General features: G+C 35.1%; 10 protein-coding genes across 11 annotated transcripts in view; 2 read left to right on the top strand and 8 right to left on the bottom strand.

Moving 5' to 3' along the window:
* The window catches only part of LOC125839934 (protein disulfide isomerase-like 5-4), a 7,739-nt gene extending 7,167 nt beyond the window's left edge, over positions 1-572 (top strand). Inside the window, exons 13-15 of the mRNA XM_049518897.1 lie at positions 1-113; positions 205-282; positions 411-572. The exon at positions 1-113 is cut by the window's left edge and continues 37 nt beyond it. Coding sequence (XP_049374854.1) covers positions 1-113; positions 205-282; positions 411-488 — 269 coding nt within the window. The 3' untranslated portion in view covers positions 489-572. The remainder of the gene's footprint in view (positions 114-204; positions 283-410) is intronic.
* Positions 573-12,344: 11,772 nt separating this feature from the next.
* Positions 12,345-13,762, bottom strand: LOC125840280 (early nodulin-like protein 3). The gene is made up of 2 exons (XM_049519249.1): positions 13,483-13,762; positions 12,345-12,983 (listed from the first exon to the last, which is right to left on the bottom strand). Exons 1-2 carry the CDS (start codon positions 13,685-13,687, stop codon positions 12,523-12,525), a joined length of 666 nt encoding a protein of 221 aa, XP_049375206.1. The 5' UTR covers positions 13,688-13,762; the 3' UTR covers positions 12,345-12,522.
* A 1,666-nt stretch (positions 13,763-15,428) lies between these two features.
* LOC125840949 (GTPase-activating protein GYP7-like) lies at positions 15,429-20,920 on the top strand. The gene is made up of 11 exons (XM_049519938.1): positions 15,429-15,821; positions 17,211-17,306; positions 17,463-17,566; positions 18,075-18,322; positions 18,801-18,923; positions 19,374-19,462; positions 19,847-19,952; positions 20,057-20,154; positions 20,233-20,493; positions 20,607-20,690; positions 20,851-20,920. The coding sequence occupies exons 1-11, from the start codon at positions 15,732-15,734 to the stop codon at positions 20,869-20,871; spliced, it is 1,320 nt and encodes a 439-aa protein (XP_049375895.1). The 5' UTR covers positions 15,429-15,731; the 3' UTR covers positions 20,872-20,920.
* A 480-nt stretch (positions 20,921-21,400) lies between these two features.
* Positions 21,401-22,606, bottom strand: LOC125840987 (2S seed storage albumin protein-like). Its single transcript, XM_049519981.1, has 2 exons — positions 22,446-22,606; positions 21,401-21,640 (listed from the first exon to the last, which is right to left on the bottom strand). The coding sequence occupies exons 1-2, from the start codon at positions 22,604-22,606 to the stop codon at positions 21,412-21,414; spliced, it is 390 nt and encodes a 129-aa protein (XP_049375938.1). The 3' UTR covers positions 21,401-21,411.
* Positions 22,607-23,764: 1,158 nt separating this feature from the next.
* Positions 23,765-24,771, bottom strand: LOC125840976 (2S seed storage albumin protein-like). Its single transcript, XM_049519969.1, has 2 exons — positions 24,614-24,771; positions 23,765-24,032 (listed from the first exon to the last, which is right to left on the bottom strand). The coding sequence occupies exons 1-2, from the start codon at positions 24,769-24,771 to the stop codon at positions 23,765-23,767; spliced, it is 426 nt and encodes a 141-aa protein (XP_049375926.1).
* Positions 24,772-26,092: 1,321 nt separating this feature from the next.
* Positions 26,093-28,393, bottom strand: LOC125840887 (COBRA-like protein 10). The gene is made up of 2 exons (XM_049519866.1): positions 27,676-28,393; positions 26,093-27,534 (listed from the first exon to the last, which is right to left on the bottom strand). Exons 1-2 carry the CDS (start codon positions 28,235-28,237, stop codon positions 26,111-26,113), a joined length of 1,986 nt encoding a protein of 661 aa, XP_049375823.1. The 5' UTR covers positions 28,238-28,393; the 3' UTR covers positions 26,093-26,110.
* Positions 28,394-31,318: 2,925 nt separating this feature from the next.
* LOC125840898 (pectinesterase 1) lies at positions 31,319-43,589 on the bottom strand. Of its 2 annotated transcripts, XM_049519885.1 has the most exons (4): positions 43,536-43,589; positions 32,347-32,728; positions 32,064-32,255; positions 31,319-31,975 (listed from the first exon to the last, which is right to left on the bottom strand). In XM_049519885.1, exons 2-4 carry the CDS (start codon positions 32,714-32,716, stop codon positions 31,470-31,472), a joined length of 1,068 nt encoding a protein of 355 aa, XP_049375842.1. In that variant the 5' UTR covers positions 32,717-32,728; positions 43,536-43,589; the 3' UTR covers positions 31,319-31,469. The 2 variants fall into 2 exon arrangements, with proteins under 2 accessions (XP_049375842.1, XP_049375834.1); XM_049519877.1 differs by lacking the exon at positions 43,536-43,589 and having other exon boundaries at positions 32,347-33,311.
* On the bottom strand, positions 42,162-44,099 carry LOC125840968 (pectinesterase 3). The gene is made up of 3 exons (XM_049519959.1): positions 43,154-44,099; positions 42,757-42,948; positions 42,162-42,667 (listed from the first exon to the last, which is right to left on the bottom strand). Exons 1-3 carry the CDS (start codon positions 44,076-44,078, stop codon positions 42,162-42,164), a joined length of 1,623 nt encoding a protein of 540 aa, XP_049375916.1. The 5' UTR covers positions 44,079-44,099.
* A 12,660-nt stretch (positions 44,100-56,759) lies between these two features.
* LOC125841005 (pectinesterase 2.1-like) lies at positions 56,760-59,048 on the bottom strand. Its single transcript, XM_049520003.1, has 4 exons — positions 58,082-59,048; positions 57,469-57,660; positions 56,870-57,380; positions 56,760-56,791 (listed from the first exon to the last, which is right to left on the bottom strand). Exons 1-3 carry the CDS (start codon positions 59,034-59,036, stop codon positions 56,875-56,877), a joined length of 1,653 nt encoding a protein of 550 aa, XP_049375960.1. The 5' UTR covers positions 59,037-59,048; the 3' UTR covers positions 56,760-56,791; positions 56,870-56,874.
* A 7,179-nt stretch (positions 59,049-66,227) lies between these two features.
* Positions 66,228-68,592, bottom strand: LOC125840958 (thiamine thiazole synthase 1, chloroplastic). The gene is made up of 3 exons (XM_049519950.1): positions 68,127-68,592; positions 66,839-67,399; positions 66,228-66,704 (listed from the first exon to the last, which is right to left on the bottom strand). The coding sequence occupies exons 1-3, from the start codon at positions 68,472-68,474 to the stop codon at positions 66,543-66,545; spliced, it is 1,071 nt and encodes a 356-aa protein (XP_049375907.1). The 5' UTR covers positions 68,475-68,592; the 3' UTR covers positions 66,228-66,542.
* Positions 68,593-69,470: the final 878 nt, after the last annotated feature.

The following is a 69,470-nucleotide window of genomic DNA, read 5'->3' on the forward strand; positions in this document are numbered from 1 at the left end:
TGACAAGATCGTACAAATTAGTTGAGGAGTACGAGTACACAGCACATAGTAGTTTGGTTCATAGTCTTCATATACCAGTAGCGAAATTTCATTATGAGCCATCGCCAATGCAGGTGTTGCATCAGTACATTTCATGATTATGTGATAGAGTTTAATACATCTTATTTTGGTTTCTTATTCTTATTATTTGTCCTTTGCTCTCAGGTCTTGATTGCAGAAAATCCCAAGTCCTTTTCACATTTTCTTACCAATGTCTGCGCTATTATTGGTGGTGTTTTTACGGTCAGTCTCTCCTACTTGCCTCTCCCGCTGTTTCACACCTTCATTCCCCGCTAACAACTTTCTCTGGGTTTTATTTGTGTCATCTTTATTGAAACTCCCCTACATTCGTTCTTTTTTGGCTGGTACAGGTTGCCGGCATACTGGACTCGATTCTGCACAACACAATGAGAATGGTGAAAAAAGTTGAGCTAGGAAAGAATTTTTGAGGAGCGTAGTTTGATGATAGAAATTTAGTTTGTGCACTATAATTATACGCTTTAAAAATATACTATATTAGATATTCTCTTCGTGAAAACATGTTTCTTGCATCGAGAGTTCTGGTGATATCCGCAGTTAAATATGTAGAATGTTGTTTTGGTGTAGGTTCATTCATCAATATGAGCATCAGATTTCTCAAAAATAAGAACTAGTCAACTTGGCTCGTGTATGCAGACCTTACCTACCTCGTGAAGGTAGAGAATCTGTTTCTGAAAGACCCGCGATGTTTCTCTTCTATATCCTTAGTTTAATCGAATCCAGTATTTTTGACATGAAAGATTGATGTATATATAAAGGAACAATAATTTGAACGCGGTTATACAGTCGATGAATTCTTATTATGGGGACTGAAATGTATCGTCGGCCAACATACAAATGAGTCAAAAAGCATCTCTTTTAAGAAAGCTCTTTTCTAGAATTAAGACTCCTCAAATGGTTACACAAGGAGGAACTGATAAGAGACCAATTCATGCACTATACCATTAGCAACTCAAACCTGCTCAGATTTTAAAAATGCTTCTCTCACTGTTTATAAATTAAAAGAAAGAAAAGGATATTCGAGAAGAAAACTAGATATTGAGCAAATGAAGTGGTCAACCTTCGAATTAGAACCTTAGTTCAGAGCTATTTATTTTATACTCGTCATATAGTTGGATAGTTTAGTTATAGCTTGATGTTTTAGGAGTTTGTTTAATCGTTGAAGGCCAATTGTTTTAACTGGAATTTTCTACATTTTAATAATTAATACAGTTTAATTACCTCCCGAAAATGGTTATGCGCGCCATTTCTAACGGCTTATTGGCCCCAATTTCTTTGAACTCTGTTCTGTTGAGCAGCTGGTTAAGTGTACAGCTGTTGATTAGTGTTAGTTAGCTATCGATTAGTGTTAGTTAGCTGTCAATTAGTTTTAATTAACAAGGAAGGTTAGTTAGAGTTTGTTATTCAGTTAGATAGATAGTCACTTCTATATAAAGCATTGTAAAGCATCTTTTTTTAGTTAAGTTGTATAGTGATAATTCAATCAATACATAATCTCTTCTTCTCTCTCAATCAGTTCGTTCTTCATCTTTAGCTTGTTTAGAATTGATGGATTTAACATGGTATCAGAGCCAATGGGAACGATTTTGAGAGTTAAATTCTGAGGATTTTACAGCTTTGCTACAACAAAGTTTACATGAATTAATTCATGGTGATCGAGGATGCATCTGCAGGAGGATCGAGCGGCAGAGCAACATGAGACGCCATTAATAGAAGCTCAATCACTCTTGATCATAATCATCCGTTGTACTTGAGTTCTTCTGATGTACCAGGAGCTTTATCGATTGGGATTCAATTGACCGGAATGGAGAATTACACAATTTGGAGTCGAGCAATGGAGATTGCACTGCTTGGAAGGAACAAATTGGGATTTGTTGATGGATCTGTGTTGCGCAATGATTTCGAAGGAGAATTGAAGAAGATTTGGGATCGCTGCAACGCTATCGTTATCTCTTGGCTTACATATAACGTGAGTAAGGAACTGCTCAGTGGAATCCTTTATTCTTCCAGTGCATATCAGGTATGGCTTGATCTCAAAGAGAAATTTGATAAGGTCAATGGATCGAGGTTGTATCAGTTACATAGAATAGAAGTATATTTACGCTTACACAAGGAATTTTTTCTGTCTCTGCTTATTACACAAAATTGAAAAATTTGTGGGATGAGTATGATTCTATTTTGCTTCCACCTAGCTGTGATTGCTCTAAGTCTAAGGAATATGTCGAACAAATGCAATATCAGCGTTTACTTCAATTCATGATGTGCTTGAATGATAGCTATTCACAAGCAAGAGGTCAAATTCTCATGATGCACGTTTTGCCTAATATGAACCAAGCCTATGATTTAGTTATACATAATGTATGTCGGAAGGGAATTGCTGGGAATATTAATGAAGGAATGGAGTCTTTGGCAATGTATACGAACAGGACAAGTCGACCACAACAATTCAACAATAGGTAGAATCCAAAGAGGAATTATCAGTCCCTTTATTGTGATTTCTGTAACATGAGGGGACATGTTAGGGAAGACTACAACAAGCTGAAAAAATGTGATCATTGCCAGTCAACTGGACATGTGAAGGAGAATTGCTACTTGCTAATTGGATATCCTGACAATTTCAAAGGAAAAAAAAAGGTCAATGCAGTTATTGGAGGAGGATCAATGCAACAACAGGACTCTTACCCTCATATGCAGGTCCCTATGGATAGGATAACACACACTTGGTGCATAGAACACACAAGAGCAGTGGCTAGAACTGTTACACAAGTCCTCACCACAACAAATTTAGCTCATGCTTGAGACATTGCAGGGATGCAACCCTCAAAGCAGTGTCAACATGGCATGTAATTCCAATTCTCATTTGAAGTGGATTATAGATACAGGGGGTTCAAATTACATGATAAACAATCATCATCATTTGATTAATGAGAACATAGTAAATAGTAGAGGGAAGGTGCAGCTGCCTACAGGAGAATCTGCTATAGTTTCACACATTGGAAGTGTACAACTAAATGAATTTGACATGATTAGTGAAGTTTTGTGCATACCAACATTCAAGTTTAACCTATTGTCTGTACACAAACTGACAAAAGAGTTACACTGTTATGTTTCCTTTTTCCCTACTCACTGTGTTTTTCAGGATCTTTTGTCTGGGAAGGTCAAGGGGATTGGTAAAGTAGAAGATGGATTGTATGTGATGCACTGGCCAGCAATGCAACAAAATGTGAAGAGTCACACAATGTCTGCAATTAAGGAGGGAACTACAGATCCAGAACTTTGGCACAACGTTCTTCATCTTTAGCTTGTTTAGAATTGATGGATTTAACATGGTATCAGAGCAGTATTACATTAGATGATGTTTTTGACTTGGTGTATATGGATGTATGAGGTCCATATAAAGTAACTACTCACAATGGAATGAGATACTTTCTCACCCTAATTGCTGATAAGTGTAGGTGGACTTGGACATTCTTGCTTTGTTTGAAGTCTGATGTAATTGTTGTATTGAAACAATTTTTGACAATGATAAAGAATCAGTTTGGAAAGTGTTAAGGTGTTCAGGTCTGATAATGGAGGTGAATTTTTGAGGTCTGATAATGGAGGTGAATTTTTGAATTCCAGCTGTTGTGAATTATTTGTGTCTCTTGGGATTATTCATCAGAAATCATGCCCACACATTCCACAACAAAATGGAGTTGCAGAAATGAAGCATAGACATTTATTAGAGACTGCCAGGGCAATCAAATTCCAAAGAAATTTGCCAAATAGGTTCCGGGAGAGTGTATAGAAGCTGCAACCTATATTATCAATAGGACCCCATTGTCTATTCTGAAAAATAAGTCACCATATGAAGTATTTTATGGTAAACAACCTTCCTTGTCACACCTCAGGGTGATATGTAGTCTTGTTTTTGCTACAAACTTAAACATGAATGATAAATTTACCCTAAAGGCAAGAAAAGTTGTGTTGCTTGGATATGCTACTAGTCAAAAGGGATATAAGCTATTGGATATTGAATACAAAATACATTTTGTCAGCAGAGATGTCAAGTTTCATGAGGATGTGTTCCCCTTTCAAATTTCAGGTTTAGGACAAGACAAAGATCAAGGTGTTTCATTGTCTCATTCACGTATGGAAGATTGTGAGCTTACACCTTGTGTTGTATTCAGAAATACAGTGGATGCCCCTGCAACTGTAACTCAACAGGCTGTTGTCACTGACTCTTCTTGTCATGGTTCAGCCATTGAATCTCAAGATCAGGTACCCTTGGTTTCTTCTCCTGAACCAAGCATTTTAACAACTCAGTTACCTGTTGCTACTAGAAGATCCAATAGACCTGCAAAGCCCCTAATCTGGCATACAGATTACATTCTGTCAAAGAACAAAGCTGCAGGTTATTGCTCATATCCTATTACATATGTGCAGGACTACCAAAGCATCACACCTGCCTACAGAAGTTTTGTCACTAAATTTTCACAAGAGAAGGAACCTGCTTCTTATCAGGAGGCTATACAAGATCCTAGATGGATTACAACTATGCAAAGTGAGATACAAGCATTAGAAGACAATCATACATGGGAGATTACTACCCTACCTAATGATAAGAGGGCAATAGGGTGCAAATGGGTATACAAGATCAAATACAGGGCAGATGGAAAAGTTGATAGGTTCAAAGCAAGGTTGGTAGCCAAGGGTTACAATCAAAAGGAAGGCTTGGACTATCAGGAAACTTTTTCTCCTGTTGTAAAAATGGTGACTGTTAGATCAGTCATAGTCTTAGCAGCTGCACAACATTGGCAGATACACCAAATGGATGTATTCAATGCTTTTTTTCAAGAAGATCTGACTGAAGAAGTTTACATGAATTTACCCTTGGGATTGTCCATCAAAATGGGAAGGGGACAAGGACAGTATGCAAGCTTACAAAGTCACTTTATGGACTTAAACAGGCCAGCAGACAGTGGAATATCAAACTAACCACAACATTAGCCAACTCAGGCTTCCAGCAGAGTCATTATGACTATTCTTTGTTCACAAAACATCAAGAAAAAAGGTTAGTGATGGTGCTTGTTTATGTTGATGACCTATTGATCACAAGCAATGACCACAAGTTGATCATGGAAACAAAGAAGACTCTTCAAGACAACTTTAAGATTAAAGATCTAGGTGAGTTGAGATACTTCTTAGGAATTGAATTTGCTAGAAACAATAATGGGATCCTTATGCATCAAAGAAAGTATTGCCTTGAACTGATTTAAGATATGGGGTTATCTAGTTCAAAGCCTATAGGTTCTCCTGTTGAGTTGAATTAGAAGCTCACAACTGCAGAATTTGATTTACATTTCCCTCATACTGATGAGCAGGATAAGTTGTTGAGTGAGCTTGAAATTTATCAGAGATTGGTTGGGAGATTGCTTTATTTGACAATGACAAGGCCAGACATTGCATTTGCAGTGCAACTACTAAGTCAATTTATGCACAGCCCCAAGACATCCCATATGAATGCATCATTAAGGGTGGTGAGATATGTTAAACAATCACCAGTAATAAAGAAACCTAGAATATGAATTATTTTGAAAAAAGAAAAAGGAATTTTGTATAAGAATTTGTTTTAAAAAAAAAGTTAGCAAAAAGGTAGTTTATGAAAGGAAAAAAAGAACAGGGAGAAAAAAAGTTGAAATAAAAAGCTAGCTCTCGGTGGGAATCGAACCTGGACAGAGAGCAATATTACAACCTTGAGGACCCGAAATCAACCACCACACCAACTAAACCATTTGTTTATTTGGTGCTCACCTTTTATTTTATACGATACTGTCTTAATTTCTATATAAGTATATATAATCGATACGAGGTTAATGGGTGCTCGAGCACCCGAAATGGTCCATGTGGGTACGCCCCTGAATGATGATGATTCTGAACAAAAAGCGAGTGGAAATCAAGAATCTGGAGGAGTTGAAAACGCAGAAGAGGAGTTTCATTTGGATTTAGCGATTATGATATCTTTGTTGGATTCGAAGATATCTTGTCAAAGTGAATCAACTGACAAACACATATTGTATGTAAAAAGTTCATTTCCACTTCACAAGTCAAATTTTGCATCCGAATAGAGTTGTGGAGAGGTTTATTTAGAATTCTAGAAGCCCTTAGATATTTCAAGAAGACAATAGAATGTCCTTAGATTATGTAGAATTTTTTAGAGAGGAACCAAAGTGTAAATAGTTTAGAGACTTGTAAAGTAATTTTAAATTACACTTTAGCCTTTAGGTTGTAGTATAAATAAATGTGTCATTCATTTGAAACAAGGCATCACTCAAGTGTAAAGCTTTCTTCCAAGTAATACAAAGCGGGCTTACTTGAGCTTGTTTGTGAGTAAGTTGTCAAGTGCCGCACGGAACATTAGTAAGACTCTAAGTCCGCGATATGAAGTTCTCTAGGAACGAAAAATCAGTAAGACTCAAAGAAACACGAAAATCGCAAGGTGATAATCCGAAGATGGGTAATCATATGGAAAGACAGGTCTTTGATCTTTGCATGATACTGTGGGGGAGAGGATAGTATGATTTTACCTAGCAGTTAGGACCAAAAACTATTACTCTTTCAAATTTGGTTTGTTTTTCTCTACTTGGTTATACTGAATGTCTTGTGATACTAGTTTTCCCAAGTTTTATATTGAATTATATATAGCAGGTATGGATTTGTGACCAAATTTGGCTGTGCTGAGCTTCTATGAAACATATATCTGGTTGATCATCTAATGAAATACTTTCTGATTCCTTTTCTATCCTTTGTTTTAGGGTAAAAAGTCATTCTTTTTGAAACGGACTAGAAAACGAGGTAGGGCGAACTAATTGGAAGGTAGTGAGCAGAAGCATGTTATTCCAACTGTCAAAAAATCTTGTTCGTTCTGTTGAGTCCTACGTATGTTCTAATGACTAATACATGTGTGGGAATGAGAATTATGTGTTTCTTTGTATGGTCTTAAGACTTGTGAGTTAGCTTCTGAGTTTGAGTTAGACCAAAGATCCAATTTTTATCGTCTTTATGATCTGTTTTTTCAATTTGAAATGCTGAGTGACTTTAGGTGATCTGTTTTTTCAATTTGAAATGCTAAGTGACTTTAGGGTCATACTGGAGTAGCTGTCTGAGTTGAGTTAGTGAATAGAATGGAGGAATCAGATTATAGTTATTTAAAGCAAGGAGCGAAGGTTGCATTGCAACATTCACTAGAGTTAGAAAAACCATGTCTTGGTTATTTAACAAACATCAAGTTGGTTAACTTGTTCTGCCCTGTTACATTTTTCTCTCATCTTTATATATAATAATGTGATGATTATTATTATTGTGTCATTGATACAAAGAACGATATGAACGGAGATTGTCGATCTTTTGCAAATTTTATCCGCCTTTATGGCCATGATTGTGATTATTGGAATTAAATGATGATGCCGTAGTGTTTGTAGCATCAAGATGTTCACCTCCCAATTGTCCTAGTGCACCCTTCTTGATTTTCTCCCTTTTCACGATTTCTTCATCAATTGTCAGAATGACGGCTTTTGTTCCATCTGGACGGGTTACAACATCTTCATGGACCTTCATGCATGTGTTCATCCACTTTCATGATATCAATTTCCTCAGAGGCTTTCTTCTTAGTGTTGAGTTTAAGTATATATATTACTTAGGTGTTAGCATATGATAATACGTTTAAGGTTGTTATAACTTGACTCTTAGGCCAAGTTGTCATTGATTGCATTCCAAAACACTCATTTTTATTCATGTTTCTCACGCATGTCATGCTGACTGATCAAATGTTCATACCATGAATTTTTAGCCTCATGAATTGTTTCAAGCGAATAGGTTCACTTAAAAAATTTGCATGTGAGACAAAACTTGTTGTCAATTGAATAGGTTCACTATCTCCGACTTGTTGAGATGTTCTGAACTCCTACGTCATAGGTAAGACTAATTTAGGCCCATTACTAAAACTTAATGGACTACTTTTTAAGTGAGGCCAAAAGTTCGAGACCAATCCTATTCGGGGCGATTCTTGCAGAACACCCTTTGAAAGTTGTAGTAAGGCTGGTTCTTCTAAAATGGACTTGTTTGTTGGCCCAAGCCCCTAGGTGTAACAAAGGCCCAACCCACCAAAATATATGAATTTGTGGTAAAATTAGTCTTAATGTTGTAGCTTTTACACTTTACAAATAGATTAAACGTGTTATTAACATCTGCAAGATTTTAATTTACTTAATTGATGTTCATGTAATACTTGTTGGTTTATTTACGCGTAATCCTTTTGATTATTTCAATTTTGTTGTTCATTTATATATATCTAAGTAGGTCAACTAATCTCATTAGTATTTTCCAACTCAAATATGAGCTAGGATTAAGGAACTAAAAAAATGAAAAGAAAAGTTAAGAGAAAGTGCTGGTGATTTGATTTATTACGACTTTGAGTACACACACAAAAAAAAACTAATCAAGCATATACATTCGTATATATTCAAATGAATTCTTTTTAATACGTAGCAAATGGAGTGGTAGTCGGTTTCTGTACCATATCCTGAGTCAGTTGGGCGAACCTTTGTAAAGCCTGGCAAGAATCATTTAGAAAAAGTAAGGAGTCGTATGAAGCATCAGTATGCAGATGGAATGAATTCTAAGAAGAAAAGAGGAAAAAGAATCCATTAGGAGAAATTGTTCAACAAAGTGAAAGAGAAGAGGGAGTGAATGTTGTATTGGGAGTCAATGATGACAGTGGCGGATCCAGGATTTTACGACTATGGGTGCTCACTATTTTTAACATAAACTTATATCAATCAAAGAGCGTAATTTTGAGCTAAAATTCCTCAACAAGGGTGGATTTTTTTTATCAATTCAATGCAATAGTCAATCGGATTGATTCAAGAAAAAAGGAACAGACCATCGTAATTACCAAAAAAGCAAACCAACGAGAGGGAGAATTTTTTTCCTTTTGAATTGGAGAACTGAAATGAACGCGCTAGAACAAATTATCTTTCTCCTTCCCTTTTCATTTTTCCTAATTAGATTGATGAGGAAGAAAGAGTTAATAGACATAGAAGATCACGACTGTTTATATTTCAGGGAGACTAAGTTGCATAAATAGACATGAGCAGTGACCGATTCAAGATTTGAAGATCATGATTACTTTTTAAGTTATCAATCATAAAATATAAATGTACAAATTTAATACTTGTCAAAAGAAAGACAATTATATTTGAATATGATAGAGGGAAAAAAATTAATAAAAAAACCTAGAATATGAATTATTTTGAAAAAAGAAAAAGGAATCTTGTATAAGAATTTGTTTTAAAAAAAGAGTTAGCAAAAAAGGTAGTTTATGAAAGGAAAAAAAGAACAGGGAGAAAAAAAGTTGAAATAAAAAGCTAGCTCTCGGTGGGAATCGAACCTGGACAGAGAGCAATATTACAACCTTGAGGACCCGAAATCAACCACCACACCAACTAAACCATTTGTTTATTGGGTGCTCACCTTTTATTTTATACGATACTGTCTTAATTTCTATATAAGTATATATAATCGATACGAGGTTAATGGGTGCTCGAGCACCCGAAATGGTCCATGTGGGTACGCCCCTGAATGATGATGATTCTGAACAAAAAGCGAGTGGAAATCAAGAATCTGGAGGAGTTGAAAACGCAGAAGAGGAGTTTCATTTGGATTTAGCGATTATGATATCTTTGTTGGATTCGAAGATATCTTGTCAAAGTGAATCAACTGACAAACACATATTGTATGTAAATAGTTCATTTCCACTTCACAAGTCAAATTTTGCATCCGAATAGAGTTGTGGAGAGGTTTATTTAGAATTCTAGAAGCCCTTAAATATTTCAAGAAGACAATAGAATGTCCTTAGATTATGTAGAATTTTTTATAGAGGAACCAAAATGTAAATAGTTTAGGGACTTGTAAAGTAATTTTAAATTACACTTTAGTCCTTAAGTTGTAGTATAAATAAATGTGTCATTCATTTGAAACAAGGCATCTCTCAAGTGTAAAGCTTTCTTCCAAGTAATACAAAGCGGGCTTACTTGAGCTTATTCGTGAGTAAGTTGTCAAGTGCCACACGGAACATTAGTAAGACTCTAAGTCAGTGATATGAAGTTCTCTAGGAACGAAAAATTAGTAAGACTCTAAATCCGTGATAGGAAGTTCTCCGGGAACGATATGGATGACAAGATCTCTAAATCCGTGATATGAAATTTAGCATAATTTTTATTAAGTTTGATAAAAAAAAAAGGAAAAAAAAGTTTATAAAAAGAAATTCATTTTTTTCATTAAGTAACTTTCACATATAGCCACTTAAAAATAGTCTAATTACTCTCCATAACTATAGTTTGATAATTACAATTCGTACCTACATGTTATAGGGAAAGCCACTTTAAAATTGCCTAATTACTCTCCATAGCTATAGTTTGATAATTACAATTCGTACCTACATGTTATAGAGAGGAGAGAGGCGAGTGAGACCAGGAGAGAGAGGAGAGAGGCGAGCGAGACCGGGAGAGAGCGGAGAGAGGCGAGCTAGAGAGGGCAAAAAGTGGGAGAAAGGTGAATTATATATATATTATCAATTAGATAATTGTATATTATACATATGTATTTGTATATATGGCAAGCGAAATTTCATTATGATCCATCACCAAGTGGTGAAAACAGAGGTGATGACAAGATCGTGTTGGGTTTTAGCAAGGTTTGAATGGAAAATAAGAAGAGGAAAAATGGAAAAGTGGGGGAACTAATTTTGGATGGAAAATGAAAAATCATTGCAAAAGTGCAAATGAAAAGTCATTTCTCCCATATTGGTAGAAGAAAGAAAATTGTTGTCCTTATATTAGGAAACACTTCCTTTAGTTCTTAAAAGGTTAAGAAGAAGGTGCCCCTCGTGCCGTCGTCACTCGGCCTCGGATTTGATTGATAATATTTTTGGACAAAATTTATTTAATCAATCTTGCTAATCTATCAATCCTGTTAATCTTTTCTCTTATAAATTAATTCAGAATGTTAGTTAAATAACATAATTAATTTGGCGCAACATAATTTATTTGAAATTCGCGTGCAACGGTAATAACGATTTGAATGGACCTGTTCCTTCCGAAAAGTCGTTACTTTTCCCAAAAGACACAACCTTCTGGAAAAAATGGGTCTGAACAGACGCGTTCCTTGTTGCAAATGACTATAAACAAGAGGTCTTTTTTCGTTTTTTCAAACACTGAATTTTTTTTCTCTTTGCATATATTTTCTAACATAAACAAAATTGTCGATCGACTGAGTGTGTGTGCTATTGTTGTTGTTCTTACGTTCGCTGAAGTTATTGAAGTTTGAGGTACCGCTACTTCTCTAACAGGTTAATCCGTTTTATCTTGGGAGAAATTAATTTGTAACCTTGGGTACAGTGAGGGATTAAATTTCTTAAGGAAACACAATGATTTCTGTGGACTCGGATTAAAAGCATTCTGTCTATTTCATCTTATTTCTGTTTCTTTTTTACTAACTGAATACAGGAGATAACAGATCGTACACAGCGCGTAGTAGTTTGGCTCATAGTCTTCATATATATACCAGTAGCGAAATTTCATTATGATCCATCACCAATGCAGGTTTTGCATCACTACATTTCATGATTATGTGATAGAGCTTAATACATCTTATTTTGGTTTCTTATTCTTATTACTTGTCCTTTGCCATCAGGTCTTGATTACAGAAAATCCCAAGTCCTGTTCACATTTTCTTACCAATGTTTGTGGTCAGTCTCTCCTACTTGCCTCTCCCATTGTTTCACACCTTCATTCCCCGCTAACATCGTTCTTTTTTGGCTGGTACAGGTTGCTGATTCTGCACAACACAATGAGAATGGTGAAAAAAGTTGAGCTAGGAAAGAATTTTTGAGGAGCGTAGTCTGATGATAGAAATTTAGTTTGTGCACTATAATTATACGCTTTAAAAATATACTATATTAGATATTCTCTTCGTGAAAACATGTTTCTTGCATCAAGAGTTCTGGTGATATCCCTAGTTAAATATGTAGAATGTTGTTTTTGGTGTAGGGTTCATTCATCAATATGAGCATCAGATTTCTCAAAAATAAGAACTAGTCAACTTGGCTCGTGTACGCAGACCTTACCTATCTCGTGAAGGTAGAGAATCTGTTTCTGAAAGACCCGCGGTATTTCTCTTCTATATCCACACAAGTGTATTTCTCTTTTCATTTTTGTACATTCAGAGTCTATACGCATACATTCAGTTTATTTATTTTTCATCACATAATAACCAATACAAATCAATACACCCTTTTACTCTCAGCTACATTCACTGAGAACAAAGCAGGAAAATCATGAAACATAAAACCCAAAAAATGAAAACAATCAAAACAAAACAAATACAAACAAGTCAATCAACTCTTTATCAGAATCCCAACAGTACAGATAATCCAGCTAAAGCTGCAGCAGGGCCAACAAAGCACATGACGATCGACGAAGCACCACTCTTCGGAGGAGAAGGAGGTGATGATTCTTGAGAAGGAGCTGGAGTTGGGTTAGTCTCACCTGAGTCAGATGGTGGTGATGGTGCCTCCTCACCAGACGGGGCCGGAGACGGAGGAACTTCATCTACTGATGGGGAAGGAGGGGGAGAAGAAGCTGTTTGGTTGTGGCGACTTCTATCAGCCATGACCACAAGGTACAACTTTTCATTCTTGACACAGTTGTCATGAACACCACTAATGAAGTAGTATGGACCAGAGTGGTTAAACTTAACCACACTGTGTCCATCACTATACTTCTCAATAGGAGAAGCAGTGTTGCAATTGTCAAAATCTGCCTTGTTTACAAGAAGCACTGAGTCTTTATCAGCAGAGTAGTGAAAAGCTGCCAAAAAAAAGGTATCAGAAGTCATAATCAAATTAAACTTATACATTGTCTAGAGTGAGGTGAAACCATGATCTAGAGTTAGTGGATTTCTGAACGAATAAGAGCATATAAGTATTATAAGTTCAATTGAACCCCATATTTTTTTACATGAAAGATTGAATCGTCATGAATCATGAACTTCAAGTATAGTGAGTATACTGGTAGAGCTTTAAGATTGAACCATCATGAATCATGGATTTGCCTCTTAGAGTTCTTTTTATATGTATATATAGTTTGAGCCAAAAGTAATGTATTAAAATGAATTCATAGGACCGTGTTAGATTCGCCTCTGACTCATAGAGATCAATTTTGAAAATAGGACGATAATAAGAGGCACTTCCTAAACAAATATGTGATCTTTTCACAAACAGTTAATCAGATTTACTGTTTGTTTTTTCGAGTTAGTATAGATGGACTAATATAAAGGACAAAAATTGAAATGAATATATAAACTTACATAAAGTGTCACCAATTTGGAATCTACTCCTCTCAGCCCATTGATTGTAATTATTAGCATTTGCATCCATAGGGACACTCCAATCTCCAGAGCCTCCAACTTTAAACTCATAACAATTGGCATTTTGTAACAACATCAAAATATTGACCAAGCCCAAAACATAAAAAACTTTTTTATTTGATCTTGTACTTGTTATTTGAGCCATTGGAAAAATAAAATAAAGAACACAAAAAATAAAATAAAATTAATGTTAGATGAAATAGAAAACTATATGGTTGATGAGAATGGAGAATGAAAATGTGGGATATTTGTAGGTGCAAATTTGGATGGAACTTTACAAGCTGTGGCAGTGAAGCTTTTGTTTCTTTTAGTTATTCTTATTCACCTTTAGATTTCTTAACTACTATGACAAAGCATAAAGCCAAAGAGAGGAACTTGTTGTTTTTGAGTACTTTTTAGTAAACTTATTTTTGGGATTATTCTTTTCTTCAACATTATCAAGAATTTTTTCAAGTCTTGTGTGTTGAGTTGAGGAATCCTTTTCCTTTTTCTTTGTTTTTTCTGTTGGTATTCGTATTGAGGCCCTGATTAATTTGGATTCATGCAATGTAAAATCCATATAAAGGAGAATGCAAGTTTTTTTATATCCCAAATTCAAATCCGATTTTTTATTCTAGTATTCACATTGAGGTTTCGATTAATCTAAATTAATGCCGTGTAAAATCTATTTAAAAGGGAAACACTCATTAGTAGGTTTTTCATATTCAAGATTCAAATTCGAGTTAGAAGTGAAGGAATTTTTTTACCTTTTTTTTCTGTCTATTTGTATTGAGGTTTCGATTAATCCGAATTCATGCTGTGTAAAATCCATTTAAAGGAAAAAGCACTCGTTAGCAAGATTTTTCATATTCATAATTCAAATTTAAAATTTTTGATTAAAAATGAAGAAACTTTATTTATTCCAATACAATCTTTAACGATGAATCTACGAAAATCACAAATCTCTTTTATCATACATGATAAATTTTTACACAAAAGTGGAAAAAGAAGGTGGAGTATATAGGTAAACGGAGTATTTTTGTGATAAAAGGTTGTGTTTGGTATTAAGAGTAACATGAAGGTGAAATAGAGAAACTAATATTTTCAACAACGAAAAGGAAAATATTAACTTAAGCTTGTATATCTAATGTTGACTGCTACATATTGTTGACCAAAAGTCCTAATGATTTTGGACCAAATGTGAGGTGGACTATTTCAAACCCTAGTTCCAATCACAAAAATAACGTTTACTAATCACATTTTTATCGTACTTTTAAGGAACAATTATTATCATGAAATTCGATTACAAAAGTTGAAAATGCCTATTCATAAATTTTTTCCTTTCAAACATTGCTTGGTATAAAACTGAGTCGACTTGAAACTCAACTCTTAACTCATTTGGATTGGCTGGATTTTGATTTGATCCATCTTGATGTGAGTGAAATTTGATTAAAATTCAATAAAATGAAAATTACACTTAAAATCGTGCTTTGTCTGTTATGAAATTATCAATATACAAGAGTTAAATAACAAATTCTATTTGTACAAACCAACAAATTAAACTTTCATCGAAATTCTATTCAATTGAGCTCAATTAGAAAAAACTAACACACTCGAGTCGTGTAATAATTACTTTAAAATTAGTAAATTACATCTATTAAGCTCAACTATTAATGTGTCAATTTAATAATTGACACAAAATCTTAATGATTTATGACCAAAAATATGGTTGACCATTTCTAAACTTACCAAGCCAAATGAACAAATCCACGACACTATTATTTTCTGCAAAAAAACATCAATATTTCCAACACACGCGCCGCCGTCAGCGCGTCAAAAAATGTCTCAATAAACAAACAGCCTTCTGATTTTCCACTTTTTTCTCGCTGGATCCCACGTCTTCCTCGCTAGCTCAGAGTGTGAAAATGTCACCGCCAATACTCAAAACTGTAAAACACCATACTTCCCAAAAAAAGAAAAAAAAAGTTTAGTCAAGTATATGTAAATTAGGAAAAAGATCACTTTTTTATGTTGATTTTTGTGTGTTTCTTGAATTTCTGTCAAATGGGTAGCTAGGAAACCAAGTTTTATGATCTGGGGTTGTCCCATTTTTGTTTTTCTTGTTGAAAATCTGATCTGGGTTCCTGAGCTGCAGCCGTTGGGCTTCAAAGATTGTTTTTTTTTTTGTTTGGTTTGAGGAGTTTTCAAGAATGTGGAGGGACCCTGGAGCTCCTGCTGATTCTTTCTACCAGGTTCGCCCTGAATGTACAAATGTTCCCAAAACAAGATTCAGAATCAAGGTTAGTTTTTTCAATTTTGTATGGTAAGGGGTATTGTATTACATTTGTGTTTTTTGAATAGATTTTTGGTATGAGCTTATATGAAGAAGTTGGGATTCTAACTTGTTTGGGATTGAGGCGTAGTTGTTGTTGTGTGTTAGAAGCTTTTCTGGGAAAACTAGTGATGTGAATGAATGAGGTAGTCTATTGTCTTATGTTGTGGGATGTATTGAGATGATTGAAAAGATCATGTGTTTTATTGAGATGAAGATGTTTAGCTGTCAGACCTTATACTTGGGTTCTAAATTGGGATCATCAACTGCAATTAGCATCAGCCAAATCAAATGATCGGCGGCTGCCAATGTCTCTCATGGTAACAAAAATGTAGAACCAAATATCTATTGGAAGTAATAAAGACTTCATAGTAGAACATAGATGTTTTGCTTGCGGTTTGCTCCTCAGAATTTGATAGTGGCACAAAGCCTTATTGTTTGAAACTTTTTTCGGTTTGCATTCCAATTTTAGTAGTTGGGACTGGAACTTGGTCCAAGATTACCTGGTTTTAAGTTGGGGGAGGTAGATGTTCACCTGAATTTCCTTTTACATGTTTCATAAGTTGTACTTGCAGATTAAACTACACTTTCCGTCCCAATTTAAGTGTCTTAGTTTGGTTAGGCACACAGTTTAAGAAAAAAGGGAGACTTTTGAATTTTGTGGTCTTAAATTAAAGATTTGTATAGTCTTTTAAATCTTGTGGTTTTAAACTTGTCGTGTAGAATATTGAAATTGGAAATCTCGCTAAATATAGAAAGAGACACTCTTTTTGGGACAAACCAAAATGGGAAGTAAGACACTTAAATTGGGACGGAGGGAGTAAATGTTATCCTGTTCCTTCAATCTGGACAAATAATCTTTACTCTTTAGACTCTTCTCACTCTTTAACCTGGCAAATCAGTAAATTCAATTGGATGACATTTCCAGGTTTTAAACTCATGAGGCTGGTGTGCAACATTTAATGAGTAACTGCATGATGATTAGCACAGAACATATCTCCCTCTTTGTTCCATAACGCACGTGGCACATGTGGTGTGAACTAGTTTGAGCTGTATCTTAAGTCTGAACTATGGGAATCTAGTGTAGAGTATATACAAGTCCTCACTTGTGTCACATCTGATGTGTGCATGCCTTGGCTGATGCGCCTTTTTATTGTGAAAAGAATTGAATTTTTCATTTATCTGTTTACCATCACAAATAAGAATTCAAAAACACTATCTACGTTATCAATCTTATAATAACGTTCAGAAGTAGTTCTTACATTTCCCTTGAATAAGTTGAACTCCTTACTAAAAATCCCATATCTCCTGTATCTGTGTTGCCGGATATATATTATCTATTGATCTACTTATTCAGGCTGGGAAAACCTTAAGTGCAAGGAAATGGCGTGCTGCATTTACATCAGAAGGTTATCTTGATATTGGCAAAACACTGAGTCGAGTTTATCGTGGGGTAAGTTTGACTTATTGATGTCAAAGTTTTTGAAGGATTACGATACTCTTTTCAGTTTTTGTGGTACTGATTCAATGAATATCCATTACACATAAATTCCTGAAAAGATGATTAGCATAGAAGTCTGCTAACCATCAAATTTCTATGACATAATAGGGGATTCATCCATCAATGAGAGGTGAAGTTTGGGAATTTTTATTGGGTTGTTATGATCCAAAGAGCACATTTGAAGAACGAGAGCACATACGACAACGGAGGAGGTAATTTACTTTCTTTATTGCCTAAGTTTGGAAAACATATATAGCACTTGAATTTTTCCATTTTACAACACTTGATAATTGCAGTTCATCACTTGACTTCAGTAGGGTAGCATGGTATTTTATTTATACTGTTGGAGGTGACCTGAAAATTGTTTTCAGCTGAAAACGGCTCCATATAGGATCATCGGTGACAGAATTAAAAAACCAGTAGCTCATCAAAATGGTTTAAACTCTGTACGTAGACGTTACCAAATTTGACAAGTTCATTACAGCAAGGAGATTGTTATTCATCATAAGAATACACATTGCTACATCATCACTACTAATGGCAAGAGAAATGTTTGGGAATGAGGCTTAGTTGATCATCGTTCATTGATATAATTTGGCTCAAATTATCTTCACATGTAAAATGAGGATAATTTTACCATTCCTGAGTATAAACTAACACTGATCCATAAGCAATTTCCATACCCTATTGTTGACCTGGATTTCTGTTGTGTACGCTCAGGGTCCAGTATGCTGTACTGAAAGAAGAATGCCGCACGATGTTTCCCATGATTGGAAGTGGTAGTTTTATTACTGCCCCTGTAATTACGGAAAACGGTGACCCTATTGTAGATCCTATTACTCTCCAAGAGGCACAAGCAGCAAAAGAATTAAATTCAGGTGGTCAACAAAACAGTAATCCTGGATGTGAAATGGTAAAGGAGCATGACAAAAGAATAATCCAGTGGAAACTCTCATTACACCAGATAGGTTGGTTATCTATATAGATTGCATGTACTTGCTAAACAACAACTTGTTGTAATGTTTTCTTTCTCTAAAAAGTGTTTACCTAGTACCTACCGACATATTTCTGTTGGGCAAATCAAGTACTCCCTCCATTGCAATTTATGTGACACTCTTTCCATTCTAGTCATTCCCGAAAAGAATGACATGTTCCATATTTAGTAACAACCATTTCAATCTTCCTATTTTACTTTTAATGAAATGATTTATAGCCACAAATTTTCTCTGACTTATTTGAAATGACAAGTTTCAAAAGTCTACCCTTTTCTCTTAAACTCCATGCCTAGTCAAACACTTTCACATAAATTGGGATGGAGGGAGTAGTAATTTAACTTTGGATGTACCACATGTTTATCCGGCACTCTTCAAAATCACTTGTTGGTACTCTTTCTCTTCAGGTTGTTTATCTAGTAACCATTCAGTCTGGTTTACGTGTTTATGCTAGGACTCGATGTTGTTCGGACCGACAGGACACTTGTCTTTTATGAGAAACAGGAGAATCTATCCAAGCTTTGGGATATTCTGTCTGTTTATGCTTGGTTTGACAAAGATATCAATTATTGTCAAGGTGGGTTGTCATATTATCTTCTTGATATGAAATTGTGTACATTATAGCTTCTCTTTGATCCGATAACTGACCATTATGGTCCGGCCCTTCCTTGGAAATCGTGCATAGCAGGAGTTTTGTTCACCATACTGCCTTATTTTTTTTTTAGCTTCTCTTTGATCCGGTCAAATGCATACATATTTGTTGATAAACTATTTTTAAAAGGTGATACCTTTTTCCATAGCACTTGTATGTGATATCATTAGCATTATCTATATCGAGTTATCAGTGCATAGAATCAAAAGACTTACCAACTAATCAAAAGAGAAAGGGTAAAACAAAGGTACAAAAGAAACAGCATTCCTTCCATTTTCTTTGTCAATGCATTAGAGTCTCCTTATGTTATTTTGTTTCTGCAGTTGTTTATCCTGTTTCTCTATTGAATATTAAGCTCTTGACAATGCTGAGCAGGAATGAGCGATCTCTGTTCTCCCATGATTCTTCTTCTTGATGATGAAGCCGATGCATTTTGGTGCTTTGAACGCCTAATGAGGAGACTGGTATATATTAACATTTCTGTACTCTTATACAAACTGTTTCATCATTCTAATGTTGTAAATCATATTTTTGAAATGCCTTATCTTCTCATTATTAGATCAGCAATAGATATTGTCGGCATTGTATTGTACTGTACGATTAGGACAATTCCGTCCCCCTTTCCAGTTGAAGGGAAGTATATTATAAGATTAGGAAATTAGTCATGATAGGGAGGGAAATACTCATGAATCAAATAGAAGAAGAATTTCCCTTTCCTTATCAAGGAAGAATGTTGTACTTCAATAGCTATATTTTCGATTTGCAGCTTCTATTATTGGTGTTACTGTATGGATTATGCTTTTTGCAGTTCTCGCGACTAATACCAACCGTTGTGTGAAATTTTAAAGAGAGGAAATTTCAGATGCACCGAGAGGTCTGTCGGAGTAGAGGCACAGCTGAGTAATCTAGCTTCAGTAACACAAGTTATTGATCCTAAACTTCATCACCACTTAGGTATGATCTTTCCCCTTTAATCTATACACATCGAGTCCAGTAAAGGAACAATTTATCGTCTTATTTCTTCGTGAAATGAATATCATTCTGATCATGTCTCACAGAGACATTAGGTGGAGGTGATTACCTATTTGCTATCCGGATGCTCATGGTTTTGTTCCGTCGAGAATTCTCTTTTGCTGATTCGTTATATCTTTGGGAGGTAGGATTTCTCTCCTGAATACTCACTTTTCTTAGTCTCTAAATTTTGAACTTCTCGGTTATCGCCTTTTTGCAACAGATGATGTGGGCCTTGGAATACGATCCCGACTTGTTTCTTATGTATGAAGACCCTGACTTAGCTGCTGCAAAATCTGAAGGATCTAAAGGAAGAACAAAATCGACACGCCAGTGTGGGAAGTTTGAGAGAGAAAATCTGAAAAATCGAAGCAAAGGTGCTGAAGCTCCCCTCCCAATTTCCGTTTTCCTAGTAGCCAGTGTCCTTAAAGACAAGAGCACAAAGTTGCTTACAGAAGCTAAAGGACTAGACGACGTTGTTCAGGTTGGTTTCAAAAGTACATGAAGTTAAACATTATTTTGATCTCCAAGTTCCAACTCAAATAGTAAGAAAAATCTTTCGAATCTTATTGTAATAATATATTTGAACTATAACAGATACTGAATGACATGACCGGGAACCTGGACGCGAAGAAGGCTTGCACTAGTGCAATGAAACTTCACAAGAAATATCTTAAAAAGGTAATGTACATCTACCTCAGGTGCAACATTACAAGTACTACTCTCTCCGATCCTAATAACACGTTCCAATAATACTTGTCGTTTTAGAAAATCAAAATGATATCCTTGCTACTCAAATATGTTGTGAATTTCACTTTCTAACGATGATTGCTTAAAACAGGCAGCCAATGCCAACATGTAACAAAACACAAAAGCCAAAGCAGGCGCGCTACGCAATTCAATAAGCCATGTAGCTAATGTAAAATGAAGCTTATGATGGTACTTCCTCTGTTCAATGTTGAAACAGTATTGCTACAGGGTAAGAATGCTATCGCGATTTCCGATATTAATTCAGATATTTTTGGCTATGTTGAGGAAGAGTTACTGTTTTCGAATACATTACTATGGCTTGATTTTGTTGAAGCCAATGTAAATTTCCATTTGTCATCCACCACCTCCAATTTGGGAGTATTTTTGTATACTAAGACACTCTTCAATAGGTTGTAACAACATAACACATTTTCTTTTGTAGTTTCATATTGGAAAACATTTCCTTAGTACCAAACACAGCTTTATGAGCGACCATTTATTCAACATAAAGCTTACACTAGCTATAGCTAGATGGACAAAACACGATAAGAGGGGTTGCTCAGATGGTAAACAAGCTTTACACACGATGGTGTTTATTATTATTATACTAAACGCGCTAGTTTTAGTACTCATGAACTTTTATACGTACTGATTAGAAGTAGCATTCAGTAGGCTCGATGTTGCAGGCGCGGGGGAGGGACCGAGTTCTCTGTGACATGAGCTCGGGCTCCCGCGTCACCATCGTTTTAAGTGCCGGACAGCGGCATTTAGTGTCAATGTTCCTCAATTCTTGGCAGCATTGTTGGAGATGTTCCTGTTGGTTGCGCATTTCATGGTCGTCTTTCGTCACCATGCTTAGCTCCTTTCTTGAAAGGAGCATCCTGCAATATTCAGTGACGTACGTAGAGTTTTATTCGTCACTCTATATGTTACACTAAAATTCAGAGTACTATGATGGTTAAAATATTTAAATGTCATTATGTCAATGTCAATTAGAATAGGGAAAAAGGACAAATATACCTCTAAACTATCGTAAATGGTATGCAGATACCCTTCTTCATACTTTAGGGACATTGGTGCCCCTGCCGTCCAAAAACTAGAGCATATATACCCTTTATACAAAGGGACATCTACGACATCGGATCGATGAATAAGATTGCGCCACGTGTCCCTATTTAGTCTTCCGTTAGAGTGAAGGGCATATACGCTCTAGTTTTTGGATGGCAGGGGCACCAATATGACGGAGGATATCTGCATATCATTTACGATAGTTCAGGGGTATATTTGTCCTTTTTCCCATTAGAATATAGAAACTACATAAAACAAATTTAGTAGTAGAAGGTACAATAATTGAGGATTTAAAATATTTAGAAGATAAATGAAAAAACAGATTTAAAGAGAAACCTTTGATTTTCTAAATATATAGTAATAATGTGGAATATTTAGAAGATAAATGAAAAAACAGATTTAAAGAGAAACCTTTGATTTTCTAAATATATAGTAATAATGTGGAACACAATAATTTTTTGACCACATGTCCTAGAGGGGACGGGGATTATTTTAAGACGTTATTTTCTGTCTCAATTTTTTAGTTACATTGTATTATTTTTCAATTAGTGTACTCAGACTGATTATATAGTGTGTAATATATACTCTGTATTATTAATTTGACAATTTTTTTAAAACCTGCAGTGGTTGAGCCTATGCGTCTGGATCTGCTCTTGGCAACTTTGTGGATTTTTGATATCATCCTCCTCCGTCACGGCAACTGTGACGGAGAACTTGTTGGCATTTGCAAATGCCAACAAACACAACAGAAGAGCAGCACCTAGTGAAATCTTCCCCATGACAACAATATAATTAATCAGATGTGTTTAAATTTATTTTTTTTTTGCAAGTGCTTGTGATGGTGAAGTAGCCAATTTTAAAGGTCAATTTATAGCTGATTGAATGGTTTGCATGTTAAATACGTGTTGCATCACTGCAAATTATGTAGATGAAAAAATAAAAGTTATCATCACAAGAGAAAGTAATTAACGTGGCTGCCTTTTACCTTCCGTGTGTCAATTTTTACATGCAAATGCTGCCGAAAAAGTTCTTTGTTTGTGCTAAGAATTTCTGCGTCCGAAAATAGATGGGAATTTGATTTCCTTATATGGATTTGTATGGTCCTTCCTTCATAAGTTAGGTTTTGGCCTTTTGGGGTTAAAATAGACTCAAGATCCATCTTTACATGGTATTAGAGTTAGATCTATCATAATTATTTGTTTACTGATATTGGATCCCCATATTATAGTGTCCACACTCCCATTAACGATTTACCGATGTTGGGCCCCATATTATGGTGTCTACGCTCCAGTTAAGGAGGAGTTAACTATTTTTCAATGTTGGGCCCCCATATTATAATGTTCACGCTTCATTTAACGAGGTATGAGCGTGTGTAGGAGTGTTAAGAAGTTATAGCGTTCAAGCTCCAATTAACAAGGATTTAACGATTTACCGATGTAGGGCTTCCATATTATAGTGTTCACGTTTCAGTTAACGAGGTCTAAATGTGCGGCAGAGTGTTAAGAAATTATAGTGTTCACGCTTGAGTTAACGAGGTCTGGGTGCACGGAGGAGTGTTAAGAAATTATAGTGTTCACGCTTTAGTTAACGAGGTCTGATTGTACGATGAAATGTTAAGAATTCCCACATCAGAAAAGGGATGATAATTTGATCTTCTTATATAAATTTGAACAATCCTCCCCTTATAAGCTAATTTTTGAGTTGAGTTAGGCTCAAAATCTATCTTTAGCGACAAATTCGCAATTAGTTAAAATGCACATGAGCATTAAGACTAAAATTAATTAACAAGCACATAAAACAAGTCTCAAGTCTCTTTCATTTCCCATAAGATAAAACCAAATTAACTCTGGCTTACTTACCATACATACACACGATGGTGTGTTTATTATTATAGTACTTTCAACGTAATTTTTATACTGATCGAGCTTCTATATCAATTAGAAGCTACATTGAGTAGGCTGAATGTTACACATACGCGGAATATAACGAGCTTTCCCTAACATGCGTTGCGCCTCTTCGCCTTGTCTACCGCAATCCTGCATCACCATTTTCTTAAGCGCTGGGCATCGGCATTGAGTGTCCATGTTCCTCAATTCTTGGCAACATTGTTGGAGATGTTCTTGTGCTTGGTTGATCTCATGATCGTCATCTGTTACCATGCTCAACTCGTCGTTAAAGTGTTGATGGCTTCTTGAAATATACATCCTGAAATCAGTAACGTACTTAGAATTTTATAATATATAGTATGTGAAAATTTGACTTACTGTTATGAAAGGACTTTTAAGAAAATTTGAGTCGATATTATAACTAAAGTTGTATGTTTGTGTAAAGGCGTTATTATGTGTCATTGGTCTATTTTGTAAAACGTGGTATAAATTCTAAAATGAAATTTATATATTTGTAAACTACGTAAAAAGTACTATAAGTCATAATAATTGGTAATTCAAAATATTTAATAGATATATGAAAATTTACAGTAAAAATAGACTTGTTTGAATCTCAAAATCTAAAATGTGTCACAAAAATTGAGACAAAGAAATAGCTTGTTTGGTCGATTAGTAACTCTAATAGCACTATTTATGGAAAAAAGTACTTTTCAAAAGAAACCATTTATATTTAGCTAATCAATTTGACAACATTTATGAGCAACAATGATATATGAACCAAATTTCTAAAAACTTATTGTTCAAAGATATTTTTCAAAAGAGCACTTTAACTTCTTTTAAAAACTATTTTTCTTTTTAACTTTTGAAAACAACGTTTACGTATAGTTAAATAGTTTTTACCTGCAGTGGTTAAGTTTCTGACTCTGAATCTGCTCTTGACAACTTTGTGGATTGTCAATATCGTCCTCCGTCACGGCCACCGTGACGGAGAACGTGTTAGCATTTGCAAATGCTAACAAGCACAATAGAAGAACAGCAACAAGTGAATTCTTCCCCATGGATAATTATTTTTGGTAATTAATTGCAATTTGCAAATGCTTGTGATGGTGAAATTAGTGGATTTTAAGGGTGTATTTATAGCTGATTGGATGGTTTGCATGTTAAGTACGTGTTAAGTGAAAGGCTAATTAGGTAGATGAAAAAAATTAATTAATGTTAATCATCAAAAGAAAAAGTAATTAAACGTGGCTGGCTGTAACCTTCCGTGTGTCAATTTTAACATGCAAATGATGCCGAAAAAGCTCTTTGTTCGGATTCGCAATCAATAAGGGTGGGGTTACAGTATCAGGTACGCGTTCAGATAAATTTAATAATAATTTATATTTATATTGGTGAATATGAATAAATATTTAATTACAAACGTGTAATAACTATAACGAGCTATATGTTTAATGATAAGTTTAGAAATTCATAATGTAAATTTGAATTTGCGCTTAAAAGTTTCATATTGGAGGGTAAGCTCTCCCTAACAAAGGCCAGTTCGTACATGTACTTATACAAATTCAATAAATACGTAGAAATATTTATTCCGCTTTTGTTTAGCAATGCTTTTGCAAATTGATTTTATTTTTATTTTTGTAAAATTAATGTTCTAAAATAATATAAATTGTGACTCGACTTAAAACAAGTTGAAATTTTTTACTTGGCTATATATGGAGTATACTATATACTGTATTATTGTTTAATAGGCTATATATTACTAAATACTATATACTATTGTTTATTATTAATACTGAAATTAGTGATGGATAAAATTTCATAGATAAATATAAAAAATTTCATGTTAATCCTATTTAGCTACGGATTAGCGACAAATTATAAGAAAATTCAATTAGCTAACTAAGAGTTATTTAACTACTAATTAGCTGGGAATTACTGACAAATTTCATAGCTAATTCCGCGTTTTAGAGTAATGATAGTTAGTATAATCAAACTCTAAAGCCTATCATCCACCTTTTGAACTTTCTTTTTAAAAAAAAAAAATTGAGCCAACACAAATTAACCAGCTATATCTCATCACCCAAAGTTAATTAATAAACATGAAAAAAGATGGACTTTTCATTTGAATATAAATTTAAAGAGATATAAACAAAGATATGATCATACAACATTTTTTTCTTTCTTTCTTCATTTTGCTGTCACAACTTGATTACATTACTCTTCAACTTCAAAGCTCAATGTAATGGTACCTTGTAATAATATATATATATAGAAATGTGACCATTTTAAAAATGTACCACGTAAAATGGGACAGAAGGAGAGTAGTATAAGCTAGCGCACCACAAAGTATATTAAAGAAATAATTTAAGTTATATATACCGTCATGTTGAGTGATGATCAGTGTAACCAATCCGTCAAAAGAAGGAAAGTTAAGAGGGCAAGCAAAACTGCTGGTAAAACACCAAATTTGGTTTTGAATGCTGCAGTGTTTTTAGGAAACTCTGGTGGAAGCGCACATTCTTCCCCATTGAAGAACACCTTAGAAGGGAATCCATCGCCACCATCGACGTTAATATGTGGTGTATTCTTCTTCAAAAATGAAATAATTGATTGTTGTTTTCCAGGTACTCTTGGATCCTTATTAGGATTAGTCCCATTAACCTCTCCTACCAAGAATTTCAAACCAGGTAAACCTTGCATAAATATAGTGCTGCTCTTTTCTTTAGGTAACTTTGTACCGTTAAACGAGTACACGTTTTCATAGCCATTAGCTACATCTTTCTTCATTTGGATCGCGGAAAACCAGTTTTCAAACGCGTTGTTTCCCCAGTTGAAGAGCGTTATACGCGCAGTCCATCCTGTCTTGTAGTTACTATCAACATGCCAATTGATGCTCACTCCACAATTATCAGGACAAGGTAGTTTCTTAGGCATAGGACCAAGATGTTTGATATTGCTCCAAGCTTTCGCCATTAGGTCCCTATTTTCAAAAGGGACGAGTAGCGCGTCTGGAGGGAGAAGTAGTGGCTTTTTGTTCGCGTCACATTTAGACGTCTGTTCACAGCCACAAGCGCAAGTGTTGCAGGGGATAACAGATTCAGCATAATAAGCTGAGAAAGAAACACAACATTTGGCTGCTTTGGGCTTAGGACGAGTAATGTTACAAGTAATTTGCCAGCTAGCAACAGCAGTAGCAATTCCGATTCCTTTAGGATCCGGGAATGCTGATGGATCAATTCTGACTGGCGGTCCACATGTATAAGACGGGTTAATTGTTCCCACGATTTTCCAGTTTTGAGGTGGATTTAACGCGGTTCTGTTTAAATCAGGTGGAAGTTTGAAAACTTCCATCTGGAAAATGGACCTTGCTTCTGTTTCATTCATGATAGGTGACAGAAGAGTTCCGTTTCTGCAACAATAAGGCAACTTCCCAATTTTGTCATCGTTTGCTTTCTCCTTAGGTAAATCGGAAATGATTGGTTTCTTTTGGCAATTTATCACAGGAGTGAAATCGAAATCCTTGTAATATTGTCCTTGTGGTCCGTAAATACACTCAGAAGGATCTATTTTGTGAGTATGCGCACCTTTAATGGTGTTAATGAACTCGTTCCTCATCCACTCCCACGTTAAGTTCCAATGATCAAGACGACCCAAAGGATTAAGATTGTCAATTGTGACTTGAGCTTGGTACCTATTTGCGAATGCTGATAGAACATCGTATGTTATGGAGAGGTCTCCATAACGACGAGGCATGAACTTGGTGATCACCTTCTTGGGCTTGAATTTAGGATCCCTCTTGCAGCAAACATGCATGTAAGTTTCTGCAAAAGAGTTAACTATCAGTATAATCTACACATAAACATCGAAACCATTAGTTATGCTCGAACACCAAATTGAACACAAGTATACATTTGTTAATTTGATGTAAACACCTGATGCAGATAAGTGTTAGACATACGTACTATAGCGCTTAGGAGCAGGGCATTTGTATCCTTCATTGACGAGCTTGATTGTTGAAGGCATTGGATTTGTTTTCTCTTTAAGACCAAATTGCGTCCCCTTAATATTGATTTGAGCTGACATCTGAGTAAAATCACCGGCGGTATCAATCGCCGTTTTCAAATCGGATTGTGGATACCCAGCCAATGTTGTACCATTTTTACCCACTCGTACCGGAAATCCATCGCCGTCAATTGCAACCGCACCGTCCGCCGATACTAAAAGCTCTTTATGCTGAAATCCGACGAAAACTTGCCATGATTTCAGCTCAAAAATCCCTGCATTCAACACCGTTAACATGGACTTAAATGACCATCCCTGTGCAGATACATTCTTCACTAATGGATATATCTTTTCTCGTCCATCGAAATTATAGGTAATGAAGATTCCATCGCAAGTCTCTTGCTCCGGTGGCGGTGCTGCCGGTTTTTCCTCTCCGCCGTAATCCTGCCCGTTACATGTTCGACAATTGTACGCAAACAAAACTAAGACGACCCAAGAGATATTCCTCCATGGAATTTGCATTCCTTTAATTATGGAGGAATATATCTGGGTTTTTTTTTTAAAATGATTTTGTTTGCGTATTTCGGATCACATTCACGGGAATGATGAAAGCAGAAGAGAGCGGTGATCGATGACCACCAGCTAATGCCGTTGTGTGAAATGACACAACGGCGTGGGGGTGGTAGGGGAAAAATGGACAAAAATGGAGAGAAGAAAAACAGAGATAATAATAAAGAGAAGATTGTAAGACCTTTTCAACTTTGCTCTCTTCCTCTAATTTTAGCTATTATTGCGGAGAACACATAGAAATGTAATAAAAACTTCTATGGATGCTAAGTTTTATTGGCTATGTTAATCATATATACTGAGAGAAATTGACATGGCAATATATATCTTTGGCATAATACATATAAACATGACTATTAACTTGGCGTCAGCTTGCAACTATGACCTTTAACTTTGGGTGTACACAAGTAGACACTTAAACTTGTATAAAATTGCATATTCATCCTACATGGCACATTGCATGGCAATTTTGTATCCTACATGGCATCATACGTATATTATGTCATGTAGGACATGTGTGTCTATTTATTTAAATTTTATACAAGTTTAAGTGTTTACTTGTGCACACTCAAAGTTTGAGGGCATAGTTGTCAACTGAAGTCAAGTTAAATGTCATATTATGCCTATATCTTTTGTGCAGTGCAGTCAACGGTATTAAGTGTCATGTTCGGTCATGACTCCGGTCTCCATCTATTTCAGCTTATTTGTCTTAGTTAATTTGTACTAGTTGATCAATCAAATAAAATTTTCTTGGACCATTTTAATTGTACCCTCAAACATAAGGGATCATTTTTTGCATTTATTCAATCAAATTATATACATGGAAAAACTAGCCAACCAATCAACCTACTAACAATGGAATGGGGAAAAAGCATAACACGTCGCAATAAAAGCTTGATCCGAGGCATCAGCAAAACACTATAATCTGTTCTAGCCCCAAGGAGAATACAAGAAAGAACAGGTAGTTATCCACTCCAAATGAAGTAGCTCGTCAGCATCAGCTCTATGTCTGTGAATTTCCAAGTACAGGAATTTACTATAACACCATATGTACCTGAATAAATTGGGAAAAATGAGAAGATTAAGAATTTTAGCACTTGTTTTGCATGGAATGTTGATGAATTCATAATCATGAGGAGACATACTCACTGAGTCACACTAAATCAGGCAGCAGCTATTTCCTCAAGGCTGACTCTATCTTCAACCACCTGTGTTTTTGGTTTCAAGTCTATGAATTGATTCGACTTTCCAGCTAGGTGTGAGATACTAACCCTACCTACACGCTTGATATATTCAGCCACGGCATTCATTTCTTCCAGTGAAATGTATATGTATTTCCCATGACACCAGATATAGTCTCCCTGATGAAAACACATTCACATTGTCATTTTCAGCAACACTTTAGGAAGCAACTAACTTGAATGAAGCTGAACAACAAACATTTACCTACTATATGTAAGTTCCACTCTGAATGTTTTCGATCAAGCAGGGAAACCACTAAACTATCTAGTATTAAACTAAATAACTTACATTTCAGACATTATGCGTTGAGGAGAAACAGGATAATGAAAAGACGTGGGAACTAAAGTTTGAAGTAAATTCGACATGGTAACTATAGCTCCCCAATGGATAAAGAAGTTAAAATTCACTATAGTAAAGTAAAACATGCACTGCCTCGAGATTAGTTTGTCCAGAACTGTGGAAACAAGGAGCCTTGAAAGGTAAACTATATCGAAAAAGTTGTCAGAGCAAAAAGTAGAAAATTTACCCATTTCTTCGAGTGAATTGATCCGATTGATGCACTCCTGTCAAATAAAAGATACAGGCTGTAATCAACAATGACAAGAGAGAAGAAAGAATTCTACATTGGTAAAAAACACACAGCTTATGTTCCTATTCATACAAAATGATCAATTTATACTGTAATCTGTTAAAAAGAACAATTCAAAACAAACAATCTTCCTGGATCCTTTTTCCTGCTAAGAACTATACAGAGAAGCAATATTCTACCAAAGACCTGGATGGAGAACCAACTCAGAAATGGTAAAAGCGGGAAAAGGTGCTTACTTGAATCCTTAACTTAAAATCTGCGGAAAGATCCTCTAACGGCACACATTTGTGTGTCTGCAACAGTATAGGAATATATTAGACCGATCAACATGTGTCAATGAGTAGAACTTAACTATAACTCATGTATTCTGAAGTATGATACAGTTATAAGGAACATCCTCAAGCCATGTATCAAGATTACTTATGTCAAACTAGGTTTCACTGAACTGTAAATCAAGTGCCATAACATCTATTTCAAACTTTCAATAAACATGCTCAATCATATATTAAACCTAAGTTCTTCAATTTCAATGCCGCACCTGTATCAACCCGATGTGGGTGTGGTTGTGGTGGGATCCATACCAGATCTGGTCAACCGATTTTTGGTACTTTGACCAAATTCGAGGGAAAAATTCTGGACAAATTCAATAATTTTTGTAACCAAAACAAAAACTAATATGAAATTAAAGAAAATGGGATACATTTTATATATAAATTTCTATTGTCACTTCCTTTCCTTTTATCTCCTTCCAGGATTTTCCTCTTGATCAATATTTTCTCCTCAAGTTATCCATATAGTATCTCATAATTTAGTCTTGCCTTCACGAGTAAAAATAACATTCATTCGCACCATATCTTTCAAAAATAGCCACTATCATAGAATTTCAAATTTCATAGATGTAAATCCGTGACAATCAATTTAAAACATCATGACAATAATTTTTTTTCAATTAAAAGCGTTGAAAAGTAATTATTTGTGACTTTACTTGTTCCATGAACAAAGGCTTTATTCATGAACTCATATAACTTCAGATCCACCGAGGTAGGGGTAAGATCTGCGCACACTCTATTATACTCAGATGCCACTTGTGGATTACGCTAGGTATGTTCTTATTCTTGTTGTTGTTGTAAATAACTTTCAAATCTACCAGAGAAACGTCCTTCCTACAAACTAATGTTTGGTTTATGTTTGCTGCAGCCTCAATGTAGCTCAACCAAATGGCCATCCAATATAGGTTATGGCACATTGTATTAATAAATACTTATTTTGAGCTTTTAGGAATACTGGAACACAAAAATACATAGTTAAAGAGATGTCTTGTTACATAAACAAAGAAAAGAGTAATTTTATAATACTCTAATCATTTAATCCATCCACATACGCAACACCAGTAGAACTCAACCATGATCCACCCTGAATCAGCTCAGCCACAGTGAACGGCATAGCTTCAGCGGGGTCAGTAATGACATGATAACCAGGCCACTTGACACGCTTACTAGTACCAGCACCAGGTCCATTGTTCATATACTCACCATAATACAATGTCTTCAACGCAAATTCTCCGCTCCACTCAGCCCAACCCGCTGGATCAATGAGACCACCTAAGTATGATTGCATCACTACAGTTCTTGAATATTCTTTCCATGGCCTACCAAGATAAGTTTTGAATTCTTTCACGACTGGTTCTAGGTCCGGACTTGCTATTATGTCACAGAACTGAATTGATGTCCCCGTGGCCTGATTTGGGTCCGTCCTGCCTTGTGCAGTCACCATGTTTTTCTGATTTTTACTCGGTTTTCTAGCTATGAGCTGGCATTTCTGGAATACAACTGCTGCATTACCAAATATGAAATCAATAGTCCCTGCATAGACAGATTCAAGATTTAAACTTAGATGATTCAACCTTCATAATTTGTTATGTTAAAAATACTGAATTCAGTTGAACTGTACCTGACACGTAGGAGTCTCGATAGAATTGCCTTTGAGAATGTGCATATAGGGTGTCTTGATAAGCATCAATACGACAACGATTTATGACAGACATATCACCTCCAACTCGAAGTGCCACCGCTTGGTGTTTCTCTGGTCCTGCTGTGTTCTGTATACATATGTCCTGTAGTATAAATCCTTGCCCAACTGCAGCTGCAATATGATGAAAATGCACTATTATTAAAGCAAGATGACACGAACACCACAGTTATAAGAAATATAGACTGATAAATTGAACACTTACCAAGAGTGGCAGAGCGGAAGGTTGTTGTTCCATCAACATAATTAAGGCTACCAGTAATGATGGTAGCATTCATGCCATCACCAACAATCATCAAGTTCATTTTCCTGCTAGTCACCTCAACATTCTCTTTATAAATTCCCATCTTTACATAAATTACATAACGCGTCTTACTCTTATCTGGTGCAGCAGCAACTGCTTCAGCAAGTGTTTGATAATCCCCTGTTCCATCTTGTGCCACCACTGCATTTGCTTTGATGTCCTTACCCGAACTCTCCATCAGCTTCCTATCCCTCGAACTCACCCAAGATGGCATTTTTCCTAAAACCGTCCTGAAAACATCCTCATTCTGAGTTGTTACAGACGCGAGCATCGCCAATGCTACCTTAGCTCTAGTGATCAACTCATCAAGAACTGTTCCATTCTTAGTACTTAACGAATCAAGGCACGTAACGTGGTTAGTAAGCACACCACTTAGCCAACTTTGCGCATTGGCATGCTCCAAACGACTTCTTTTATCAATTGCTGCAATTGAATCAGATACTAAATCAACTGACAGATCAAGAAGCTCAAGACAATCAGTTAAAGCCCCTTGTTGACGAATGTCATTGATCTGATTCTTTATTTTGCGAACCACTGGAATTGCACTGTTCATTTGATGAACATATTTAACTAAGAATTTCTTCAGAATACTTGGTCCATCTGAATTTGATGTGACAATTTCATTGGACATTAAATCAGAGACATAACTAAGGCAGAGTTGGGAATCTTGTGCAGCCTTACATAGATTAGAATGTTCAATCTCAACTTGGTATGGAGCAACAAGAAACACAACTAAGAAGAGAGCAACAAAGAAAGTTATAACAAAAGTGAGGATCTTGAAGCTGATTATTGGATTTTTTTTGTGAGTTTTTGTTAACAAAGGTTGGTGAGGAGTAGCCATTTTAGAAGTTTGCAACTATGTGTGTTCAATATTTTGATACACTTTCACTTACTATAATACATTGTTTATATAATAGGTTTAATTTCTATAGAGTGAGCTATTTTAGGTAGTTAACATATCTAAATATTGGATGGCTGAAAACATTGCAAAAGTTTTCTCAAAATTTTGAGTCCAAAGTGTCTAGTAGAACATTTTATCATGTGTTCAGAGTCTAATTGTAACATATCATAGTTTGATTGTCTAAATAAAATTTATTGATAAATTTAAAGCATTGTCAATGTATTTTACCTACGTTAAAAGAAGGCATGATACATAAATGTGCCCCTTCAACTTGGCTTCAACAGTCATCTATGTCCTCAAACTTTAGGTGTATATAAGTAGACACTTAAACTTATATAAACCTGAACAAATAGACACATTCGTCTTACATGGTGTTCTACATGACAAATTTGTATCTTACATGGAGTCCTACGTGTATTATGCCACGTAGGACGTGTATGTCTACTTGTTCAATTATATACAAGTTTAAGTGTCTACTTGTGCACACCAAAAGTTGAAGGGCATAAATGTCAGTTAAAGCCAAGTTAAAGGACATATTTATGTATGTAATAATGAACGCTTGAAAATAATTGCAAAAGTTTTCTCAAAATTTTGAGTTGAAAGTATATAATAGGATCACTTTATCATGTGGTCACATTCAATATTGTAACATATCATAATTTGAGTGTCTAAATAAAATTTATAAATTTAAGGAATTGTCAATGTATTTGGCATATGTTAAAAGAGGGGTAATTGCCTCTTTAACTTGACATCATTTTATGCTTATGTCCTCCAACTTTGCGTATGCACAAGTGGGTACTTAAACTTGTATAAAATTGAACAAGTAGACACATGAGTCCTACATGACACAATACACATAGGACACCACGTAGGATAAAAAATGATATGTAGGATGTTATGTTAGACATGTGTGTCTATTTGTTCAACTTTATACAAATTTAAGTGTCTACTTGTGCACACCCAAAATTGAAGGGCATAAATGTGATTTGAAGCCAAGTTAAAGGGCATATTTATATATTATGCCTTGTTTGATAGTGATGTTGTTGTCTATATGTGTGTGGATGCATATGTGAGGGAATAATAGAGTACAAGTTGGTCCTTTCTGCAAATTTTTGTTCTTACGTAAAATCAATTGATATTCGTAATTTACTGGCTCGATAAATTTTGAGTCGCATAAGTAAGGCTTGTTAAGAGGAAAGCATTTTGTTTCATTTCTAAAAGTTGTAATCAAAATCTTTGATTAAAGTAAAGTGTTTCAATTTATCTCATCATAATCCTTGATAAATTACTACTCTCCATAAATGGTGGAAGAAAATTGGGTACTTGGGACTAGGGTTGAACATAAAATATAAAAAATTGAATTACTGAACCGAATCAAAATTTTTGGTAATTCGGTATTTGGTATGGTATTCGAGAGTAAGATTTTAGAATTATAGTATTCGGGTTTGGGTTTGGGTTTGGTATGAGACATTAGTACCATTTGGTATTCGTTATTTCCCGAATGCCAAATTATTTACTTAATGAAGGTCAAAATATCAGCATATGCATTACTCATTAGTACAAGTCCCAACAGAAAGTTAAAGAATAAGCATGAACAATCCAAATACATATGTCCTTTAGTTGTATCAATTTGCTTTTTTCTAATGTCTTCTTACTTGTTGATCTTTTATCATATCGTGCCTCCACATAAAATATAGAAATGATTGGAGAAATAGTATTAACTTTGTAGTGCAATTAGCTATAACTTCAATACGGTATTATCGAATATCGTACCAAATCGAAGTTTAATTTACCATTTACTGAATTACCAAATCAAAATTTTAAAAAAATGATATTTAATATCTACTTTTAACTATCAATTACCAAATTACGAAATCCAAAATTTGAAAAACTCAAACCGAATACAGAGCGCCCACCCCAACGTGGACTAAGTACTCAATACTCACAAATATCTCCCATGTGATAAAATGTAAAATTGACAAAAGAGGGAGAATTGATATGACTCAACTACTTTGTCCGAAAGTAGGACCATCTTGAAATTGTGATAGTGTGACATTTTTAAGGTAAGAATTAAGATTATCATGACAGTTGATTCCTTCTTTTTTAATTGGGGAAATAACTGTTTTAATTCATGTATTATTGCATAATTCTAATTTTAAACCTTCTGTTATTTAATTATGTCGATTTAATTTTTAATTATTTGAAGTGTGCAATTTTGATCGTTAAAGTTAACAATAGTTAACTATTTAACAAAATGATTATTTGAAAATATATAAAACAAAATAAAGGATTGGTGATTCTAAATGCTTGAAAATTTTTATATATATAATACACAAGGGCTTTGTTGTATCTTGAAGGAAATTGTTTGAATTTCTCCAATATGTATATGCCCAATATCTCTTTAAGAAAAATGATTATTCACGCCTCAAAGCATTTTCTTCTTCAATTTATACTTCCTATTTTTTTTAATAACATAATCTTGAAGGATGATCAATAAAAATGGATGTTAGAAATATTCAAGTAAGATGAAATCTGCTTCAAATTTCATTACAACACTATAAAGCATCAAACAAATTTTCAAACTAGTGGCGGATCTAGGATTTTACGGTTATGGGTGCTCACTATTTTTAATATAAACTTGTATTAACCAAAGAGCGTAATTGCGCGCTAAAATTCCTCAACAAGAGTGTTTTTTAAAAAAAATAATTAATAGTCAATCAAAATTCATTGAATTGTTTCAAGAAAAAAAAAGAGGAGGAACAATATACCTTCACGAACGATTGTAATTACCAAAAAGGCAAACCAACGAGAAAGAGGATTTTTTTGCTTTTGAGTTGGAGAACTTAAATGGAGGTTCTAGAACATAATATTTTTCCCTTCCCTTTTCATTTACCCTAATTAGACTGACGAGAAAGAAAGAGTAAATAAACATGGAAAATCATGATTAAGTTGCTTATTAGACATGAGCAGTGACCGCTTCAAGATTTTACGATCGTGGTTGCTTCTTTAACTATCAATCACAAAATATTAATGCACAAATTTAACACTAGTCATAAAAATGATATTTAAATACGATAGCAAAAAAAAATTAATAAAAAAATTTGAGTAAAAGTATATTGAAAAAGGGAGAAGGAATTTTGGAACTTTTGTATAAAATTTAATTTAAGAAAATTCGGCGGGACAATGTGAAAGGGAAAATAGATCAAGGACAAAAGTAAATAAATAAATAAATAAATAAAAGAAAGTGTAATTGGAAATTATAAGGCACAAAGAGAAGAGTTGAAAAGGTAGAAATAACGTGTTTAGAGGGATTCGAACTGGGGCTGAGAAGCAAAATGTAAACGTTGAGCACCCACTTTAAACCAACAAACCAATTGAACCGTTTGTAGCATGGGTGCTCACCTTTAGTTTTATATGACTTTGTCTTAATTTTAATACAAGTATATATCGTTCGATACGAGGTTAATGGGTGCTCGAGCACCCGAAAACCTCCATGTGGGTCTGCCCCTGTTTCAAACTAGCAAAAAATAGGGGTTAAAAAGAATTCGAAATAGAGACGGATTGTCTATTTGTCATCTAACTTATCAAAGTGGACATAAGACGATAGATATTTATTAAAATTGAACAAATTTACTATCATACGCATTTGAAAGGAGGCAAATCAATATGAGATTTTTGATGACCGAAGACCATAAACATGAAAAAGAAATTGCTAATTTTAGAAGAAGCGCTGAAGAAAATGGAATTATTTTTCTCCTAAAATTTAAGTCATATTGCTAACCAAAGAAAGATAGCAAAAATTTATTTAGTTTTTTTCAATGTACCAAAGAAAATGTGATTGGTTGCAAAAAATTATCACCTATAGAAGATATCTTTTTTTAGAAAATGAAAGAGGAGATATGGCACTAAAAAATTCAGTGGAGCACCATAACTCATAGGTCAATATTTTTTCAAAATCAGACCACTCAATTTATGATATTTATAGGCTATACAATAATATTGATCATATGTCCATTTCATATAGTAACATCACTATTTATGAAAGTTAAATGATTTTCAATTACAAATTCTGATTCTTTATTTTGCGAACCACTGGAATTGCACTGTTCATTTGATGAACATATTTAACTAAGAATTTCTTCAGAATACTTAGTCCATCTGAATTTGATGTGACAATTTCATTGGACATTAAATCAGAGACATAACTAAGGCAGAGTTGGGAATCTTGTGCAGCCTTACATAGATTAGAATGTTCAATCTCAACTTGGTATGGAGCAACAAGAAACACAACTAAGAAGAGAGCAACAAAGAAAGTTATTGCAAAAGTGAGGATCTTGAAGCTGATTATTGGATTTTGTTTGTGAGTTTTTGTTAACAAAGATTGGTGAGGTGTAGCCATTTTAGAAGTTTGTAACTATGTGTGTTGAATATTTTGATACACTTTCACTTACTATAATACACTGTTTATATAATGGGTTTAATTTCTATAGAGTGAGATATTTTAGGTGGTTAACATATCTAAATAATGGATAGCTGAAAACATTCACAAAAGTTCTCAAAATTTTGAGTCGAAAGTGTCTAATAGGACATTTTATCATGTGTTCAGAGTCTAAATTGTAACATATCATAGTTTGATTGTCTAAATGAAATTTAGTGATAAATTTAAAGCATTGTCAATGTATTTTACCTACGTTAAAAGAAGGCATGATACATAAATGTGCCCCTTCAACTTGGTTTCAACGGTCATCTATGTCCTCAATCTTTAAATGTGTATAAGTAGACACTTAAACTTATATAAAACTGAACAAATAGACACATTCGTCTTACATGGTGTTCTACGTGACAATTTTGTATCTTACGTGGAGTCCTACGTGTATTATGCCACGTAGGACGTGTATGTCTATTTGTTCAATTATATACAAGTTTGTCTATTTGTGCACACCAAAAGTTGAAGGGCATAAATGTCAGTTGAAGTCAAGTTAAAGGACATATTTATGTATGTAATAATGAACGCTTGAAAATAATCGCAAAAGTTTTCTCAAAATTTTGAGTTGAAAATATATAATAGGATCACTTTATCATGTGGTCACATTCAAAATTGTAACATATCATAATTCGAGTGTCTAAATAAAATTTATAAATTTAAGGAATTGTCAATGTATTTGGCATATGTTAAAAGAGGGGTAATTGCCCCTTTAACTTGATATCAATTTACGTTTATGTCATCCAATTTTGGATATCCACAAGTAGGTACTTAAACTTGTATAAAATTGAACAAGTAGACACATGAGTCCTACATGGCACAATACACATAGGACACCACGTAGGATAAAAAATGATATGTAGGATGTCATGTTAGACATGTGTGTCTATTTGTTCAACTTTATACAAATTTAAGTGTCTACTTGTGCACACCCAAAGTTGAAGGGCATAAGTGTGATTTGAAGCCAAGTTAAATGGCATATTTATATATTATGCGTTTGGTAGTGATGTTGTTGTCTATATGTGTGTGGATGCATATGTGAGGGAATAATAGAGTACAAGTTGGTCCTTTCTGCAAATTTTTGTTCTTACTTAAATTCTATTGATATTCGTAATTTACTGGCTCGATAAATTTTGAGTCGCATAAGTAAGGCTTGTTAAGAGGAAAGCATTTTGTTTCATTTCTAAAAGTTGTAATCAAAATCTTTGATTAAAGTAAAGTGTTTCAATTTATCTCATCATAATCCTTGATAAATTACCGCTCTCCATAAATGGTGGAAGAAAATTGGGTACTTGGGACTAGGGTTGAACATAAAATATCAAAAATCGAATTATTGAACCGAATAATTTTTTTTGGTAATTTGGTCTTCGGTAATTCGGTATTTGGTATGGTATTCGAGAGTAAGATTTTAGAATTATGGTATTCGGGTTTGGGTTTGGGTTGAGACATTAGTACCATTTGGTATTCGGTATTTCCCGAATGCCAAATTATTTATTTAATGAAGGTCAAAATATCAACATATGCATTACTCATTAGTACAAGTCTCAACAGAAAGTTAAAGAATAAGCATGAACAATCCAAATACATATGTCCTTTAGTTGTATCAATTTGCTTTTTTCTGATGTCTTCTTACTTGTTGATCTTCTATCATATCGTGCCTCCACATAAAATATAGAAATGATTGGAGAAATAATATTAACTTTGTAATGCAATTAGCTATAACTTCAATACGGTATTATCGAATATCGTACCAAATCGAAGTTTAATTTACCATTTACTGAATTACCAAATCAAAATTTAAAAAAATGATATTTAATATCTACTTTTAACTATCAATTACCAAATTACGAAATCTAAAATTTGAAAAACTCAAACCGAATACAAAGCGCCCACCCCAACGTGGACTAAGTACTCAATACTCACAAATATCTCCCATGTGATAAAATTTAAAATTGACAAAAGAGGGAGAATTGATATGACTCAACTACTTTGTCCGAAAGTAGGACCATCTTGAAATTGTGATAGTGTGACATTTTTAAGGTAAGAATTAAGATTATCATGACAGTTGATTGCTTCCTTTTTAATTGGGGAAATAACTGTTTTAATTCATGTATTATTGCATAATTCTAATTTTAAACCTTCTGTTATTTAATTATGTCGATTTAATTTTTAATTATTTGAAGTGTGCAGTTTTGATTGTTAAAGTTAATAATAGTTAACTATTTAACAAAATGATTATTTGAAAATATATAAAATAAAAATAAAGGATTGGTGATTCTAAATTCTTGAAAAACTATATATTACACAAGGGCTTTGTCGTATCTTGAAGGAAATTGTTTGAATTTCTCCAATATGTATATGCGCAATATCTCTTTAAGAAAAATAATTATTCACGCCTCAAAGCATTTTCTTCTTCAATTATACTTCCTATTTTTTTTAATAACATAATCTTGAAGGATGATCAATAAAAATGGATGTTAGAAATATTCAAGTAAGATGAAATCTGCTTCAAATTTCATTACAAAACAATAAAGCATCAAACAAATTTTCAAACTAGCAAAAAATAGGGGTTAAAAAGAATTCGAAATAGAGACGGATTGTCTACTTGTCATCTAACTTATCAAAGAGGACATAAGACGATAGATATTTATTAAAATTGAACAAATTTACTATCATACGCATTTGAAAGGAGGCAAATCAATATGAGATTTTTGATGACCGAAGACCATAAACATGAAAAAGAAATTGCTAATTTTAAAAGAAGTGCTCAAGAAAATGGAATTATTTTTCTCCTAAACTTTAAGTCATGTTGCTTACCAAAGAAAGATAGCAAAAATTATTTAGTTTTTTTCAATGTACCAAAGAAAATGTGTTTGGTTGCAAAAAATTATCACCTAGAGAAGATATCTTTTTTTAGAAAATGAAAGAGTAGATATGGCACTAAAAAATTCAGTGGAGCTCCATAACTCATAGGTCAATATTTTTTCAAAATCAGACCACTCAATTTATGATATTTATAGGCTATACAATAATATTGATCATATGTCCATTTCATATAGTAACATCACTATTTATGAAAGTTAAATGATTTTCAGTTACAAATTCTTAAAATATATTTTCCTATTCTTCAATGTGCAAAATTCTACATATTTAACTTTTTTACTATTTCTAAAATAATTTAAAAATTAAAAATTTTGATTGAAATTTAGGTAATTTAATTGACATTCCTAAAACTCTTTTATGACGAATATGATATTTTTTTGAAGACAAATGAATTAAAGTACAAACAAAGAACAATAATATGATCAATGTAATTCCACAAGTGGATTTGAAAAAGATAAGATGTACACAGACTTTATTCATATCTTTGTGGAATAAAAAGATTGTTTTCGTTTAACTCTCGATTCAAAAAGGAGATATAGATTCTCATTCGAACAATTTGTCAAAAATTCAAAATCAACCGTTCCAAAGGGCGTTGAGAGTAAATTTCACGTTTGTTTTATTGTTCTATAATTTTGCCTTTAGAAGTGAATTATTTACAACATATGACCTCTTTTAGGTCACACTTTACATTTTTTTCATGTTAATCAAATGGAGAAACTTTGGCTTTTGAAAGTAATAATTAAATGTATTATTGCCTCTATTTCAAAAAGAATATCCTACTTTACTTTTTTAGACTGTTTTAAAAAGAATGATCCTTTTGTTTTTTTTACAATACTTTAATTTCAGCTTTCTACGTGACATGTTTCAAACCACAGGATTAAATGACATTTTGATACATTTTTCATAACTTTAATTAGGAACCACAAAATTGAAAAAAAAAATTATTTTCTTAAACTACATGTCAAGTCAAATTATTTTTTCCCGATAATAAATACCCACTAGAATAACAGATACAGAATCTTAAATAACTGACCTCAAAAAGGTCATTAGTGCAAAGACATCATTTTACCACTTGAACAAATACTCAATAGATACTAGAAAGAAAGATATTGGCCCAATCACAATTTTCCCATGTTCATTCACATGACTTCTCCCAAGAGGCCCAAACTACATCAAGTACCAAAACTAAGCCCAAAAGGCCCATAGGATTATTCAAAGATCAAAACTACAATCTGCCACTTCTAACAAAACTGATTGACAGCTCAGTGTTAGGGAATGGGCCATGGAAATGCTTGTCACACTAGAGTTGTGTGTTCTTTCTTTTCATGCTTTAAACTCTTAATTTTGGCTCTGCCTTTGCTTATGTTGCACATTATATATATTACTACTACTTATTTTGAGCTTTTTAGTAATGTATTCTACATAAACGAAGAGTACTTTTATAATTCCCTACTCAAATAATCCTTCCACATACACCACGCTAGTCGAATTCAACCATGATCCGCCCTGAATCAGCTCAGCCACAGTGAACGGCATAGCTTTAGCAGGATCAGTAATGACATGATAACCAGGCCACTTGACACGCTTACTAGTACCAGCACCAGGTCCATTGTTCATAAATTCACCATAATACAATGTCTTCAATGCAAAATCTCCGCGCCATTCAAACCAACCTGATGGATCAATATGACCACCTAGGTACGATTGCATCACTACAGTTCTTGAATATTTTTTCCATGGCCTACCAAGATACGTTTTGAATTCGTTCACGACTGGTTCAAGGTCCGGACTTGCTATTATGTCACATAACTGAATTGATGTCCCAGTCGCCTGATTTGGGTCCGTCCTGCCTTGTGCAGTCACCATGTTTTTCTGTCTTTTATTCGGTTTTCTAGCTACGAGCTGGCATTTCTGGAATACAACTGCTGCATTACCAAATATGAAATCAACAGTACCTGCAGAGACGGATTCAAGATTTGAACTTTTTAATACTTGAGTTCAATAGAAAGCATAGCACATTTGGGGTAATCTACTTCACGAGTACCTGTCACGTAGGAGTCTCGATAGAATTGCCTTAGAGAATATGCATAAAGGGTGTCTTGATAAGCATCTATACGACAACGATTTATGACAGACATATCAGCTCCAACTCGTAGTGCCACTGCTTGGCCTTTCTCTGGTCCTGCTGTGTTCTGTATACATAAGTCCTGTAGTATAAATCCTTGGCCAACTGCAGCTGCAATATGATGAAAATGCACTAGTACATATGTAACACTTGTTCATTAATCAAATATGAACTACAAATAACAGAATCCTTAATCCTAGCTCATGATGGCGGAGCCAGGATTTTCATTAAAGGGGTTCGAAATATCAAAGGTATATGACAAAGAGGCCAAAGGGTTCAACATCTACTATATATACATAAGTTGTTGAAAACTTACCAAGAGTGGCAGAGCGGAAGGTTGTTGATCCATCGACAACATTAAGGCTACCAGTAATGATGGTAGCATTCATTCCATCACCAACAATCATCAAGTTCATTTTCTTCTTAGTCACCTCAACATTCTCTTTATAAATTCCCATCTTTACATAAATCACGTACCGCGTCTTATTCTTATCTGGTGCTGCAGCAACTGCTTCAGCAAGTGTTTGATAATCCCCTGTTCCATCTTGTGCCACCACTGCATTTGCTATAATGTCCTTACCCGAACTCTCCATCAGCTTCCTATCCCTCAAACTCACCCAAGATGGCATTTTCCCTAAAATCGTCCTGAAAACATCCTCATTCTGAGTTGTTACAGACGCGAGCATCGCCAATGCTACCTTAGCTCTCGTGATCAACTCATCAAGAACTGTTCCATTCTTAGTACTTAACGAATCAAGGCACGTAACGTGGTTAGTAAGCACACCACTTAGCCAACTTTGCGCATTGGCATGCCCCGAGTGACTTCTTTTATCAATTGCTACAATTGAATCAGCTACTAAATCAACTGACAGATCAAGAAGCTCAAGACAATCAGTTAAAGCCCCTTGTTGATGAATGTCATTGATCTGATTCTTGATTTTGCGAACCACTGGAATTGCATTGTTCATTTGATGAACATATTTAACTAAAAATTTCTTCAGAATACTAAGTCCATCTGAATCTGATGTGACAAATTTAGAGACATAAGTAAGGCAGAGTTGGGAATCTTGTGCAGTTTTACATAGATTAGAATGTTTAATCTCAAATTGATATGAAGAAACAAGAAATACAACTAAGAAGAGAGCAACAAAAAAAGTTCTGACAAAAGTGAGGATCTTCAAGCTGATTATTGGATTTTGTTTGTGTGTTTTTGTTAACAAAGATTGATGAGGAGTAGCCATTTTCTTAAAAGTTTGTAACTCTGTTATGTGTTGGATGTTTTGAAACACTTTCACTTACTATAATACTTTGTTTATATAATATGTGTCATTCATATACGCTGACGTATTTTAAGTGGTTAAACTTTAACATATGTAATAATGAACGCTTGAAAATACTCACAAATATCTCCATTATTATTCAATCTTTAATTTTCATGTATGGAATGGAAGCAATAATAATATAATATAATGGTCTAGACTCTAGCCAGTACTGTTATAAATTTGACAAAAGAGGGAGAATTGATGTGACTTAACTACTTTGTACAAAGTAGGAAGGAGTTAGGACCATCTTGAAATTGTGTTAGTAGAACTTTCTTGAGGTGAGATTATTAGAACGTTTGCATTCTTTCATTCTTAATTGAAGGTCGTAGATTTGAAGTGTTTCTTTTTTTAATTGATTTGAACTCGAACTAATCAAACAAGTAAGTATTGAATACCTAATAACTACGAACAATCTCTCTTAGAAAAAACTATAGCTTGAGAATGAAGAAAAGTGGATGTCGAGATATTCAAGTAAGATGAAGTCTGCTTCAAGTCTCATCATGGAACTATGAAGCATCAAACAAAGTTTCAAAATAGTAGAAATAAGGTGTTAAAAAGAATTTGAAGTAGAGACGAATTGTCTACATGTTATCTAGCTTATCAAAGAGGAGGACATACAGTGTCATCTTCTTAGAATTATTATTTAAGAAGATAAATATTTACCGAAACATACAGGCAAATCATTATGAAATTTTAGATATGTTAATTTGAGAAGACGCATGAAATTTATTTTCCTCCTAAACTTAAGTTAGGTAGCTTATCAAAGAGGAGAACATATAGTGTCATCTTCTTAGAATTATTATTTAAGAAGATAAATATTTACTGAAACATAGAACGACAAAAGTCTCACATTGGTGGTTAAAGAGACGGTGATGTACTTATAAGGCTTGAACAATCTTCCTCCCTTTGAGCTAACTTTTGCGGTGTGACTTATGCCCAAGACCTAATTTCACATGATATCAAAGTCGGGTCTATCTCACTCAATGTTGAGTCCCCCAAAATAAAAATTGTCTATACACTAGATATGTTAGGCATTGGGCGTGAGGCGGAGTAGTTAAAGAATGACAAAAGTTTCATATTGATTTGAGCTAGTTTTTGGGGTGTGAGTTAGGCCCAAAACCTCGAAGTTAATTATGTATTAATTCTTTGTTATGTGATTGTATTTGTATGGCAATAAACTTTAGCCAAAATATATTGATATTTTCTTAAATTTGCTAATATTCAAATTATCATCAACTTTGATTGAATACTTGAACAAAAAAATTAGAAAAGATTTTTAGCCACTCAAAAATTAAGAATTTTCGCATATAGCCACTCAAAAATAACTTAATTATGCTTCATAACTATAGTATGTTAATTACGATTCGTAGCTACATGTTAGAGGGAGGAGAGAGACGTGCGAGATTGAGAAAGGGAGGAGAGAGACGAGCGAGAGAGGGCAGAAGTGGAGAGAGGTGAATTGCATTTGTATATCGATTAGATAATTGCTTATATGTAACTACTATGTATATGTATCAATGATTGTATTTGTATATCTGCTTACATTTTGTACCCGTATACAATTGAATCGAGTTCACACATTTGTATTTGTATATCCAGTCTCTCTCTCGCTTTATACAAACACAAATTATACATTTGTATTTGTATAATTTGTGTTTGTATAAAGTGAGAGAAAGAGAGAGAAGAGAACTAGGCTGGGAAAGATTTGTATTTGTATAAATATAAGTGTATAGGGCGAAGAGATATATATTTTGTATTTGTATATCCAGTCTCTCTCTCACTTTATACAAACACAAACATAAATTAGTAAGAGAGAGACTGACCGAAGAGAATCTAGAGAGACTAGTGTAACATCCGACAATTTAAAAATGAATATGAAGAAGCTTGAAATTTGGAAATAGTCATTTTTGGAAAAATTTAAAATCTGGAAAATTTGGCTAAGTGTGGAAATCAGTGAGTTTTTGGCCAACTTTGAGCAGTCATAACTCCTAGATCAGGATGATTTAGGAGTATTTCTAGTTATGGTTTCGAAGCTTGTGGAACGATCTTTCCAACGCCACTGAGTTTGCTCGATTCCGAGTTCGTATGAGCGAGTTATGATCTTTGAAAGTTGGGCAGTTGGCAGGGATTCCGTTCCGGAAATTTAAGGGCATTTTGGTCTTTTCACAAATAATTTCTTTTGAGCTTATATTGTTGTATTAGGCTGATATTTGGATCATTTTGTCCCATTTTGAAAGAGAAAGAGTTAGGGTTCAAGAGAAGAAGAAGAGAAGAAGGAGAAGAAGAAGAGAAGAAAGAGGAGATCAACAAGATTTGTCAAGATCATTGTGGATTTTCGTCGGGGGTGATCCCTATCAAGGTATGTGAGTCTTTAGTGTGGGTTTATCCTTTCCCCCCACATACCAAGCTCGTTTTTATGATTTGAGAAGAGATTGGATTTGTTGTTGAAGTTGTTGAAGTTGTTAGTTGTTGTTGATGTTGTTAGTTGTGTTGTTGAAGTTATTGTTGGTTGTGGGACAGGATTGGGCTGTGTATTTGAGTTGTGACCTATTGTATATTGAGGGATTTTATGATCCTTAGTGTTGGTTGGTTCATACCCCCACACACCAACTCGTTTTTAATTCCAAGAGAAGATTTATTGGTTGTTGAAGGTGTAGTGGTGTTGTGTTGAAGTTCTTGCTGATTTAGTACAGATTTCTGGCTGTGATTTTTGAGTTGAATCTATTGTATAATAAGGGTCTTTATGATTCTAAGTGTTGCTGCTGAAACCTTGAGGTTGAGAGGGTTTAGAATTGGAAAGAAACAAGGGGAAAAAGTCGGATTTTTGGGGAAAAAGGGGCTGGGCTGTTGCACCTCTCCTAGTGCCAAGGACACCAATCCTTCCCTTTCATTCACCATTTCTTTTTTTATACATGTTCCTAGGTATTATACCTATGTTTCCTAGTTGTTTCCAACACTCCAAGGTACTTCCAAAAGTCAAGTAAAACTACAAGTCAAGTGAAGTTAGTTTCCAAGTCAAGTGAAGTTAGTTTCCAATTCAAGTGAAGTTAGTTTCCAAGTCAAGTGAAGTCAAGCTTAGAAGTAAGTAAGTCAAAGCAAGTCTTTAAGGTTTTCCAAGAGTCTTCATTGAGCGTTTTAACTTCATTCTAAGGCTCAAGTTCCAAGTTAAGTATTGAGTTTCAAGTCAAGTCAAAAGTTAAGAGTTTCATGTTAAGTTAAGAGTTTCACATCAAGCCAAGAGTTCAAGTAAAGTAAAGAGTTTAAAGTTGAGTTCTTTTCTCAAAGTTATTAGGGAACTATGTATTCCCAAAGAAGTTTTAAAGAAATGTTTTTACATTTAAACAAGGTTGGAAACTGAGATTTCCAAAAAGCCTTCGGGCTAGTTTTTGAGTAATTATCTCATATCAGCAGGAAGAAATATGTTTTAAAAACATAAGAGCCAGTACATTTTTGGGAGTAGTATCGAGCACCGAATTGGGGGAGCGTTCAAAGAACCCACAGCCCCCATAGAACCATGTTAGCCACCATGGGTAGAAAATGATCATACTTTTTAGATGAATCCTTTTCAGATTAGACTAGTGGATCCATTAGGCAGTTCAGGTCTTATACCTTTGGCCGGGTATAAGATGCTCTGGCAGCGTGAGGTCGATCGCTGTATCATCACTATAGCTCTTATGTGATGGTTGTCGGTTAGAGAAACTCCCACAGCAGTTATTGTATTTTTCATACACAGAGATTATTGTATTTTTTTATATACATCAGTTCATTGTATTTTTATACACATTTCAGGCTTATTGTATCCTTGTATACACACAGAGTTCATAGCATGTTTTAAGCAATCTTTCTTTATATCGCACTTGTTTTAAATTGCCTTATATTGAAAGAAGTCAGTCAGGTTGAGTTAAGTTGAGCCAGGTAAGCTATTCAGTTTCTTCCAGTTTTCCTTCTAGCCTTTGTTGCTTAGTTTTCCAGCTTGCATACTCGTACATTCCATGTACTGATGCCAGTTGGCCTGCATCGTTTGATGATGCAGATTCAGGTACCCCGGATCAGCATCCTGCACGTCGTTGATCCAGCTGAGCACTCCAGAGTCAGTGGTGAGCCTCCTTGCATTCCGGAGGACTCAATTATTTTGTGTTCTTAGTTTTTGTTTTATTAGGATGTTGCGGGGTCTGTCCCAACATCCATCTCAGTATTTTAGAGGCTTCATAGACAGACAGTCAGTCAGTTAGTTTTGAGTCTCTCATCTATATATATATGTAAATATTCTATTTTGAGATTCGAGTTGCCTTTATGGCCATATTTTATAAGTTAAGTTGTTTTGTAATATTGCATTGCATTGAGTTATTCTGTTGAGGTTTCCGCTGAGTTAAGAAAGCCAGGCCAAGGGTTCGCTTGGGGCTAGAAATGGTCTCCGGGTGCCGGTCCCGCCCAGGGTGTAGGCTCGGGGCGTGACAAACTTGGTATCAGAGCACAGAGTTCAGGAGTCCTAGGGAGTCTATGAAGCCGTGTCTGTAGAGTCCTAGTTATCGGTGTGAAGCGCGCCACATCTATAATTGGGAGGCTGCAACATTTAGGAAGATTTCTCATTTCTTTCACACTCATTTCATGCGTTAGAGTTGATCTCTAAAAAGTTTCTTTCTAATCCATGCTTGCGCGTGTTTCAGATAGTCATGCCTCCACGAAGAGTTGGTAGAGGGCGTCTTCCTAGACGTTATGTTGATGAGCAAGAGTTACCCTATGCACCGGGAGTGCAAGATCAAGGGGAAGTTTCTAATGCCGAGTTCAGAGAGGCAATTAGAATGTTGAGTCAAGCTGTAGCAAATCAGATTGGTCAGCAAAGAGGAACTCGACATGAAGGAGCTGACACTTCAAGGATTCGTGAGTTCTTGGGGATGAATCCTCCGAGTTTCATGGGTTTGAGCACTACTGAGGATCCAGAGGATTTCATTGAGGAGTTGAAGAAGATTTTTGATGTGATGCATGTGGCAGATATTGAGCGGGTTGAACTAGCTGCTTATCAATTGAAGGATGTTGCTAGAACTTGGTTCGACTAGTGGAAAGGGGGCAGAGCTGAGAATGCACCACCTACAAGTTGGGCCGATTTTGAGGAAGCTTTCTTGGGGCATTTCTTTCCTCGAGAATTGAGAGAGGCCAAGGTACGTGAGTTCCTCACACTTAAGCAGGAGTCCTTGAGTGTTCATGAGTACAGTTTGAAGTTCACACAATTATCCCGCTATGCTCCGGAGATGGTTGCGGACATGAGGAATAGAATGAGCTTGTTTGTTGCTGGGTTGTCTCGGTTGTCGAGCAAGGAAGGTAGGGCTGCAATGCTTATCGGGGACATGGACATATCAAGGTTGATGGTTTATGTGCAGCAGGTTGAGGAAGAGAAGCTGAGGGACAGAGAAGAGTTCAGAAATAAGAGAGCTAAGATCGGGAACGAGTCCGGGCAGCAGAGAGGTAATTCAAACCGTTCCTCCTTTCAGCAAAGGCAAAAGGGACCTGCTCCATCATTTGCTAGAGCACCTGCACCCAGATACAGAGGTGAATTTAATGTTCAGAATTCGAAGGACTTCAGGGCTAGACCAACACAATCTTCGGGTAGTGTGGCGCAAGGGAGTAGTAAGCCTCCTGTTTGCGCCAAATGTGGTAGGAACCACTCAGGTATTTGTCGAGATGGCTCCATTGGTTGTTTCAGGTGTGGTCAGAATGGACATTTCATGCGAGAGTGTCCAAAGAATAGGCAGGGTAATGGAAGCAATAAAGCACAGTCTTCTTCAGTTGTTCCACCAGACAGGACGGCACCTAGAGGAGCTACTTCTAGTGTAGGTGGAGGAGCAAACCGCCTTTATGCTATCACCAGTCGCCATGAGCAAGAGAATTCTCCGAATGTTGTCACTGGTATGATCAAAGTCTTTGCTTTTGATGTGTATGCTTTGCTAGACCCAGGAGCGAGTTTATCTTTTGTAACTCCTTATGTTGCAAATCAGTTTGAGGTTCTTCCTGAAAGACTTTGTGAACCCTTTTGTGTTTCTACACCTATTGGGGAGTCTATTCTAGCGGAAAGAGTTTATCGTGATTGTCCTGTTTCTATCAATCACAAGAGCACCATGGTTGATTTGGTTGAGTTAGACATGGTAGATTTTGATGTCATTCTAGGTATGGATTGGCTTCATGCTTGTTATGCATCGATAGATTGTAGAACTCGAGCAGTCAAGTTTCAGTTTCCGAATGAGCCAGTCATAGAGTGGAGTAGCAGTTCAGCAGTGCCTAAGGGTCGTTTTATTTCGTACCTTAAGGCAAGAAAGTTAGTTTCGAAGGGTTGTATCTATCACTTAGTCCGAGTTCATGATTCTAGTGTTGAGATACCTCATTTCCAGTCAGTTCCTATAGTAAGAGAGTTTCCAGAAGTGTTTCCTGATGATCTACCCGGAATTCCTCCTGAGAGAGAGATAGATTTCGGCATAGATCTCATTCCAGATACTCGTCCTATCTCTATTCCGCCATATAGAATGGCACCAGCAGAGTTGAAAGAGTTGAAAGAGCAGTTGAAAGATCTCCTAGAAAAGGGTTTCATTCGACCGAGTGTCTCACCTTGGGGTGCTCCGGTTTTGTTTGTGAAGAAGAAAGATGGTTCCCTTAGAATGTGTATAGATTACCGCCAGTTGAACAAGGTTACCATCAAGAACAAGTACCCTCTTCCGAGGATTGATGATCTTTTCGATCAGCTTCAGAGTGCCACTTGTTTTTCAAAGATTGACCTCCGATCCGGCTATCATCAGTTAAGGGTAAAGGAAAGTGATATCCCAAAGACAGCTTTCAGAACCAGGTATGGTCATTATGAGTTTTTGGTCATGTCCTTTGGTTTGACTAATGCGCCTGCAGCTTTCATGGATTTGATGAATAGAGTCTTCAAACCTTATTTAGATATGTTTGTTATTGTCTTTATTGATGATATACTAGTCTATTCAAGGAATGAAGAAGATCATGCTAGTCATCTCAGAACAGTTCTTCAGACTTTGAAAGACAAGGAGTTGTATGCTAAGTTCTCTAAGTGTGAGTTTTGGCTTAAGTCTGTGGCATTCCTAGGCCACATTGTGTCCGGTGATGGAATTAAAGTTGATACTCGGAAAATTGAGGCAGTGCAGAATTGGCCTAGACCCACATCTCCAACTGAAATTAGGAGTTTCTTGGGATTAGCTGGCTATTATAGAAGGTTTGTTGAAGGGTTCTCGACTATTGCATCTCCTTTGACAAAGTTGACTCAGAAGACAGTGAAATTTCAATGGTCTGAAGCTTGTGAGAAAAGCTTTCAAGAATTGAAAAAGAGATTGACTACAGCTCCAGTTTTGACGCTACCAGAAGGTACTCAAGGTTTTGTGGTGTATTGTGATGCATCTAGAGTTGGTTTGGGTTGTGTCTTAATGCAGAATGGCAAGGTTATAGCTTATGCCTCCAGACAGTTAAAGGTTCATGAGAAGAACTACCCAACCCATGACTTAGAGCTAGCTGCTGTAGTATTTGCTTTGAAGATATGGCGTCATTACTTGTATGGTGTGCATGTCGACATATTCACTGATCACAAGAGCCTTCAATATGTGCTTACTCAGAAAGAGCTTAATCTCAGACAGAGGAGGTGGTTAGAGTTACTCAAGGATTATGACCTGAGTATTCTTTACCACCCAGGTAAGGCTAATGTTGTTGCTGATTCTTTGAGCAGGTTGTCTATGGGTAGCACCGCCCATATTGAAGAAGGAAGGAAAGAGTTAGCAAAAGATGTGCACAGACTGGCATGCCTGGGAGTCAGATTTACAGATTCCATAGAAGGAGGAATAGCGGTGACGAGCAGGGCCGAGTCATCATTAATGTCAGAAGTGAAAGAGAAGCAAGATCAAGATCCCATTTTGCTCGAGTTGAAGGAAAATGTTCAAAAGCAAAGAGTATTAGCTTTTGAACAAGGGGGAGATGGTGTTTTGAGATTTCAAGGTAGATTGTGCGTACCTATGGTAGATGGACTCCAAGAGAAGATTATGGATGAAGCTCACAGCTCCAGATATTCTATTCATCCGGGTTCCACCAAGATGTATCGTGATTTGCGTGAAGTTTATTGGTGGAATGGCATGAAGAAGGGCATTGCTGAGTTTGTTGCTAAGTGTCCAAATTGCCAACAAGTGAAAGTTGAACACCAAAGGCCCGGTGGTTTGGCTCAGAGGATAGAACTTCCAGAGTGGAAGTGGGAGATGATCAATATGGATTTCATCACAGGGTTGCCAAGGTCTCGCAGACAACATGATTCTATTTGGGTGATTGTCGACAGAATGACAAAGTCAGCTCATTTTCTACCGGTAAAGACTACCAATACAGCAGAAGATTATGCCAAGTTGTATGTTCAAGAGATAGTGAGACTTCATGGAGCCCCAATCTCCATTATTTCAGATAGAGGTGCACAGTTTACTGCACAGTTCTGGAAATCTTTTCAGAAGGGCTTGGGTTCAAAGGTGAACTTAAGTACTGCCTTTCACCCTCAGACGGATGGGCAAGCAGAGCGCACTATTCAGACCTTAGAGGATATGTTGAGGGCTTGTGTGATCGATTTCAAAGGGAGTTGGGATGATCACCTACCTCTCATTGAGTTTGCCTACAACAACAGTTATCACTCTAGCATCCAGATGGCTCCATATGAAGCTCTTTATGGGAGAAGATGTAGATCTCCTATTGGATGGTTTGAAGTTGGTGAAGCACAGTTGATAGGACCAGATTTAGTTCACCAAGCTATGGAGAAGGTGAAAGTGATTCAAGAGAGGTTGAAAACGGCACAGAGTCGTCAGAAATCCTACACCGATGTTAGGAGAAGGGCGTTAGAATTTGAAATAGACGATTGGGTATATTTGAAGGTTTCACCCATGAAAGGCGTTATGAGGTTTGGTAAGAAGGGGAAACTTAGTCCCCGGTATATTGGACCTTACCGCATAGCCAAGAGGATTGGCAATGTTGCTTATGAGTTGGAGTTACCACAGGAACTAGCAGCGGTTCATCCGGTATTTCACATCTCCATGTTGAAGAAGTGCATAGGCGATCCTTCATTGATCCTACCGACTGAAAGTATCAAGATCAAGGATAACTTATCTTATGAGGAGATTCCTGTTCAAATTTTGGATCGTCAAGTTCGTAGGTTGAGAACGAAAGATGTAGCCTCAGTTAAGGTCCTATGGAGGAACCAATTTATTGAGGAAGCAACTTGGGAAGCCGAAGAAGACATGAAGAAGAGATATTCATATCTCTTTGAATCCGCAGATTAAGGTATTAATTTCCTTCTTAGTGCTCTATAAATTATAATGAGCATGTCGTTATTGTTGTTGTGTTTGCATGGTTGTTTGTTGGGTGTTGAGTTGATGTTACACCCTTAGCTTTGTAAGAGTTACCTCATTCGAGGACGAATGTTCCCAAGGGGGAGATATTGTAACATCCGACAATTTAAAAATGAATATGAAGAAGCTTGAAATTTGGAAATAGTCATTTTGGAAAAATTTAAAATCTGGAAAATTTGGCTAAGTGTGGAAATCAGTGAGTTTTTGGCCAACTTTGAGCAGTCATAACTCCTAGATCAGGATGATTTAGGAGTAGTTCTAGTTATGGTTTCGAAGCTTGTGGAACGATCTTTCCAACGCCACTGAGTTTGCTTGATTCCGAGTTCGTATGAGCGAGTTATGATCTTTGAAAGTTGGGCAGTTGGCAGGGATTCCGTTCCGGAAATTTAAGGGCATTTTGGTCTTTTCACAAATAATTTCTTTTGAGCTTATATTGTTGTATTAGGCTGATATTTGGATCATTTTGTCCCATTTTGAAAGAGAAAGAGTTAGGGTTCAAGAGAAGAAGAAGAGAAGAAGGAGAAGAAGAAGAGAAGAAAGAGGAGATCAACAAGATTTGTCAAGATCATTGTGGATTTTCGTCGGGGGTGATCCCTATCAAGGTATGTGAGTCTTTAGTGTGGGTTTATCCTTTCCCCCCCACATACCAAGCTCGTTTTTATGATTTGAGAAGAGATTGGATTTGTTGTTGAAGTTGTTGAAGTTGTTAGTTGTTGTTGATGTTGTTAGTTGTGTTGTTGAAGTTATTGTTGGTTGTGGGACAGGATTGGGCTGTGTATTTGAGTTGTGACCTATTGTATATTGAGGGATTTTATGATCCTTAGTGTTGGTTGGTTCATACCCCCACACACCAACTCGTTTTTAATTCCAAGAGAAGATTTATTGGTTGTTGAAGTTGTAGTGGTGTTGTGTTGAAGTTCTTGCTGATTTAGTACAGATTTCTGGCTGTGATTTTTGAGTTGAATCTATTGTATAATAAGGGTCTTTATGATTCTAAGTGTTGCTGCTGAAACCTTGAGGTTGAGAGGGTTTAGAATTGGAAAGAAACAAGGGGAAAAAGTCGGATTTTTGGGGAAAAAGGGGCTGGGCTGTTGCACCTCTCCTAGTGCCAAGGACACCAATCCTTCCCTTTCATTCACCATTTCTTTTTTTATACATGTTCCTAGGTATTATACCTATGTTTCCTAGTTGTTTCCAACACTCCAAGGTACTTCCAAAAGTCAAGTAAAACTACAAGTCAAGTGAAGTTAGTTTCCAAGTCAAGTGAAGTTAGTTTCCAATTCAAGTGAAGTTAGTTTCCAAGTCAAGTGAAGTCAAGCTTAGAAGTAAGTAAGTCAAAGCAAGTCTTTAAGGTTTTCCAAGAGTCTTCATTGAGCGTTTTAACTTCATTCTAAGGCTCAAGTTCCAAGTTAAGTATTGAGTTTCAAGTCAAGTCAAAAGTTAAGAGTTTCACATCAAGCCAAGAGTTCAAGTAAAGTAAAGAGTTTAAAGTTGAGTTCTTTTCTCAAAGTTATTAGGGAACTATGTATTCCCAAAGAAGTTTTAAAGAAATGTTTTTACATTTAAACAAGGTTGGAAACTGAGATTTCCAAAAAGCCTTCGGGCTAGTTTTTGAGTAATTATCTCATATCAGCAGGAAGAAATATGTTTTAAAAACATAAGAGCCAGTACATTTTTGGGAGTAGTATCGAGCACCGAATTGGGGGAGCGTTCAAAGAACCCACAGCCCCCATAGAACCATGTTAGCCACCATGGGTAGAAAAGGATCATACTTTTTAGATGAATCCTTTTCAGATTAGACTAGTGGATCCATTAGGCAGTTCAGGTCTTATACCTTTGGCCGGGTATAAGATGCTCTGGCAGCGTGAGGTCGATCGCTGTATCATCACTATAGCTCTTATGTGATGGTTGTCGGTTAGAGAAACTCCCACAACAGTTATTGTATTTTTCATACACAGAGATTATTGTATTTTTTATATACATCAGTTCATTGTATTTTTATACACATTTCAGGCTTATTGTATCCTTGTATACACACAGAGTTCATAGCATGTTTTAAGCAATCTTTCTTTATATCGCACTTGTTTTAAATTGCCTTATATTGAAAGAAGTCAGTCAGGTTGAGTTAAGTTGAGCCAGGTAAGCTATTCAGTTTCTTCCAGTTTTCCTTCTAGCCTTTGTTGCTTAGTTTTCCAGCTTGCATACTCGTACATTCCATGTACTGATGCCAGTTGGCCTGCATCGTTTGATGATGCAGATTCAGGTACCCCGGATCAGCATCCTGCACGTCGTTGATCCAGCTGAGCACTCCAGAGTCAGTGGTGAGCCTCCTTGCATTCCGGAGGACTCAATTATTTTGTGTTCTTAGTTTTTGTTTTATTAGGATGTTGCGGGGTCTGTCCCAACATCCATCTCAGTATTTTAGAGGCTTCATAGACAGACAGTCAGTCAGTTAGTTTTGAGTCTCTCATCTATATATATATGTAAATATTCTATTTTGAGATTCGAGTTGCCTTTATGGCCATATTTTATAAGTTAAGTTGTTTTGTAATACTGCATTGCATTGAGTTATTCTGTTGAGGTTTCCGCTGAGTTAAGAAAGCCAGGCCAAGGGTTCGCTTGGGGCTAGAAATGGTCTCCGGGTGCCGGTCCCGCCCAGGGTGTAGGCTCGGGGCGTGACAACTAGGCAGGGAGAAGGAGAGATGTCTGAAAAAGAGGAGAGATGCGAGCTAGATTCCTGAGAGAGGAAGAGAGGCGAGAGGCGAGAGAGAGGAATGCAATTATAGCTAGAAGTAAGTTCCGAATTGTAATTAATACAAACTGTAGTCATGTTAGCTAATTAACTAGTATACTACGAAACTGAAATAAATCAAAAGAAAAAGAAGAATAGACATGAAACAGCCAAAAGGTAACACAATGACTTTCATCTTGCAGATTTTTATTCATTACCCCTTGCTAATTTCATCATAACCACCACCACAACCATACTCGTCTAGGAAAAAACTAATATTACTCATATCCTTTTTTAGAAAACTATAATTACATTCAAGTATCACCAGTTTCAGCTTCATCGCCAACATAAGCTCATTATATAAATATATATGTATATAAACTTATGAACCCCTTAACTAAGCTGATTGACAGCTCAGTGTAAGGAATCAGCCATGTAAATGCTTGTCACACTAGAGTTGTGTGTTCTTTATTTTCATGCTTTAAACTCTTAATCCCGGCTCTGCCCTGTTCATGTGGCACATCATATATATATATATATATATATTACTACTACTTATTTTGAGCTTTTTAGAAATGTCTTCTACATAAACAAAGAAGAATTTTATAATACTCTAATCATATAATCCATCCACATACGCCACGCCAGTAGAACTCAACCATGATCCGCCCTGAATCAGCTCAGCCACAGTGAACGGCATAGCTTCAGCGGGATCAGTAATGACATGATAACTAGGCCACTTGACACGCTTACTTGTACCAGCACCAGGTCCATTGTTCATAAATTCACCATAATACAATGTCTTCAACGCAAAATCTCCGTCCCACTTAGCCCAACCCACTGGATCAATGAGACCACCTAAGTATGATTCCATCACTACAGTTCTTGAATATTCTTTCCATGGCCTACCAAGATACGTTTTGAATTCGTTCACAACTGGTTCAAGGTCCGGACTTGCTATTATGTCACAGAACTGAATTGATGTCCCCGTGGCCTGATTTGGGTCCGTCCTGCCTTGTGCCGTCACCATGTTTTGCTGATTTTTATTCGGTTTTCTAGCTACGAGCTGACACTTCTGGAATACAACTGCTGCATTACCAAATATGAAATCAACAGTCCCTGCAGAAACGGATTAAAGATTTAAACTTTTTAATATTGAGTTCAATAGAAAGCATAGCACATTTGGGGTAATCTACTTCACGAGTACCTATCACGTAGGAGTCTCGATAGAATTGCCTTAGAGAAAATGCATAAAGGGTGTCTTGATAAGCATCGATACGACAACGGTTTATGACAGACATATCAGCTCCAACTCGAAGTGCAACAGCTTGTTGTTTATCTGGTCCTGCTGTGTTCTGTATACATATGTCCTGTAGTATAAATCCTTGGCCAACTGCAGCTGCAATATGATGAAAATGCACTAGTATATGTTACATTTGTTCATTAAAACTAGCTCATGATGGTAGAGCCAGGATTTTCAGTAAGGGGGTTCGAAATATCAAAAGTATGCATACGAAGAGGCTAAAGGGGTTCAACATCTACTATATATACATAAAATATATTTTAACCATGTATAAACAGTATAATTTTCCACCAAATGAACTCCCTTGATCCTTGCTAGCTCCGCCCCATGTGAAGATGTTCAAGATCAACTAAAGAGGCAAATAAACTACATCCCAATATAAGATGGAGGACCAATATCGGTAAATCATGAAGGGGTCTAAGTTTTAGTCTGATTGATAATATATGTACACTAGGTTGAGTGCAAGCTGACACGAACACCACAGTTATACGAATAAACTGATAAGTTGAAAACTTACCAAGAGTGGCAGAACGGAAGGTTGTTGATCCATCGACAACATTAAGGCTACCGGTAATAATGGTAGCATTCATTCCATCACCAACAATCATCAAGTTCATTTTATTGTTAGTCACCTCAACATTCTCTTTATAAATTCCCATCTTCACATAAATTACATAACGCTTCTTACTGTTATCTGGTGCTCCAGCAACTGCTTCAGCAAGTGTTTGATAATCCCCTGTTCCATCTTGTGCCACCACTGCATTTGTTTTAATGTCCTTACCCAAACTCTCCATCAGCTTCCTATCCCTCGAACTCACCCAAGATGGCATTCTTCCTAAAACCGTCCTGAAAACATCCTCATTGTGAGTTGTTACAGACGCGAGCATCGCCAATGCTACCTTAGCTCTCGAGATCAACTCATCAAGATTTGTTCCATTTATCATAGTTTTAGTAAACGAATCAAGCTCATCCAAGCACGTAACGTGGTTAGTAAGCACACCACTTAGCCAACTTTGCGCATTGGCATTCCCCAAGCCATTTGTTTTATCAATTGCTGCAATTGAATCAAATACTAAATCAACTGACAGATCAAGAAGCTCAAGACAATCAGTTAAAGCCCCTTGTTGACGAATGTCATTGATCTGATTCTTTATTTTGCGAACCACTGGAATTGCACTGTTCATTTGATGAACATATTTAACTAAGAATTTCTTCAGAATACTTAGTCCATCTGAATTTGATGTGACATTTTCATTGGACATTAAATCAGAGACATAACTAATGCAGAGTTGGGAATCTTGTGCAGCCTTACATAGATTAGAATGTTTAATCTCAACTTGATATGGAACAACAAGAAACACAACTAAGAAGAGAGCAACAAAGAAAGTTATGACAAAAGTGAGGATCTTGAAGCTGGTTATGGGATTTTGTTTGTGTGTTTTTGTTAACAAAGGTTGGTTAGGAGTAACCATTTTAGAAGTTTGTAACTACATGTGTTGGATATTTTGATACACTTTCACTTACTATAATACTTTGTTTATATAATATGTTTGTTGGAAAACTATATGCACAGAGTAAGCATACCAAAATCTTTACTGCATACATGAATAATAGATAACCAAATTCGTTTATGCTAGAACACATAAGCATGCCAGAACACATAAACTTGCTGGAATTTAATTCGATAAATACCTCTTGAAGCGTGAGCAGATACCTTCAAGCGAATTCACGAGTTAGATAACAACTATGGTCTTCTACAGTGATCCCAAGTTCACATCTGAACACTCTCAATACTTGGGTGAGCAAGTATGAATAGAAAACATTCATCTTTATCTTAGGTTAGGAGAATCCCTACTTATAGAGATTTCTTCCCAATCCAAAGAGGAGAAAAAAAGGCAGTCCATTTTTTTTAAAATTATGAGTTCTAGTAATTAATTATTGAGGCTTTCTATTATGCAAATAATTCCAAATAATTAATTTGAATTTATTCTTATCATAATAAATTACAAATCATTCTACTAGAAATTCGTAATTGCACTAGTCTATTTATATTTCAAAATTTCCCATCAAACACTTATGTGATTCCCAATGTTAAGATTACAGATACTAATCAATAAATTAAATTACTGACGAATTTAATTCAATGATTAATTTCCTTTAGAGAACTATTTAACTTATTTCATATGTCGAATTCATAAATCCACTTGCAAGGTTTGACACGATGAAAACTTATAAGTTTCTCAAAAAGGCATATCAATCAATCTCTATAACGAGACATGAATTCCATATACCAACTTATTATTTCACCAATATACATTATTATCATCCAATTTACTAGGCATATTGACCCATCTCAGAATCTCATCTTTTAATAAATCAAAATGATAATTAATATATACAGATCATAATAGTTATATTAGGATTAAAAATATAAGTACATTTAATAGTTTAGAGAATATGTTTTTGTCAGCCAGTCTTAAACAACTATCTCTACTCGGTCTCGTTCAATACATACAAAATGCACTAGCACAAAAAGTTGGAACGTAACTGTACCGTTCCCATAATCAAGATAAATTACATATAATCTTGTGCTACAATCGTACCGATGGCATGTCTAATTTTCATCCTAGATTGTGAACAAAAAACTTTATATACTTATAAGAACCGATGATTTAATCATTTGTGTATAAGTTAAAACTCTACACACTAAATCATCTACTATATAAGTAAACAGACACCGTAAACGAATATATGATCTATTAAAACTGAGCAAATATTTATTCCATAATAAATATTATAACTTAATTAACATATGGTTAATAGTATATATCCCAACATATGTGTCATTCATATGCGCTAACGTATTTTAGATGGTTAAACTTTAACTTATGTAATAATGGACGCTTGAAAATACTCATTGAAGTTTTCTCAAAATTTGAGTCGAAAGTGTATAATAGGACCACTTTATCATGTGGCCACATTTAAATTTGTAACATATCATAATTCGAGTGTCTAAATGATATTTACTGATAAGTTTAAGGGATGTCAATGTATTTGGCCTATGCTAAAAGAGGGGTAATTGTTTGGTAATGATCATGTGTGAGGGAATAATAGAGTACATATTAGTCCTTATGCAAATTTTTCTGTTGACTTAAATCAATTGATATTCGTAATTTACTGGCTCGATAAATTTTGAGTCGCACAAACAAGGTGTATTAAGAGGAAAGCATTCTATGTTAGAAACTTTTTCATTACTAAAATTCGACTTCGAAATCTTTGATTAAAATTAAAGTGATTTAAATTCATCTTATCATATTCCTCGGTGATTTACCGCTCCCCGTAAATAGTGGAAGAAATTTGGGTGCTTGGTGTGACTAATGACCACTCACCAAGTACTCAATACTCACAAATATCTCCATTATTATTCTATCTTTAATTTTCATGTATGGAGTGGAAGCAATAATAATATACTCCCTCCGTCCTATTTTATGTGACACTTTTCAAATTTTAAGATACAAACAAGTCTATCTTTGACCGTAAATTTTTCATAGATCTTTTAAACATTTTGAATTATCAATTATTGTGAATTATAGTACTTTTTATGTAGTTTACAAATATATAAATTTCATTTCAAAAAAATTGAAAATTCCATACGCAAATTCCTGATCAAACTTAAACTATTTGACTCTTTAAAAACAAAAAATGTCGTATAAATTAAGACAGGGGAGTAATATACTGGTCTAGACTCTAGCCAGTAATGTGATAAATTTGACAAAAGAGTGAGAATTGATGTGACTTAACTACTTTGTCCAAATTAGGTAGGAGTTAGGACCATCTTGAAATTGTGTTAGTAGAACTTTCTTAAGGTGAGATTATAAGAACACTTAGATTCTTTCGTTCTTAATTGAAGGTAGCAAATTTAAGTTTTAAAATTAAAAGAAAATTAATATTAAAACAAGAAATATTTCTTTCTTTATAAGATTTGAACTCGAACTAATCAGACTACTAAGTATCGAATACCTAAAAGCTACGAATTATCTCTTTTAAAAAAACCTTAGTTTGGCAATGCAAGAAAGTGGCTATTGAAATATTCAAAGTAAAATGAAGTTTGCTTCAAGTCTCATCATGGAACTATGAAGTATCAAACAAAGTTTCAAAATAGTAAAAATAAGGTGTTAAAAAGAATTTAAAGTAGAGACATTGTCTATCGGTTATCTAGCTTATCAAAGAGGAGGACATATAGTGTCATCTTCTTAGAATTATTATTTAAGACGATAAATATTTCTGAAACATACAGGCAAATCATTACGAAAATTTAGGTATGTTAATTTGAAAAGACGTGTGAAATTTATTTTCCTACTAAACTTTAGTCAGGTAGCTTATCAAAGAGGACATATAGTGTCATTTTCTTAAAATTATTATTTAAGATGATAAATATTTACCGAAACATACACATCTAAGGGAGTCAAATCATCATGAAATTTTAGATATGTTAATTTGAGAAGACGTGTGAAATTTATTTTCCTCCTAAACTTAAGTCATGTAGCTTATCAAAGAAAAAAATTATAAATTTTATTTATTTTCAATGTACCAAAAAATATTGTGATTGGTTGTAGAAAAAGATCATGAGTATTTATCACCTAGACAAGGTGATAATTTTTTCAAAGAAGAAATGGTATCGTCGTGTCAGTTTCTTCTTTTCGTTGTTTCGAGCAAATTATAGATCACAAAACTCGAAATATCAAGATAATTTTATTTCTAAATTTTGGGACTATTTAGAGGTAATTTTGAATTGATTAAAATTAAATAGTCGATGTATACTTCATTAAACTATATTCAAATTTTCGAATGTATAGCTCATGTATATATAAATTATATTGTATAGTCAATGTATACTTTCTATTACTTTAGGCAAGTTATATTGTATTAGTCCCTCCATATTTTCTATGATTTTTTTAATTATTTTTTATATAAATTAGACATGATTATATTTATTATAAACTAATGAGAAAGACATAAAATCACCATTGAAGTTGTCCCGGATTTTCAAAAAGACGTCTTAACTTTGAGGGTGTTCTATTACCCTACAAAGTATTGAATATTTTTATAAAAGGACCATTTTGACCCATTTTCTCATTATGTTTGTGAACACACACATAATGCGCGTGAAGGTCTGTTTTTATTGCCAAAAACCAATTAAAAAGTGTCACTTTAAGTTATTTTCTTTATTAATTATTTACTCCATTCAAATTCATCATCTTCCCCAACAAAAGAGTTGTAGGTACTCTCTGAGGAACTGATGAAATCAACTCAATAAGGTAGGAATTCGTTTTAATTTCCAATCGAAAAAGCTAATTTAAAGTTGTTCAAGGTTTCATTTCTTCTTAGGATGTGTTTGGTATTGAAGGAAAAATGTTTTCCAATTTTCTCATGTTTGGTTGGGTTAAATGTTTTGGAAAATGTTTTCTAAATCAACTCATTTTCCTCAAATTTAAGAAAAATGACTTTCCTTCAAAACTTAAGAAAAACATTTTCCAAAACTCTCTTCCAACTTCAAATTACAATTATTTTTTTGTTGAAAAAATCAATTTATTTTGTCCCTACCCTCAAACCAGCCCACCCCACCCCCCAAAAAAATTAAAAATTTTAAAGCTTGTTTTTAAATTCAATTTTTTTTACCCCACCCTCACCCCTACCCCCACCCCCTACCACCATCCTCTCCCAAAAAAAATATTAAAAGTTGTTTTTAAATGATATTTCATTTTTTTATTTTTTTACCTCCTACCCTCGCCCCACCCCCTACCCTCGCCCCCCCTATCAGTTCCCCACCCCCTTCAAAAAGTAAAAAAATTAAGTTTGTTTTTAAAAAATATTTTCAACTTCAAATTTTTATTTTTTCATCCCGATCCTCGACCACCCACCCCCCTCCCCCAAAAAAAATTGAGTTTGTTTTTAAAAAATGTTTTCAACTTCAAAATTTTATTTTTTCACCCCTACACTCGACCCCTCCCCCCCCCCCCCCCCAAACCCATCCAGCCCCCACCCCAAAAAAAAATTTAAGTTTGTTTTTAAAAAATATTTTCAACTTCAAAATTTCATTTTTTCACCCCTACCTTCAACCTCCCCACCGCCCCTACCCACCCACCCCAAAAAAAAATTAAGTTGATTTTAAAAAAATAATTTCAACTTCAAAATTTCATTTTTTTTACCCCTACCCTCGACCCCCCCAGCCCCCAAAAAAAAAATTTAAGTTTGTTTTTAAAAAATATTTTCAACTTCAAAAATTTATTTATTTCAACCCTACCCTTGACCCCACCCCTACCACCCCCCCCCCCACCCCAAAAAAAAATTAAGTTTGTTTTTATAAAATATTTATATTTTCAACTTCAAAATTTCAATTTTTCACCCCTACCCTCGACCCCCCGCTCCTCCACCCCCCACCTCCAAAAAAAAAATTTAAGTTTGTTTTTAAAAAATATTTTCAATTTCAAAAAATATTTTCTACTCAAGTATAAATAAAACATATTTCTCAAAAATATTTTTCATTTATAAATCAAACACTAAAAATCTTTTTCGAAAAATATTTTCCTATCACCAACCAAACATGAGAAAATAAGTCAAAAATCAACTTGTTTTCCAGGAAAACATTTTCTAGGAAATCATTTTCCTTCATACCAAACACACCCTTAATTTCATTTTGTTTTGAGAACTCAAAAATCAAACCAAACTCTCAAATCATTTTTTTTTCGGAATGATCAACATCGACCTGAGATTTTCCAGCTTCTGAACTTTGAACGTCAAGGTCGCAAGATGTCGCAGTGACTTGTTCATTGAAGCTTGGGTTTAAACGAGCTCAATCGCCAGCCACTCAAACGACATGACTCTGAATACCATTACTATCGATTTCAATGAATTAGTCTTCGTCATTGAAACCACAAGCAGCTTTTTCGATATACATACTGATGAGGGTTTTAGTTTGCAGCTAAACGATTTGCTATTGTTACTATTCTGACATGTTAATCTTCAATTCATTGTTTATTCAGCTAGTCCTCCAAGAAATTTGACCACCAACAAATGTCGAAATTATAGGAGATGATCTTCAACAATGCCTATGATTGAAGAAAATGATGAGAGAAACTAAGAAATGAAAAATGGAGAACAAGAGTTGAAACGATTTGGATCCGAGTTGGGTTTGAAGAAATTAATTTAAATTAAATTATTAAAAAGAGTGAGCACCACGCGCATGTTCACAATAGGGAAAATGGGTCAAAATGGTCCTTTTACAAAGATATCAATATTTTTGTGGGATAATAGAATGCCTCAAAGTTAAGATGTCTTTGTAAAAAGGTGAAATGGTCTGGTTGACCCTTATACTTGTATCAGTTTGTATTCTGAACCCTTCTACTTACACATTTGTCATCTGGACTCTTAAACTCAATTAAAATGAGACTTTTAAGCCCTTCCAACCATGTATGTAGCTCACTCTCCTTTATATAATTGACATGTCATATCCACGTCAGATATATTAATGTCACATCATAATTATTTCATAACTATTTTTTAAAATTATTAACCAAAATTATTTAATAAAATGTAAAATAATAACATTTTAATTTATTTTTGGCATTTTTTAAAGTGAAATTCCATACATCCAATTCTCCCAATTTTCACTGTTTCACGACCAAAATCAACCAAAGAAAGCCATCGCCGTTGTTCTCGCCATTTTTGCCGGCGAAATCACATATACTTTCTCCCTCACCCGTCTTCATTTCCGCCGCACACCATCACTATTTTTCTTTCCTCCTCTAACCTCCACAAAAACAATAACCTAAGTCACCGCACCACCAGATCTGGCCAAAAAACCTCTTCACCGCCATGGCCGCACCCTCACCCACCATGTTCTCCTCTCCACTAACAGTTAGAAAAATTTGTTATACAAATTTGATAATCATACTCATTTCCTTTATGATTCCAAACCGATTCGATTGTTCTTCTGCTGATTTTGTTTGCACTGGGTTCCACCGTCACCTGGACAAATAAATTTGATTGCGGTGAATTTCTTCAACATTTGGTTCTCTTAAGCATTTCGGCCAACAGGTTCTATGCAGAGAGAGGGATAGAGAGTGAAGAAGGAGGTTTGCTCTTGTTTGCGAGCTCGACTTGTAGAATCCCTCATTCAATCAACTCAGGATCTTCAAGTTTCTCCACTCATCAAATACTCAGCGTATGACCTCTTTCGTTGTTGTGCGTATTCAATTTGCAAGTCCTACATATAATTGTCTTTAAAAGTGAATTATTTACAATGTATGACCTCTTTTAGATTACTCTATGAAATATTTCCTGTAAATCAAAATCAATTGGACTATTTCGTTGTTGTGCGTATTCCGCGGTACACTGCTTCTCTCATTAGTTATTATATTTTCGTCATTGTTTTCTCTTTCTTCATTTCTAAAAATCTCTACGAAACAGTGGTAAAATCTACCCAAACTCTACCCTGCCCAGATTCCGAGGTCCCACTTGTAAATTTCCACCATGTTGTGGAAAACAAATGGGGTAAAATTCCAGTATGTTGTAGAAAACAAATGGACTAAATTTTGCATTTGAAAGTAATTGGATGTAAATGACCTCAAAAGGCCATTAGTGCAAAAACATCTTTAAAAGTAATTGGCCCAATCACAATGTTCATTCATATGGCTTCTCCAATGAGGCCCAAACCATATCAAGTACCAAAACGAAACCCAAAAGGCCCATAAGATTATTCAACGACCAAAACTAAAATCTACCACTTTTTTCACATACAAAGTTTCGAAATCGAAATAATCAAAAGAAAATAGCCAAAGTTAACACAGTGACTTTCATCTTAAAGACTCTTATTCATCATCCCCTTGCCATTTATCATTCACCACCACAACCATACTCACTTATCTAGGAAAAACTAATATTTCTCATAATCCTTACTTAGAAAACTATAATTACATTCAAGCATCAGCAATTTCAGCTTCATCAGCTGCAGCCAACATAAGCTCTGGGAGGATGCTTGTTTCTGCAGTTCCATCAAGCGCGTTGGGCAATCCCAACGCCCGTAGGGCGAGGTGAGCTGCCTTCTGTCCTGATATCATCATAGCTCCAAAAGTTGGACCCTGAACAATATAAAACATCTCCAATTAGTTATACTATTGGATCAGCTATATGAGCTTTTTCAACTTGTTTGAGACTGATGCGCAGGCAAATTATGAGTTTATACAATATAGGCGTTCAAGTACTTTATACTTACCATTCGTGGTGCTCCATCAATTTCAGCAACTTCCATTCCTGTAACAATCATTCCAGGTACAACTTCTCTGGTAAGTCTAACAATCGCGTCCTCAGCAGCATTCATGTCCAAAGCTTTCATTCCAGGAACACTGTTGATCATGCCAATGCTCCTGAGCCTCTTAACACCGGTGGCGCCCATGGGGCCGTCGTGACCGCAGGAACTGACCACAACCTTAGCCTCCATAACATTAGGGTCCATGCAGGATTGTGTGTCATGGTTCTGGGAAACCAAAGACCAGTTAGTAACAACACCACCGACTCTTCCGTTCTTCACGATAAGGTCCTCTGTTGCAACAGCATTGAAGAGCTTCACATTTGGCCTGGCCAAAAGCTTGCTCATGATGGTTGAGGTGAACAAGGCAGCGTGTTTGATGACCACGTAGTGGTCTTGCTCGTCGTAGTCAATGCCTAGCTCGTTAAGGAAAAGATGTGCTGGCTTACGCACAACCATAGCAGAGAAGAGTTGTCCGCCTAGCCAAGCACCTCCACCAGGGCTCACAGATTGCTCAAGAATGGCCACCTATACAAATAAAGGTAATTCACATAACAACTTACAAGTACAAATTGAAGAACATAGTTACTGTAACGACAATTATAGCAATTAGAATATCAAATCACTTCATTGTGATTGTGAATGCGTGTACAGATCTAGGACGGGTTCTGTATATTCAATTAAACTCATGTTATCCGCTCAAATTCTGCTTAAGACTATCACAAAAGCAATATCATTGGTTCACAAGCATACAAAAACAACTTTCCCAATAAATATATGATTTGTGTCTTGAATGGTCCCACTCAAATAATAACTAGCAAATAAGGCTGAGGACAAAAATTTCACATGATTTATGAGTACGACTAAAGTTGTAAAATACTTTTAACAAGAAACCTGTATTTCTTTTGAGCTTAGAAACAATTTATTTATCAGGTCTCTTTATGTATCAATTTATGTGACCCCTATTCTTTTTAGTCCAGTCCAAAAAAGGTCACATTATATAACAAATTTCAATAATTGTCTCACGAGTCATGTCAAATCAAACAGTAACACATGAATTTGCAGCGGAAGGAGTACAATCGAGGCCATAACAAGTCTACTGAGCCTTGATTTATGATGTATCAAATCTAGATCGAATTCCTGTTGCAGATAAAAGTCTGATATCTATAATGAAATCGTGATATATAGCACACGTAAACTCAATCCGTCAACTTAAATTTCGATATCTATGTATTAAAAAAAAAAAAAGTTATACCTGAACATCAGGGTTCTTGCTGAGTTCATAAGCACAAGATAAACCAGCAGATCCAGCACCAACAATAACAACATCAGTATCAGCATAAGTGATCATATCCGTCATATACCTCCGTGTCATTTCCCGAGCAACAATCGATTCCTTAATCGGATTAAAACTGAAACTTCCGAGATCGTAAGGAGGAGGAGGAGAAGCATCAGCAGACATGGAAACAGCCATGTTTTGTGGAGTCGATTTAACGATTTTCAATCGAGCTTGTGATGAAATTGGAACGCCATAGAAGGATGATTTGTGTGTGTCAATGAAATTAGTCTTTGAAATAACAGAGGAAGCCAAGGTGGAAGCCATTGATAGAGAAGAATTGAGATTTTTGGGATTTAGGGCGGAGAAGTTTGAGTTTTGAGTGTGGAAATGGAAGGGGAAGAGGAAGGATTTATATAGGGGACTGACAAGTGTAGAGCTGAGTGATGAGAAAAATATCTGCCATTATTGCAGTGTACGCCTATCTGGCTAAGTAACACTTGTAAAGCATGCACTACTCTGTCCTTAAATTTTATCGCGACATTTTATTTAGATATTAAATTATATTATATTTTAATAAAATATTTCAAAATTTGATGAAATATTAGTCACAATTTTTTGAATTTTTTTTATAAAAACATATGAAATATCAGTCACGAATAGATATTTAAATTTGTATAAAATTGAACAAATTGACACATTCTTCATACATGGCATCCTACGTGTATTATGTTATGTAGAACATGTGTGTCTACTTGTTTAATTTTATACAAGTTTAAGTGTCTTATTTATGCACATTCAAAGTTGAAGGGCATGGTTGATCGTCGAAATCAAATTAAAGATCATGGTTATGTATTATGTTTTTTATGTGTGTGTTCTCATGTACTATTACGTAAATGAATTAACTAGTGTGTGTATATATATATATATATATATATATATATATATATATATATTTCATCTACTTTGATTATATCATTAATCATAGTAAGCTATAAAATTAACTATAAATTTAAAGCTATGTATTTCACCTAAAAAAAATTAAAATATATGATTTTGAGCCTGTAGTAATATATATGTGATTGTAAGAATTCCTTTTCAATGATAATTTAACGTTTTAAACTAATATTTTTAGAAAGAAAACTAGTGTCACACAAAATGTAACAAAAGAATAATTATTGTGTTCAGAGTTTTAAAATGTACATTAAATTATTTTAATAACCACAGTAAGAAAAATGATTTAACATTCCTACAATAAAAGTTTTTAACCTTTTTTAATGTTCTAAAGTTCAGAAATAATTTAATCTCCAATTTTGTTAAGAA

This window comes from Solanum verrucosum, unplaced genomic scaffold (genome assembly GCF_900185275.1).
Source record: "Solanum verrucosum unplaced genomic scaffold, falcon-dt-bn FXZP01000277.1, whole genome shotgun sequence".
Lineage (NCBI taxonomy): Eukaryota > Viridiplantae > Streptophyta > Magnoliopsida > Solanales > Solanaceae > Solanum > Solanum verrucosum.

What these genes read in the sequence shown, in the direction of transcription:
- LOC125840987 (XM_049519981.1), bottom strand. Translation starts at nt 22,606, where the DNA reads ATGGGGAAGATTTCACTAGGTGCTGCTCTTCTGTTGTGTTTGTTGGCA. An exon ending in CATAGGCTCAACCACTGCAG is followed by an intron (nt 21,641 to 22,445) that starts GTTTTAAAAAAA and finishes TGAATATTGCAG; the next exon opens with GATGCTCCTTTCAAGAAAGG.
- LOC125840976 (XM_049519969.1), bottom strand. Translation starts at nt 24,771, where the DNA reads ATGGGGAAGAATTCACTTGTTGCTGTTCTTCTATTGTGCTTGTTAGCA. An exon ending in CAGAAACTTAACCACTGCAG is followed by an intron (nt 24,033 to 24,613) that starts GTAAAAACTATT and finishes TACTGATTTCAG; the next exon opens with GATGTATATTTCAAGAAGCC.
- LOC125840968 (XM_049519959.1), bottom strand. Translation starts at nt 44,078, where the DNA reads ATGGCTACTCCTCATCAATCTTTGTTAACAAAAACACACAAACAAAAT. An exon ending in CTTCCGCTCTGCCACTCTTG is followed by an intron (nt 42,949 to 43,153) that starts GTAAGTTTTCAA and finishes ATCATATTGCAG; the next exon opens with CTGCAGTTGGCCAAGGATTT. An exon ending in TCGAGACTCCTACGTGACAG is followed by an intron (nt 42,668 to 42,756) that starts GTACTCGTGAAG and finishes CCGTCTCTGCAG; the next exon opens with GTACTGTTGATTTCATATTT.
- LOC125840949 (XM_049519938.1), top strand. Translation starts at nt 15,732, where the DNA reads ATGTGGAGGGACCCTGGAGCTCCTGCTGATTCTTTCTACCAGGTTCGC. An exon ending in AAACAAGATTCAGAATCAAG is followed by an intron (nt 15,822 to 17,210) that starts GTTAGTTTTTTC and finishes CTACTTATTCAG; the next exon opens with GCTGGGAAAACCTTAAGTGC. An exon ending in AGATATCAATTATTGTCAAG is followed by an intron (nt 18,924 to 19,373) that starts GTGGGTTGTCAT and finishes AATGCTGAGCAG; the next exon opens with GAATGAGCGATCTCTGTTCT.
- LOC125840898 (XM_049519877.1), bottom strand. Translation starts at nt 33,286, where the DNA reads ATGGCTACTCCTCACCAACCTTTGTTAACAAAAACTCACAAAAAAAAT. An exon ending in CTTCCGCTCTGCCACTCTTG is followed by an intron (nt 32,256 to 32,346) that starts GTAAGTGTTCAA and finishes ATCATATTGCAG; the next exon opens with CTGCAGTTGGGCAAGGATTT. An exon ending in TCGAGACTCCTACGTGTCAG is followed by an intron (nt 31,976 to 32,063) that starts GTACAGTTCAAC and finishes CTGTCTATGCAG; the next exon opens with GGACTATTGATTTCATATTT.
- LOC125840887 (XM_049519866.1), bottom strand. Translation starts at nt 28,237, where the DNA reads ATGCAAATTCCATGGAGGAATATCTCTTGGGTCGTCTTAGTTTTGTTT. An exon ending in CCCTGCTCCTAAGCGCTATA is followed by an intron (nt 27,535 to 27,675) that starts GTACGTATGTCT and finishes ACTCTTTTGCAG; the next exon opens with AAACTTACATGCATGTTTGC.
- LOC125840958 (XM_049519950.1), bottom strand. Translation starts at nt 68,474, where the DNA reads ATGGCTTCCACCTTGGCTTCCTCTGTTATTTCAAAGACTAATTTCATT. An exon ending in GCAAGAACCCTGATGTTCAG is followed by an intron (nt 67,400 to 68,126) that starts GTATAACTTTTT and finishes TTATTTGTATAG; the next exon opens with GTGGCCATTCTTGAGCAATC. An exon ending in TTGATGGAGCACCACGAATG is followed by an intron (nt 66,705 to 66,838) that starts GTAAGTATAAAG and finishes TATATTGTTCAG; the next exon opens with GGTCCAACTTTTGGAGCTAT.
- LOC125841005 (XM_049520003.1), bottom strand. Translation starts at nt 59,036, where the DNA reads ATGGTTACTCCTAACCAACCTTTGTTAACAAAAACACACAAACAAAAT. An exon ending in CTTCCGTTCTGCCACTCTTG is followed by an intron (nt 57,661 to 58,081) that starts GTAAGTTTTCAA and finishes ATCATATTGCAG; the next exon opens with CTGCAGTTGGCCAAGGATTT. An exon ending in TCGAGACTCCTACGTGATAG is followed by an intron (nt 57,381 to 57,468) that starts GTACTCGTGAAG and finishes CCGTTTCTGCAG; the next exon opens with GGACTGTTGATTTCATATTT.
- LOC125840280 (XM_049519249.1), bottom strand. Translation starts at nt 13,687, where the DNA reads ATGGCTCAAATAACAAGTACAAGATCAAATAAAAAAGTTTTTTATGTT. An exon ending in CCAAATTGGTGACACTTTAT is followed by an intron (nt 12,984 to 13,482) that starts GTAAGTTTATAT and finishes TTTTTTTGGCAG; the next exon opens with CTTTTCACTACTCTGCTGAT.